At 44.2% G+C, this 72089-nt stretch overlaps 1 protein-coding gene across 1 annotated transcript; it reads right to left on the bottom strand.

The window, feature by feature from the left end:
- Positions 1–35301: 35301 nt before the first annotated feature.
- Positions 35302–67618, bottom strand: parm1 (prostate androgen-regulated mucin-like protein 1). Its single transcript, XM_084324656.1, has 4 exons — positions 67401–67618; positions 61765–62604; positions 35840–35918; positions 35302–35628 (listed from the first exon to the last, which is right to left on the bottom strand). The coding sequence occupies exons 1-4, from the start codon at positions 67447–67449 to the stop codon at positions 35538–35540; spliced, it is 1059 nt and encodes a 352-aa protein (XP_084180782.1). The 5' UTR covers positions 67450–67618; the 3' UTR covers positions 35302–35537.
- Between the last annotated feature and the right edge of the window lie 4471 nt (positions 67619–72089).

The raw sequence follows: 72089 nt of genomic DNA, 5'->3' as shown, positions 1-72089 counted from the left end.
ACCGGTATGGACTGTTTCGGCCCGCTGTATGTAAAGAAAGGAAGAGGGACCGAGAAGCGGTGGGGTATTGTATTCAAATGCATGACCACCCGAGCGATGCATATAGAACTCCTTCCAACCATGAGCACAGACTCATTCCTTATGGCCTTCCGAAGATTCACATCGCGGAAAGGCAAACCGTCTATACTATTGTCTGATCACGGGACAAACTTCAAAGGCGGAGAAAGAGAGCTGAGAGAGAGCTTCCAAGCTATGGGCCCAGAACTTAAGACCCACCTCGCTCCATCCCAGATTGATTTCCAGTTTAATCCCCCGAATGCACCTCACTTCGGTGGAACTTGGGAACGAGAAGTACGTTCAATAAAGACAGCCCTGTACGCCGTGCTTGGGGCCCAGACCGTGGCGGAAGAAGTCCTAATGACAGTCCTCACGGAGATCGAGGGAGTATTGAACTCAAAGCCCCTCGGTTACGTCTCAAGGGATGTAGCAGATGTTGACCCAGTCACCCCCAACACACTCTTGATGGTGCGGCTGGACCCCGCGCTACCACAGACAGTGTACAGGCCTGAAGAAGCGAACGGCCGAAGAATGTGGAGGTACAGTCAAGTATTGGCTGACAAGTTTTGGAACAGCTTCCTACTCCACTATCTACCGTCTCTACAGACCCGCCAGAAATGGGTGAAAGAGAGAGACAATTTGACAGAAGGAACAGTCGTCATGATTATCGACCAGTCACTACCCCGAGCTATGTGGCCGGCTGGCCGCGTAAGCAAAGTGATCACCGGTGCCGACGGAAAGGTCCGAGCAGCCGAAGTGCTCGTCCAAGGGCGGATCTACACCCGACCCGTGGCGAGGCTAATAGAGTTGCCAAGGCTCCCCGATACTATTGATGACGACCATGACCCCATGACTTTGTGAACTGCCCTACCCCTCACAACAGACATTGAGTAGTGGACAGTGCGGTTAATCTGTCTCTGCTTAGCTAATTAGGTGGGACTAATTAGGAGGCGGCTGTTACAAAGGATCAGATTAAACCGAATATATATATTTATTGATTGATATATATTGCATAATATTTGTATATCGTTTGATATCCCTTGTATATTCCTTGTACATATACACGGAATATCCCTTTAGCCTAGTACAGACCATAATATTTCATTCTCCTATTGGACAGCGGTCCACAGGCGCCAAGGCCATGCCTCCAAAGTCAGGTTCAAAGTCACCGCCGGGGACATGCCTGGACATGAACGGTACTGCGTAAGGATATGAGACAGGAATAAAGCTGGTACTAGTTTATTCATCTAAGCGTATAAATACGGCGCAGGTGAATACAGAAGCACTTAGTCTTAGTCTTAGAGAGTTACCCAATAAGTTGAAGCCTCACCCACGATACGACGTGCGGTGCAGTATGGCCTGTTTGGCCCCAAATAGAGCATTGAGACCGCGTGCGAATTAATAACTGAAGTGTCAGAGTTTAACGCTGTACCGTCGAGTTCGACCTATTCTATTAAGTCAGTAATAGTCTATTTGTGTATAGTGTATCGTGCGGCTAAAGTTCTACAGTGACCAGCATCACCAGCGTTTCCTCGTATCAGCTAGAGTGCTTATCCAGGCTGGGCTGCTTATCATGGCGCTTTCACCCGAGGAGCCCTAGACGAGGACCGTGTGGACATGTACACTGGATAACCTACCCGACGACTGCATAGCCCTTTTCGGCTGGATTATATTTGCTTTTGGTCCTGTAATTGATGGAGCGGAGAATCGCCGACACCCACAAGTGTGTGGGATTTACCCTGTGAGGAGCCACGTCGAGTCCGTCCCTCAGAAGCCTGAGGCCGGCTAGCTTTCTTCCATGTGGAGCTACATGCTACGGAGAACAGCTGTATTCGTCTGTGGATCAAGATCTTATTGCACCGTCTCCTGTACTCGGAGTCTCCTTATCATCGTTGACCCAGACTCTACTACCGACAGATCCTCTACCCTTGCTGGCTTACAACCGGGGGGACCCTTCCAGTATCTCCCGCTATATTACTAGTGTACCATAGATATAATTCCCTAAGATTCAGGTTGTATGATTATCTCCTGCGTAATATGAGAATGGACATTCGTTATTGATTTGCCTACGCACATTCCTTTGCCTTATAAGCGCATCCAAAGTGAAGTAAAGTAAAGTATATTATGTACCTTTTGCTGCAATAAATACTTAAATACAACTTTGTGTGGAACCGATTCATTGTGGGGAAGTGTTCATCATTAGATACCTGTGTACTGTATGGCCAGTAGGAATGTACATAAGACGGTAGTGGTTTAATGATACCATACTTATCAATACAGTCAGGGAATTGTACCCCTCAGTTACAGTAACGATGGCCAATTTACAGATGTGTATAAGTCACAGCGATGTGTTGAAAAGGGGGCATTTGTAGCAAACCTAATTGCTGAGTGATACAAAACATTAAGGCGATCAAGGACATTCTTGCATGCATGTAAATTACATTGAATAAGTCTTTATTTGTCATGCAACACACACATGTAAGATGGGCGACATACAGGAACACACACACATGCATTGGGTCGCTGATGAAATGCCTCTCTGCGCTAAATATGTCTATATTGCTATGTGGTCAGAGTGTAACACTCAAGGTCGACACTGTTAGACAAACAATACCTTTATCTCAGGACTTTTAACATGTCTATTTTATCATGTCTATTTTATGTCTTTTTATTATCTTCTACTTATTTTATTTACTATTGTATTCTTGCACAATCGAAGCGGGCATGGCCACCCGCATTTCACTGTATGCCCTGGTATGTATGTGATAAATAAACCTCTTGAATCTTGAATCTACCTCTTACCCTTAGCTGCCAGAGGTGTGCCCCTCCTGCTGACTTGTTGTAGCCTCCACAATCTGTAAGCCACTTTGGATAAAAGCGTCAGCTAAATGACTACATGTAAATGTAATGATGATTTAGATTAATTTGGTCTAACTGCCAATGGCTCAATTGACAACTGAAGGACTTATTCAGATAAATATCACCATCCAATTACATCTGATTCATTATTCTACAATATCACTGGAAAATTATTATAACCATATTAATTTAAATTAAGGTCCCATATTTTGCTTTATTTTTCACTATTTGGGCAATTTTAGACAATTCCTGTGAGTCTATGGAACACATCTGTACGTTTCTTTTCGATAAAATTCAAGAGAGCCGATTACAGTTTATTCATCACTTATATAAAATACACAGGCAAATACTCAAATGAAAAACAGACTGACATCGAAATTACTGTAAATAAAGTGGACTTCCCCTGACAATTAGAACTGATACGCAAGATCCTATCAGATTCAGTTGTGGAATCCCCAGATGGTGCCCCCGGAGTCACCATGTAAAGGTGTATTAGTTCCGGAAATTACTGAGTGCGTATTTCTTATCTGACATCTGACATTTCCCGGAGTTTCTGGAGTCATTAGAAGGGTAGGCTGGACAAGATATGCCTCCTAAAGTGTCTAAACGGAAGTACAGGAAGTACAGGCTACAGGCGTTCCGGTTTCGACAAAACAATTATAGAAACGTGTGAAGTGCACAATATTTCCTCGTTTTTAAGCCACTGTAACGACTTTGCCTGAATAATTTACTACATGACCGGGACGTTCTAGCTTGTTTGCCGACAGGATTCGGGAAAAGTTTGGTCCGTTCGGAGGCAGCTTCCAGGGGAAGTATACACCGGAAATTCTACCCCATAGACACTTTCGGCAGTAGTTCTTTACCAGGCTTTATCTCACAGATAAAACTGAGAACGAGGTTATTAGAAGGGCACTCAAAGTGCAGATACCGGTCAACCCATGCAGCTGGGATGAAGATTGTATATTTCCTACACATATGTCCTCTTTAAAATGTACATAATATGTCCCCTATAAAATATATATAATATGTCCTCTTTAAAAGAGATGTCCTCTTTAAAATATACATAATATGTCCAGTTTAAAAGATACATAATTATGTCTGCTTTAAAATATACATATGTCCTCTTTAAAATGTACACAATATGTCCTCTTTAAAATATACATAATATTATGTCTGCTTTAAAATATACATATGTCATCTTTCAAATGTACATAATATGTCCTCTTTAAAAGATACATAATATGTCCCCTATAAAATATATATATTATGTCCTCTTTGAGATATATATAATGTCCTCTTCAAACGATACATCATATGTCCCCTATAAAAGATACATAATATGTCTCTTTTACGTAATCTAATCGAAGTATGGAGGCCTTTCTGTGACCATGCTGTCATTTATCAGAAATCCCTTTAGGCACCAAAAGACAAATGGAAAACACTTTACAGTAAATGACAAATTCATGAAATGTTGGGACTTTACTTTACTGTTAATAAAATGTTCATTCAATCAATCACTGTGCAGATTGATTGATTGAATGAACATTTTATTAACATATTGCAGAATGGGTACAATACAGTACGGCTCTATACACACAATTGTTAAGGGGATGCAGACCAGAGAAAGACTTTTGTCTTGTTTACATCAGGGTCCCCCATTTTCAATTCATAATGAATTGTAAGTAAGGGTGCAACTTGCTCCGTGCAATCCATTCTGTGTTTGTGAAAGTAGAGTTGGATATTATGCTGGAGTCAATGCATTTTTGCAATACAACCAATATGTAAAGACAATAACAACAACAACAACAACAATGACAACCAAAAACTGGAGTTACAAGGTAATTACAGGTACACTTGCATGTGTATAGTATGTCAATTACAGTCATGTACATCTCAACTAGTCTACTCCAGAGAGCTCAACACCAGTATTTGAATAAGCCTTGGTGAGCAGCGACACCTAGTGGTGACAAACTAAAATACCTAAGGAATAGATTAGAATTAGGGAAAGAATGTAAGTCTATTTAATGTCCCCTCAATGGCTGTGTGCATGTGTGTGCATGTGTGTATGTTTGTGTTTGTTGTGTGTGTGTGTGTGTGTTTGTTGTGTGTGTGTGTGTGTGTGTGTGTGTGTGTGTGTGTGTGTGTGTGTGTGTGTGTGTGTGTGTGTGTGTGTGTGTGTGTGTGTGTGTGTGTGTGTGTGTGTGTCTGTGTGCGTGCGTGCGTGCGTGCGTGCGTGCGTAGACTACGCTTTCATTTGCTGTAAGACGTCATTGTGAACTTTACCTCTGATAATCAATACCAGTTTGGTTAATAATTAAAGGAGCCATCTTCCATCCATGGGTTTATAATAATGACCCATCAACTTATCAACAGGGAACAACGCTGAAATGGGAAATCTGTTACTGTAATTCAATGCTCACTGTTCATTTACATTTTACATTACATCATTTTGCTGATGCTATTATCCAAAGCGACTTACAAGTTCTGTACAACAGGTCAGCAGGAAGTGTAGATGTAACAATGTTCATCAGACAGTATTGAACTTGGGTGCTACAGTCTTTTTTTTGTATCTCTCTTTCTCAGATTTTTCTCTGTTTTTCTCCCGTCCCAATTTAGTTCTATTTCTTTATCACGTGAGTCAGATTCCACACCACTTTCTCTAAATAATCCACATACCTTTAGAGAAAGGAAAGGGTTGGGATTGATTCACCTGAACATTAGAAGTCTCCTTCAGCACCAGAAGTTGGACCATCTTAGAATACTGGTAGCACAGGCTGATCCAGATATATTGGTCATATCTGAGTCCTGGTTGAAGAAATCTGATTCTGACTCCACAATAGATCTACATGATTTTAATGTGTTTAGAATTGATAGGGTAGGTAGGGGTGGTGGGGTAGTTATTTATGTTAAATCTTGTTTTTCGGCGTCTGTTGTTTATGCTGTCACTATCCCAATGTGTTTTGAAGTACTTGTTTTAAAGGTCGAGTTGGAGATCAACAATTTTATATATGTAATTGGTGTCTACAGACCCCCTTCTGCTGATGCTAGCTCTTTAGATAAATTAGCTGAGCTCCTTTAACAATATATTGATTCTGAGATGATTGTCATGGGTGATTTTAATATTGACTGGTTGAGTGGTGCTGCAAAGCACCTTAAAGAAATCAGTGGTAACCTCAGTCTTTCCCAGTTAATTACTGAGCCCACCAGACCAAACCTTAAAAATGACTCTAGGTCTACCCTTATTGATTTGATTTTTGTGAATAAATATGACAGGATCTCAGCTTGTGGGGTTTTTGACTTAGGCATAAGTGACCATTGCCCCACAGTCTGTGTAAGAAGCACGAGACTGCCAAAAACAAGATCTCACACAGTTTTAAGGAGGAATTTTAAATCTTTTAATAACGAATCATTTTTAGATGATCTTGTTCTTTCTGATACTTATTGTAACACTGAAATTGATGTTCAGTTAGCCCTGGACTCCTTTGTAAATACATTTAATTTATTAGTTGACAAACATGCTCCTTTTAAAAAAGTCCGTATTAAAAATAGAGTAATACCCTGGTTTTCTCAGGAATTGTCAACCCTAATTAAAGACAGAAATGCTGCATGGTCTCGGGCAAGGCGTTCTGGAGACCCTCAACATTGGCTTTCTTTTAGGCAAATTAGGAACAAATGTACTGCAGTAGTAAGAAAATCTAAAACTGATTACTATCTGGAGTTGGTTACAAACTCATACTCTAATCCGGCAAAATTTTGGAGTGCAGTGAAGGTGAACAAAATAAAATCATCTAATTCTTTACCCTCTCATATTAAAGTTGAAAACTGTGTGATCTCTGAGCAGAGTGAAATTTGTGTTGCCTTCAATAGGCATTTTGCGGAGGCTGGTAATTTATTTAATAGGAACTATAATGGACCTTGTCCTGTTGATTCTGATTGTTTGTACCCTGTGGGCGTCACTTCCCATTTCTCCTTTTAACCTTTTACACAGTCAGCTGTATTTGATGCTTTGCAATCAATTGATGCAAAGTGTTCTACAGGTGAGGATAACTTAGAGTCTTTTTTTATTAAGTTGGCTGCACCAGTTATCGCTGAACAGATTACTTATATTTTGAATCTCTCTATCTCATCAGGTAGATTTCCTCTAGTTTGGAAATCTGCACGGGTGATTCCTTTACATAAGGGAGGTGATAGGGATAACTTAGATAATTATCGTCCTATCTCCAGGCTACCTTGCTTAGCTAAAGTCCTGGAAACACTAGTAAGTAAACAACTCAAATATTACCTTTCAACTAACTCCATACTTAGCTCTCAACAATCTGGTTTTAGAGCCAAACATAGTACAACATCAGCCATCACTTTGGTTACAAATGACATTATTTCAGCATTAGATAAGAAGAAACATTGTGCTGCCCTCTTTGTTGACTTATCAAAAGCATTTGACACAGTTGATCACTACTTACTTCTAAAGAAACTATCTAACATTGGGTTGGATGATAATGCCTGTGTCTGGTTTCAGGATTATCTATCTTCTAGGCGGCAGTGTGTGAAGTTAGGTCAAGCACAATCTGAATTCTTGGCCATGACTAAAGGTGTGCCACAAGGTTCAGTTTTGGGTCCTGTCCTTTTTACTATTTATATTAATGATATTGTTTCTTCTTTGTATGGATGTCATGCCCATCTGTATGCTGATGACACAATTGTGTACTGTATTGCAGACTCTGTACAGCTGGCCTTTGAGAAATTGCAACTTTCCTTTTATGCTCTACAGCAGGGGTGGCCAACCATGCGGCTCTTTGCCTGTCAATGTGCGGCTCTTCCATCCAAAAAAAAAAAAAAAAAATATTATATATTTTTTTTTTTTACTTTTTTTTTGTTTGTGTCACTCATTCCACAAGGACGTAGTATAAACATTTAATTTCTTTTTTAAATGGTCCATTTGCATGTTCTTGGTATCTGAATCTAGGGAATTTCTCCACCATTTTTCATCATATTGCAACACCGTTTTTTGCAAGACGTTCACAGAAAGGTAGAGAAACGAACTGCGTTCTGTTTTATGGCAATAATGTTCAGGTTTGTGGGAGATAATCCCAAAAAATAAGAGAAATAAAAAAGTTTATCCAGAAGTCAGATGATTGACAGGGGCTGGTGTGAGCTGGGTAGGGTCGTTTTAAAAAATTATTTTTAAACGTTTTTAATTTGTTTTACTCTGGTGTTTAAATTTCTGTGAATATTGTTTTTATTATGTACTGTACAATCGTCGTTTCTGTAAATGAGGGAAACCTCAGATGCTTACGATTTTAAATAAAGGTTGAAATGAAATGAAATGAAATATATTGATTGACATGTACATGTACATGTACTGCCTTCAGATATCATTACCATACTCATCTCATCTATGGTGTATTTATTATTTTATTATGTTTTTTATTATATGTTAGATTACCAAGCCATACAATCCATATTAAATTATTTGGGAGACCATAACAAAACCTTAAAATAATATAATAAACTATAAAAAACATAGAAAAAAAATTATAGTAATACACTAGAAAACCTTAAAGACCATATAAACACCACCATATAAACACCATATAACACCACTGTTCATGCAAAACCCCAACACCGCAATGCCTCATCTTCTCAAGTTGATTGAGGAATTTGGCGATTTATCGGGATTTAAGATAAATTGGCCAAAGTCGGCTTTCCTTCCACTTAACGCCGCTGCAAAAAAATATATAACCCTCCCAGAAGAGATACCGATGGTTAAACAAAACACTTTAGATGTTTGGGAGTTGAAGTATTCCCTACCATAAGCCAAATGGTGAAGCACAATTACATAAAAATCCAAAATAAAATCAAATACGACTTTGACAGGTGGTCAAAACTTAAAAACTCAGTACAGGCACGGGTATCAATAGTTAAGATGGACGTCCTACCTAGAATCAACTTCTTCAGCTCAATGCTACCGTTACCCCCTCCAGATGGTTACTGGGAAATATTACACTCCTCCGCATACAAATTTATTTGGAATAACAAACCACCACGTATAAAAAGATCCACCGCACAGAGAAACAAAGCCGACGGTGGTATGGCATTTCTAGATTTTTTCCACTATTTTAAGGCGTACACTTTAAGACCATTGACAACATGGTTTGATCCCCAAGCATCAGTATCCTGGAGAAATTTAGAAGAAAATATAGTAGCACCACATAGACTGCAGGACATAGTATACACCAAATTATCAATTAAGCAATGCGAACGGAAATTTGGCCTGGGCAAATGTTCGACTTGCATCACGGAACCCGGACCATCAACAAATCAATTTTAACTACAGTATATTCATAGGACATACCTGACTCCTATAAGACTGAACAGAATGGGTCTTAAACAAGACTCCAAATGCTCCTTATGTACAAATGGGGACGAGGGTACATTTATGCACATGTACTGGGACTGCCCACCAGTTAAGATATTCTGGAAAGAAGTGACCCAGCAATTATCAAGTCTCTTAACTCTGAATATACCTGTCCACCCCTCTGTATTACTGTTGAATGATGTTTTTTAGTGTGCAGTACCTATACAGCTAAAGAGATTGGTTTTATCTGGTATCACAGCGGCTAAAAAGCTGATAGCATCACGATGGTTTCAACCGGAAAAAATGTGCCGGAAGGTCTGGATTCTTACATATCTCGATGTGATTTATCTAGAAATATCCACAGCAAGAATTTTGGGTCTCAGTGAATCCAAAATTACAATGTGGTCAGAAGTGGTGGAGAGAATAAAAGATAGCATATAATTGTAGTGCCTGGTTAGGAGCGAATGATAATGGATGGATTATCCAAGGGGGGGCCCGGGGGGGGGGGGAGCGAGCGAGAGCATATGTGTGTAGGGTATTAGATAGCAGGTATTAGGTGTATATCTTGTATAAGACATTTATTTAAAAATGGTGATTTAACTGGATGTGCACTGTTAATTAATGCTTGTATATCTAATTTTATGTTGTCATGTTTGTTTATTTGTTTGTTTAAAAAATAATAATAAAATAAAAATACAAAAACACCATATAATAATAATAATAATAATAATAATAATAATAATAATAATAATAATAATAATAATAATAATAATAATAATAATAATAATAATAATAATAATAATAATAATAATAATAATAATAATAATAATAATAATAATAATAATAATAATAATAATAATAATAATAATAATAATAATAATAATAATAATAATAATAATAATAATAATAATAATAATAGTAATAATAATAATAGTAATGATAGGGCTGACCTCGACTAGTTGAATAGTCGACTAATCGATCAAAAGGAGCCGTAGTCGACTGCTAACCTCTTAGTCTAATAGTCTAAAAGTATAATATATATTTGTTTAATCATTCTTTCCAAAATCAAAGAGGCCTAGAAGCGTGGCTAACACTAATGGCGTGCATACCAGCGAGGCTAACTGCCTAAGAAAACGGGCACAGAGGCACTGAAAGAGGATTTCATCCATCTAATGAACACACTAGACTAGACAAATATCAAGATGTATCCATCAGTGGACCAATTGCATGCTTTCGCAGAGGGGGGTATCTGCAAATGTTGGCCAATCAAAGTCGACTATTACAAATCCTTAATCAGGGACAGGCCTAAATAATGATAATAAACATTATTTGTATGGCACCTTTCATACAAGAATTGCAGCCCAAAGTGATTCACAGCAGTAAAATATACATACAATTAGCATAAAATAGACAGAATAAAATAAATGAAGAGAATAAGAAAAAGGGTAAAAGCAATGCAGGTAATAACAATACAAATATATAGACTCACACAGTTTAAACAGACAGTCTTTCTTCCCTTTTAGATGGTCATAAAAAACATTTTAGTTTGAAGTTACTTGATTGTTATGTCCGTTTTGACTACCCTGTCCTGTCCTTATACCATATATTTAACATTATAGACCATATGAGAACCTTGTAAGATTTGTATCCATCTTTTCCATATGGGTAACTCCACCTCCGGCCTGCTCTGGGCCCAACGAGGTGAAACTGGGCTTTACCATCTGTTCACCATCATGGTGGAACAACCACATGAACCTAGCGTAGACGTGTGGTGTACTACTGTACACACAGTGGCTTTTGGGTGGGATTCAAGCAATCATGCCTCATGCAAAGGGTCTATTTCTGTCCCTGTTACTACCCTCACAGCAGAGACGCTTAGTTATTTGTAGGCCACTGGTACACATGTGTTTTGTGTTAGGGGGGGTGTTCCATTTTTTTTGCTGGCTTGTCATGGTGTTAGTAGCTTTGTCGACTGTAAAATACAGCACACTATTTGGCTGTCACCACTGTCAACAGACTGTAAAATGGTAAGAACGGAGCACTGAAGAGAGCTGAAACCTCTCTAACCCAAATATTTTCGTTTTTGTACTATGGATTAAAGAAACTGTCTCCTAGTGAGCACTGCCTGGTGCGGCGCATGATAGGAGATCAGAGGCCACATGCTGGGGTGTAGGGTGGAGTAGGTTAGTCAGGTAGGGTAGGGTGGAGTAGGTTGGTCAGGTAGGGTGTAGGGTGGAGTATGTTAGTCAGGTAGGGTGTAGGGTGGAGTAGGTTAGTCAGGTAGGGTGTAGGGTGGAGTAGGTTGGTCAGGTAGGGTGTAGGGTGGAGTATGTTAGTCAGGTAGGGTGTAGGGTGGAGTAGGTTAGTCAGGTAGGGTGTAGGGGTGGAGTAGGTTGGTCAGGTAGGGTGTAGGGTGGAGTAGATTGGTCAGGTAGGGTGTAGGGTGGAGTAGGTTAGTCAGGTAGGGTGTAGGGGGTGGGAGTATGTTGGTCAGGTAGGGTGTAGGGGGTGGAGTAGGTTAGTCAGGTAGGGTGTGGGGGTGAGTAGGTTAGTCAGGTAGGGTGTAGGGGTGGAGTAGGTTGGTCAGGTAGGGTGTAGGGGTGGAGTAGATTAGTCAGGTAGGGTGTAGGGTGGAGTAGGTTAGTCAGGTAGGGTGTAGGGGTGGAGTAGGTTAGTCAGGTAGGGTGTAGGGGGGAGTAGGTTAGTCAGGTAGGGTGTAGGGGGGAGTATGTTAGTCAGGTAGGGTGTAGGGTGGAGTAGGTTAGTCAGGTAGGGTGTAGGGATGGAGTAGGTTGGTCAGGTAGGGTGTAGGGGTGGAGTAGGTTAGTCAGGTAGGGTGTAGGGGTGGAGTAGGTTGGTCAGGTAGGGTGTTGGGGGGGGAGTAGGTTAGTCAGGTTGGGTGTAGGGGGTGGGAGTATGTTGGTCAGGTAGGGTGTAGGGGGTGGAGTAGGTTAGTCAGGTAGGGTGTGGGGGTGAGTAGGTTAGTCAGGTAGGGTGTAGGGGTGGAGTAGGTTGGTCAGGTAGGGTGTAGGGGTGGAGTAGATTAGTCAGGTAGGGTGTAGGGTGGAGTAGGTTAGTCAGGTAGGGTGTAGGGGTGGAGTAGGTTAGTCAGGTAGGGTGTGGGGGTGAGTAGGTTAGTCAGGTAGGGTGTAGGAGTGGAGTAGGTTGGTCAGGTAGGGTGTAGGGGTGGAGTAGATTAGTCAGGTAGGGTGTAGGGTGGAGTAGGTTAGTCAGGTAGGGTGTAGGGGTGGAGTAGGTTAGTCAGGTAGGGTGTAGGGGGGAGTAGGTTAGTCAGGTAGGGTGTAGGGGGGAGTATGTTAGTCAGGTAGGGTGTAGGGTGGAGTAGGTTAGTCAGGTAGGGTGTAGGGATGGAGTAGGTTGGTCAGGTAGGGTGTAGGGGTGGAGTAGGTTAGTCAGGTAGGGTGTAGGGGTGGAGTAGGTTGGTCAGGTAGGGTGTAGGGGTGGAGTAGGTTAGTCAGGTAGGGTGTAGGGTGGAGTAGGTTAGTCAGGTAGGGTGTAGGGTGGAGTAGGTTAGTCAGGTAGGGTGTAGGGATGGAGTAGGTTGGTCAGGTAGGGTGTAGGGGTGGAGTAGGTTAGTCAGGTAGGGTGTAGGGGTGGAGTAGGTTGGTCAGGTAGGGTGTAGGGGTGGAGTAGGTTAGTCAGGTAGGGTGTAGGGTGGAGTAGGTTAGTCAGGTAGGGGTGGAGTAGGTTAGTCAGGTAGGGTGTAGGGTGGAGTAGATTAGTCAGGTAGGGTGTAGGGGGTGGAGTAGGTTGGTCAGGTAGGGTGTAGGGTGGAGTAGGTTAGTCAGGTAGGGTGTAGGGGTGGAGTAGGTTAGTCAGGTAGGGTGTAGGGGTGGAGTAGGTTAGTCAGGTAGGGTGTAGGGGTGGAGTAGGTTAGTCAGGTAGGGTGTAGGGGTGGAGTAGGTTAGTCAGGTAGGGTGTAGGGTGGAGTAGATTAGTCAGGTAGGGTGTAGGGTGGAGTAGGTTAGTCAGGTAGGGTGTAGGGTGGAGTAGATTAGTCAGGTAGGGTGTAGGGTGGAGTAGATTAGTCAGGTAGGGTGTAGGGTGGAGTAGATTAGTCAGGTAGAGTGTAGGGGTGGAGTAGGTTGGTCAGGTAGGGTGGAGGGTGGAGTAGATTAGTCAGGTAGGGTGTAGGGTGGAGTAGGTTAGTCAGGTAGGGTGTAGGGGTGGAGTAGGTTGGTCAGGTAGGGTGTAGGGGGTGGAGTAGGTTAGTCAGGTAGGGTGTAGGGTGGAGTAGATTAGTCAGGTAGGGTGTAGGGTGGAGTAGGTTAGTCAGGTAGGGTGTAGGGGTGGAGTAGGTTAGTCAGGTAGGGTGTAGGGGGTGGGAGTATGTTGGTCAGGTAGGGTGTAGGGGGTGGAGTAGGTTAATCAGGTAGGGTGTAGGGGTGGAGTAGGTTAGTCAGGTAGGGTGTGGGGGTGAGTAGGTTAGTCAGGTAGGGTGTAGGGGTGGAGTAGGTTAGTCAGGTAGGGTGTAGGGTGGAGTAGGTTAGTCAGGTAGGGTGTAGGGGTGGAGTAGATTAGTCATAGTCAGGTAGGGTGTAGGGTGGAGTAGGTTAGTCAGGTAGGGTGTAGGGGTGGAGTAGGTTAGTCAGGTAGGGTGTAGGGGTGGAGTAGGTTAGTCAGGTAGGGTGTAGGGGGGAGTAGGTTAGTCAGGTAGGGTGTAGGGGGGAGTATGTTATTCAGGTAGGGTGTAGGGTGGAGTAGGTTAGTCAGGTAGGGTGTAGGGATGGAGTAGGTTGGTCAGGTAGGGTGTAGGGGTGGAGTAGGTTAGTCAGGTAGGGTGTAGGGGTGGAGTAGGTTGGTCAGGTAGGGTGTAGGGGTGGAGTAGGTTAGTCAGGTAGGGTGTAGGGGTGGAGTAGGTTAGTCAGGTAGGGTGTAGGGGTGGAGTAGGTTAGTCAGGTAGGGTGTAGGGTGGAGTAGGTTAGTCAGGTAGGGTGTAGGTGTGGAGTAGGTTAGTCAGGTAGGGTGTAGGGTGGAGTAGGTTAGTCAGGTAGGGGTGGAGTAGGTTAGTAAGGTAGGGTGTAGGGGTGGAGTAGGTTAGTCAGGTAGGGTGTAGGGTGGAGTAGGTTAGTCAGGTAGGGGTGGAGTAGGTTAGTCAGGTAGGGTGTAGGGTGGAGTAGATTAGTCAGGTAGGGTGTAGGGGGTGGAGTAGGTTGGTCAGGTAGGGTGTAGGGTGGAGTAGGTTAGTCAGGTAGGGTGTAGGGGTGGAGTAGGTTAGTCAGGTAGGGTGTAGGGGTGGAGTAGGTTAGTCAGGTAGGGTGTAGGGGTGGAGTAGGTTAGTCAGGTAGGGTGTAGGGGTGGAGTAGGTTAGTCAGGTAGGGTGTAGGGTGGAGTAGATTAGTCAGGTAGGGTGTAGGGTGGAGTAGATTAGTCAGGTAGGGTGTAGGGTGGAGTAGGTTAGTCAGGTAGGGTGTAGGGTGGAGTAGATTAGTCAGGTAGGGTGTAGGGTGGAGTAGATTAGTCAGGTAGAGTGTAGGGGTGGAGTAGGTTGGTCAGGTAGGGTGTAGGGTGGAGTAGATTAGTCAGGTAGGGTGTAGGGTGGAGTAGGTTAGTCAGGTAGGGTGTAGGGGTGGAGTAGGTTGGTCAGGTAGGGTGTAGGGGGTGGAGTAGGTTAGTCAGGTAGGGTGTAGGGTGGAGTAGATTAGTCAGGTAGGGTGTAGGGTGGAGTAGGTTAGTCAGGTAGGGTGTAGGGGTGGAGTAGGTTAGTCAGGTAGGGTGTAGGGTGGAGTAGATTAGTCAGGTAGGGTGTAGGGTGGAGTAGGTTAGTCAGGTAGGGTGTAGGGGGTGGAGTAGGTTAGTCAGGTAGGGTGTAGGGGGTGGAGTAGGTTAGTCAGGTAGGGTGTAGGGGTGGAGTAGGTTGGTCAGGTAGGGTGTAGGGGTGGAGTAGGTTGGTCAGATAGGGTGTAGGGGTGGAGTAGGTTGGTCAGGTAGGGTGTAGGGGGTGGAGTAGGTTAGTCAGGTAGGGTGTAGGGGTGTAGTAGGTTGGTCAGGTAGGGTGTAGGGGTGGAGTAGGTTGGTCAGGTAGGGTGTAGGGGGTGGAGTAGGTTAGTCAGGTAGGGTGTAGGGTGGAGTATGTTGGTCAGGTACGGTGTAGGGGTGGAGTAGGTTGGTCAGGTAGGGTGTAGGGGTGGAGTAGGTTAGTCAGGTAGGGTGTAGGGGTAGGTTAGTCAGGTAGGGTGTAGGGGTGGAGTAGGTTGGTCAGGTAGGGTGTAGAGGTGGAGTAGGTTAGTCAGGTAGGGTGTAGGATGGAGTAGGTTAGTCAGGTAGGGTGTAGGGTGGAGTAGGTTAGTCAGGTAGGGTGTAGGGATGGAGTAGGTTAGTCAGGTAGGGTGTAGGGGTGGAGTAGGTTAGTCAGGTAGGGTGTAGGGGTGGAGTATGTTAGTCAGGTAGGGTGTAGGGTGGAGTAGGTTAGTCAGGTAGGGTGTAGGGTGGAGTAGATTAGTCAGGTAGGGTGTAGGGGTGGAGTATGTTAGTCAGGTAGGGTGTAGGGTGGAGTAGGTTAGTCAGGTAGGGTGTAGGGGTGGAGTATGTTAGTCAGGTAGGGTGTAGGAGGGGAGTAGGTTAGTCAGGTAGGGTGTAGGGTGGAGTAGGTTAGTCAGGTAGGGTGTAGGGGTGGAGTAGGTTAGTCAGGTAGGGTGTAGAGGTGGAGTAGGTTAGTCAGGTAGGGTGTAGGGGGGAGTAGGTTAGTCAGGTAGGGTGTAGGGGTGGAGTAGGTTAGTCAGGTAGGGTGTAGGGTGGAGTAGGTTGGTCAGGTAGGGTGTAGGGGTGGAGTATGTTAGTCAGGTAGGGTGTAGGGGTGGAGTAGGTTAGTCAGGTAGGGTGTAGGGTTGGAGTATGTTAGTCAGGTAGGGTGTAGGGTGGAGTATGTTAGTCAGGTAGGGTGTAGGGGTGGAGTAGGTTGGTCAGGTAGGGTGTAGAGGTGGAGTAGGTTAGTCAGGTAGGGTGTAGGGGTGGAGTAGGTTAGTCAGGTAGGGTGTAGGGTGGAGTAGGTTAGTCAGGTAGGGTGTAGGGGTGGAGTATGTTAGTCAGGTAGGGTGTAGGGGTGGAGTAGGTTAGTCAGGTAGGGTGTAGGGTGGAGTAGGTTGGTCAGGTAGGGTGTAGGGGTGGAGTAGGTTAGTCAGGTAGGGTGTAGGGTGGAGTAGGTTAGTCAGGTAGGGTGTAGAGGTGGAGTAGGTTAGTCAGGTAGGGTGTAGGGTGGAGTAGGTTAGTCAGGTAGGGTGTAGGGGTGGAGTAGGTTAGTCAGGTAGGGTGTAGGGTGGAGTAGGTTGGTCAGGTAGGGTGTAGGGGTGGAGTATGTTAGTCAGGTAGGGTGTAGGGTGGAGTATGTTAGTCAGGTAGGGTGTAGGGGTGGAGTAGGTTAGTCAGGTAGGGTGTAGGGTGGAGTAGGTTAGTCAGGTAGGGTGTAGGGGTGGAGTATGTTAGTCAGGTAGGGTGTAGGGGTGGAGTATGTTAGTCAGGTAGGGTGTAGAGGTGGAGTAGGTTAGTCAGGTAGGGTGTAGGATGGAGTAGGTTAGTCAGGTAGGGTGTAGGGTGGAGTAGGTTAGTCAGGTAGGGTGTAGGGTGGAGTAGGTTGGTCAGGTAGGGTGTAGGGGTGGAGTATGTTAGTCAGGTAGAGTGTAGGGGTGGAGTAGGTTGGTCAGGTAGGGTGTAGGGGTGGAGTAGGTTAGTCAGGTAGGGTGTAGGGGTGGAGTAGGTTAGTCAGGTAGAGTGTAGGGTAGAGTAGGTTAGTCAGGTAGGGTGTAGGGGTGGAGTATGTTAGTCAGGTAGAGTGTAGGGGTGGAGTAGGTTGGTCAGGTAGGGTGTAGGGGTGGAGTAGGTTAGTCAGGTAGGGTGTAGGGGTGGAGTAGGTTAGTCAGGTAGGGTGTAGGGGTGGAGTAGGTTAGTCAGGTAGGGTGTAGGGGGGGAGTATGTTAGTCAGGTAGGGTGTAGGGTGGAGTAGGTTAGTCAGGTAGGGTGTAGGGGTGGAGTATGTTAGTCAGGTAGGGTGTAGGGTGGAGTAGGTTAGTCAGGTAGGGTGTAGGGTGGAGTATGTTAGTCAGGTAGGGTGTAGGGTGGAGTAGGTTAGTCAGGTAGGGTGTAGAGGTGGAGTAGGTTAGTCAGGTAGGGTGTAGGGGTGGAGTAGGTTAGTCAGGTAGGGTGTAGGGTGGAGTAGGTTAGTCAGGTAGGGTGTAGGGGGGGGAGTAGGTTAGTCAGGTAGGGTGTAGGGGGGGGAGTAGGTTAGTCAGGTAGGGGGTAGGGTGGAGTAGGTTAGTCAGGTAGGGTGTAGGGGGGGAGTAGGTTAGTCAGGTAGGGTGTAGGGTGGAGTAGGTTAGTCAGGTAGGGTGTAGGGTGGAGTAGGTTAGTCAGGTAGGGTGTAGGGTGGAGTAGGTTAGTCAGGTAGGTGTAGGGAGGGGAGTAGGTTAGTCAGGTAGGGTGTAGGGGTGGAGTAGGTTAGTCAGGTAGGGTGTAGGGGGTGGAGTAGGTTGGTCAGGTAGGGGTGGAGTAGGTTAGTCAGGTAGGGTGTAGGGGGTCGAGTTGGTTGGTCAGGTAGGGGTGGAGTAGGTTGCTCAGGTAGGGTGTAGGGTGGACTAGGTTGGTCAGGTAGGGTGTAGGGGGTGGAGTATGTTCGTGAGGTAGGGTGTAGGGGGTGGAATAAGTTGTTCAGGTATGGTGTAGGTGTGGAGTAGGTTGGTCAGGTAGGGTGGCATTGGTTGGTCAGGTAGGGTGTAGGGTGGAGTAGGTTGGTCAGGTAGGGTGTAGGGTGGAGTAGGTTGGTCAGGTAGGGTGTAGGGTGGAGTAGGTTGGTCAGGTACGGTGTAGGGGTGGAGTAGGTTTGTCAGGTAGGGGTGGCGTTGGTTGGTCAGGTAAGGTGGAGTAGGTTGGTCAGGTAGGGGTGGAGTAGGTTGGTCAGGTAGGGTGGAGTAGGTTGGTCAGGTAGGGTGGAGTAGGTTGGTCAGGTAGGATGGAGCCTGGCCACATAGTGGATGTCCCACAGGTTTAGTGATGTTTTTCCTTGGTTTAGTGATGTTTTGCCTTGGTTTAGTGATGTGCTGCCAGGGTTTAGTGATGTGCTGCCAGGGTTTAGTGATGTGCTGCCAGGGTTTAGTGATGTGCTGCCAGGGTTTAGTGGTGTGCTGCCAGGGTTTAGTGATGGGCTGCCAGGGTTTAGTGATGTGCTGCCAGGGTTTAGGCACCAAAAAAGGACCCTAATTACAATAGTCTAGGTGGGAGGTGACAAATGTATTAGTGTTTCGGCAGAGGTGTCAGAGAGAGAAGGGCGGAGATGGGAGATGGTTTTGAGGTGGAAGAAGGCAAACTTGGTGATTGATTTCATGTATGGCTCATAAGAGAAGGCCCCCAGATTTCCTGAAGTGGGGGAGGGGGGAGGGAAGAAAGCAGAGGGTTTGGTGTGGCCTTCAGTCATCCCTTGGCATAACCGGCACCGCCTTCTGGTTCATATCATATCTTTCACACATACACCAATTAATCACCGTCAACAATTGCAAATCCCCCATTGCCCCAGTCTCTCACTGTGTCCCCCAGCCCAGGGCTCAGTACTTGGTCCCCTCCTCTTAGGGGCCTTTCTCACTCACCCATTCGGTTCCATTCCATTCCGTACCGTCCTCATTCCGGGTCGGGTGCGAACTTCCCCCCTCCCTCTCCCCCCTCTAGTTTGTGTACACACTTCAGTCTTGGTATGCTCCGGGTTCTGTTTACGGTTTGCGTTTTGAGCGTTTACTCTTGCCGTAGGCGATGATGTCACGCTCGAAAATGTAAACAGGAAGTGTGTTAACACGGAGACTGGAGACTGGAGACTGGATGCTGATATAAAAGAAACAAATAACCAATAAATATGAAGTTATATTTGAACCTCTGTTGTCAAGCCTTGTCAATATAACCCACCCCCCTTTTCTCACGAATGGAACTCTGTTGTAGAGTCCGCTTTTGAGCGTTTTGCAGGGTTAACGATAACGCTAAGCTAACGGCTAACGCTAGTTAGCTTAGCCTTTTACTAGTAACATTGCTTGCATCGATTATATTGAATGTCATTGATCTACTGGTCGACCACGGCTGACTGGTTGGGCACCACTGGTCTAATAGAAATAAATGCATTCGAACAAGAAAGTATAGTATACAGCAATGGCTAACGCTAAGCTAACGGCTAACGCTAAGCTAACGGCTAACGCTAGTTAGCTTAGCCTGTTCAGCAGCTAACATTATCCCATCGCTCGTGGCAATTATATTACATGTCATTGATCTACTGGTCTACCACAGCCGACTGGTTGGACACCACTGGTCTAATAGAAATAAATGCATTCAAACAAGAAACCAATGTATAGACATAGCATGGCAAACAAAATTGCCAGGCCTAATGCGAGCCAGAAGTGCTGTGCTTTGTAACGTGGCTTCATGTTTTCATCCACTGAGCTGTGAGGCTCCACATGCTTGTTTGGTTGAGGTCTGAACTCTCAAATTGCCCATAAATATCGTTTTTGTGGGTATTGTCCAGTTGTTGCTGTGTGGTTTTATCTGCCCAAAATTCAAGCAAGCATGAAAAGCATTACAGTAACGACGTTGTGTGTGTCACGCCCCCCGCTCCCACTGGCCCGCACCCGAGACCACCTATTTCAAGCGTCCCAGGTTCAGCGGGGGGTATTCCGAATCAGCGCCGCTTCGCACCCAAAAGGGGTGTGTCCGTCTGAGTGAGAACACTCCCCCCCCGTCCCCGGGGGCGCTGATTCGACCCCGATTGGTGAGTGAGAAAGGCCCCTCAATCCTCTATATCCTTCCACTTGGTCTGATCCTCCTCCAACATGGCCTCCACTTCCACTGCTACGCCGACGACACTCTCCACCAAGACCATCTCTGCCCCCACTCATTCCACCCTCACCAAAATAAAATATGGATGCAAAACAACTTTCATCATCATCATCATCGGCCCAAACTCTCTCAGCCGCTCCATTCCGGATTTCTCCCTCAACATTGATGGTTCCATTGTCATCCCCTGCACTCACGTCCATAACCTCGGCATCATCCTCGACCCCACCCTCTCATTCCTCCCCCATGTTAACCAGATCACCAACAACCTTCACTATCACTCTCCACTGCTGAAACACTGGTCTATGCAATCATTTAATCCTGACTGACTACTGCAATAGCATCCTTTATGGCTCACCTAACAACATCCTCAATAAACTCCAATATGTCCAAAACTCTGTCACGCACATGCTCACCTCCACCCACTGCTTTGACCACATAACCCCTGTCCTCCACAACCTTTACTGGCTTCCAATAAAATACAGGATACACTTCAAAATACTGCTCATCACATTCAACCTGCCCCCCCCCCCCCCCCCCCCCCCCCCCGCCCCCACCTCTCCGACCTCTGGGTTGGGATCTTTTGACCACGTAGTTGACATGGGCCTCCCTAGAGAGATCAGAGGATAGCCAGACTGCCAGTAACTCTTAACCCAGCTTCCTGTTCAGTTACCAGCAAGCCTGGCGAACATGCATGTGTGTGTGTGTGTGTGTGTGTGTGTGTGTGTGTGTGTGTGTGTGTGTGTGTGTGTGTGTGTGTGTGTGTGTGTGTGTGTGTGTGTGTGTGTGTGTGTGTGTGTGTGTGTGTGTGTGTGTGTGTGTGCGCGTGTGTGTGTGTGTGTGTGTGCGCGTGTGTGTGTGTGTGCGCGTGTGTGTGTGTGTGTGTGTGTGTGTGCGCTGTATGTGTGTTTGTGTGAGACAAACAGAGAAGGGGGTGATATAGAAAGAATGAGAGGTGGGTGGTGGCAGAGAAAAGGATGGAGAGAGTCCCAGTTCTAATAAATCAAGGAATAAAGGAAAGGGTCTGAAGATGGAGGAGAGAGAGGGGGACAGAGTGGTATAGAAAGATAGGAGAAGAGCTGACGGAGAAAGAGAGGGACAGAGTGGTATAGAATGAGAGGATAAGAGCTGATGGAGAGAGAGAGGGACAGAGTGGTATATAATGAGGAGAATAGCTGATGGAGAGAGAGAATGGCAGAGTGGTATAGAAAATAGCTGACAAGAGAGAGAGAGAGAGAGAGAGAGAGAGAGAGAGAGAGAGAGAGAGAGAGAGAGAGAGAGAGAGAGAGAGAGAGAGAGAGAGAGAGAGAGAGAGAGAGAGAGAGGCAGAGTGGTATATAAAGAGAGGACAATTGTACACAATTTGCAAGTTGCTTTGGATAAAAGCATCAGCTACATGACTGGATGTAAATGTAGAGGAGGAGAGCTGAAGGGGAGAGGGAGGAAGGTGCAGAGCGAGGGGGGATAATATAAGGTTGTAGACAGGACTATCGTTAGACCCACCATGACAAATAAAATGCTAGTGGGGTAAGAGGAACCACAATCAGAAGGCACAATCAGAGATACAAATGTAAAAACAATTTTTTAAACAATATCTTTAAAGAACGAAGTGGAGACATGTTTTCATTCTCTAGTTGATTGACCAAGCTCTTGATACAAGGACTAACACTAGACAACATGCTGTCATTCTATAGTTGCTTAACTTCAGATTCAGATTCAGATTCAGATTACTTTATTCGCCATTTCATACATGTACAAAAAGGAACGTGTTTTGGCATTACAGTGCATACTTTTTTCACAATTAAGAACAATACAACAGTAAATAAATTATTTTAAGTAAAGTGCAAGACAGGACATAACAGTGAGACAACAATAAGACTGTGAAAGTGCGGTGGTTGGGGACATGGATACAGTGCAACACAAAGTTCAAGTCCAGAAGTCCAGCCCTAGCAGCTCGCCATAGAGGGGGGGGGGGGGGGGGGGGGGGGGGCAGGGGGACACCTGACTCGTTTACCAGGCGAGCTGCTGAGGGAAGAAACTGAAGGCCCAACTAGGAAAATTACTTTGATTGCAATGATCAGAGGCAGCTGGACTGTGTAATTGAGGACTAATTGAGGAGAGGTTGCATGCTGTATTTTTGTTTGGGATTGGTTGCTGTGCTTGGAAATAAAAGCAGGAAGGAAATATGGAGTGGCAGACTGGTTCTGGTAAGGAAGTCTCACGACATTTCCCGTCTCTACATCATCTGCGACAGTTCTTCAAGCATCTACAACACTGATCCAGTTGCAGAAACCTACGTAATGCCTTGGCTTGGGAATCAACACTGCTGCACCTCCCCAAGCTAAGTAGGATTCTCCTCTGCTTGCATGTTTGGTGTTGGATATTGAACTGTGAACGATTGTGCCACTCATTCAGCATTCCCTAATTCCCTTGGCAGGTTAATGTTCAGCATACCGTATACGGTACGTCACGGCCGCGCACTTTGCCCTCATCTGCCGGCTCCGGGCTGCATTTTTTGCCGTGCAACCAATACATTGTTGGAAAGTTGAATTTGCCACCTTTCGATCGTCACCACACTCAACCTATTGCGTGCTTCGGGTCTCGAGTTACAAGACGAAATATCCGGCAAGCGTCATTTGACAAGCTGTTCCGACAAGTGACCACGTCCGGTTGTAAACGGTCCTGAACTGACCAGTCACCGCTGATGGCGAAAATGATTGAACACCGTTGTAGCCAAGGAGTGTCTGCTCCGAACGCGATCCCAGACGGGCACTGATTGCAACGAGAAGGGGTCAGAAGAAGACCAACAAGTTCTTTGTTTTGTCTCGCGCGTCTGAATGAATGGAAGCGGACGGTCATTTTGGATAATCATGCTGAATTATTCCGGTACACACATTACAAAAACCTTTGTAAAACACTAATTTTCTGTGGGATTCTTATAAACTTTGGACCTGTATGACTATAAGACTTCAGGCTATGGAACCATTATGTTTTCCAGCTCCTACCCCTCAGCTGGAACCCCAAAATAGGTTGTTCAACCTCTGTTTCTATATTATATTAGCACTCAAAGTGATTTTTCTTTATTGTGTAAGAAACATCAGAATGTTAGCTTTCAAAAGAGACCAGACTCAGGCATGTGCTATAAGTATAAGTTATAAAGTATAATAAATCATAAAAATTACTTTGGGTATGCAATCGACAGACGTTTTATGCAAAATATGCCCGACTGTTAAGGGGTTAAACCTTTTAAAGACTTTCAATTAATTTCATTCTGTAAAAGACTTTTGTTTATGCAATTAAACCAGCCTTCTGAGATGAAATGACGACTCCACTTACATTATTCTCTGGATGCAACGGGGAATAGAGACAGTGTTTTAGCAAGTAAGTGGGTGGGAGAACAGAATTCCACCGAACGATTGCCTCTGTGAACTAACAACACACAACACACACTAGTTGGGTCATCTGTGGCACTTCCGTGACCGTGGAGAGCGAAGGTCCGTTTCTCAATGGATTTGTCATCTAGGAGGGTTAATAAACAAATTTAGCCGGGGTGCATTTTTTAAAAAAGGCGGGGGAAATTTGTGAGAGACCAAATCCAAAATGGCTGCCGTGGAAATTAACTTTTTAATGGTTTGACCTACAATGATGCACATTGCACAATACATGGTTTCAGACATTATTTTGGTCAAGGAATACATATTTGGTGTTTATATAATGATTTGACCTATTGTTGACCTTCAAATGCAAGATGGCTGCCAATCTTTTGCTCCAAAAGAAAGAAAATTCAAAATCGTCACAGAGCCTTCATATTTAGCTCAGCCAGATTTCTGTGGAAGGGGGTACGGAAGACGACGTCTAAGCCAGGATTGGAAAGGCAAGGACAACATTCATCCTGCTAAACAATATCTGGAAGGCAAAAAAACTCACTCAGGAGGACCAAGCTACAAATCTTCAACACAAACGTAAAGACCACTCTACTATATGGCTCAGAATCCTGGAGAACCATCACCACTATACAAGGTGTACCCTGCACTGCGTCTGACAGTGCTTCTATGCGGCAGGAAGCGGACTTCGCAGAGAGGGACAGCTGAACAAACAAAAGGGGAGGGGCTTCAGACAGACATTTTAGATCAGATAAATGGGGCCAGGCTTATTTTAGAACAATGAAAAGGGGCGGGGCTTAGGGGCAATTAACTCGTCAAACAGCTCATTATATTCGGACAGAAGCAGCATTCTGTCAGAGAGAGAGACACACACGGAGAGAGACATACAGAGAGACACAGAGAGACACAGATAGAGAGAGAAAGAGAGATCACTCTTAACACTACGAAGATGAATGGAAGCTGATGCTTCTGTGTTTTGGCTGGAACAGTCTATTAGCAGTCCTTGTTAGCCCATTTATACAGCAGTCCTTGTTAGCCCATTTATACGTCCTTGTTAGCCCATTTATACCAGCAGTCCTTGTTAGCCCATTTATACCAGCAGATCGATACGGTACTTGATGTGATATTCGGATGTTTTTTACGCAGTGGCTTTTGGTGACTCATAATAATCGTATGTCTTATTTTAGAAGAATCAAATATTCCCCAAACATCAAAACACTTGGATTTAAAGACGTCCTTGACAAACAACCATGTCCATAATCCCACAGTGCCCCTTGTAGTGTAGTTACTTATTGGGGTAAGAATTATTCGATTAAATTCACTCAACCTTTATGAATGTGGAGAGTTGACAAGAGCTCTCAACTGACCCAAGTGCCTAAGTAAAAATACAATAGATTAACAAGTTGATGGTATTCGTAATGTTTGCACTTCTGTTGAAATTGCCTACGTTTTTCTGTTCTATATTTCATCGTAAAGATGCAAGGAGATACAGAGGTGTTACTTTCAGTCCCCCCACACATCCTGCTATATGTAAAACAACGATACAACTGCCCGTTGCAACACAGGTGCTTGTTTCCTGTTAGAAATTCTAGGTTTGCATTTTTTTTGTCCAGACATAGCCATGTGAATTCCACTATTAACATACGAAGCGCAGCTTCTTAGAAATGTCGGATTTTGGGCAGCCCCCCCACCCCCGGTATCCTGCCTGTCTCTTTGCATTCAAACCACCTCTTTTCAGGTACACATTGTAAACTGAATTGAGACTCTGCACAGATAATACATTTAGCTTATCAGCTTCTATCCTTGATTCAAGTAATAATTCTTTCAGTTCCAACTGGGTCATTGTTAGCTAAAAGCCCACCACAATATGCATTTGCATAGATGTATACGTTATTTTTACATAAATCCTTTTGATTTATCAGGTTAAGAACCACATATTACTCTATCAATCAATGATCAGGCTATTTTTCATTTTCATTTCATTTTCATTTATTCGTACATGGAATTGTTACAGTCCAACTGTCTGTCTGTCTTCAGTACATATAGTTCACTTAATATGATCAAGAACAAAACTCTTATTGTACCTGCCCTATAGGCTGGACAAGATATGCCACCTAAACGTACCGGTTCTGGTCAGCCCAGATCTGTTTATAGTCCCCAGGTTCCAGTCAGCCCAGGTCTGTTTATAGTCCCCAGAGAAACAAAGAACGAAGCAGACGCTCGTAAATCGTAAATCGGAGGCAGCTTCCAGGGGAAATACATACACCGGAAATTCTACCCCATAGACACTTTCGGCAGTAGTTCTTTACCAGGCTTTATCTCACGGAGATAAAACTGGGAACGAGGTTATACCTGCCCCTACACACATATGTACAATATGTACATACTTATTTAGCAGAAATGAAAACAACACAATTAAATGAACATAAATACATACATTTTGTGTATCTATCAGTTAAATTGCATATTTACTGAGGTTCATTCAGAGGGGCAGAACTATGGTGCAACCAACACTTGTGAGCTGCTAAGAACACGTGGGACAGATGTAGCATTTTACTAAAACAAATGGCTGCACTCAAACTTGCAGAGGCCATACATCCAACTAATGGGAGATAGTTTGATTACAGAAAACATTTTCTCTGCATGAACACACAACTGTAACTGTACTAAAAAATAAGGGTTGACTCAGTTCACAACTATATTGGTCAGGTTTTGGGTGGGACTTGTTTGCGTTCTGCAGCTTCTGATTACATTTGGTGAGATGCTCGTTATGTCACACAACAGCAAAGTCACACAGCCAGTTTGGATCTGACAGTTCAGACAATATTTCTTCAGCCACAATAAAGCTAGCTTTCACTGCATGGTTTCTGGCTGTAGCTCCTGTGAACATACTCTGCTGTGATTGCAGTCTGCCTTTTAATTCTTGGACAATTTGTTGTTTTTCTTGAAGGCTAAATCTGGCATGCGTTTGGTGTTTGGTGTCAAAATTCAGACGTAGATTGACGACAGACGCCACATCATAACACAAAAGACATACCGTTTCTTATCCTTGAAGCACAAACATGTTTTCACTTTCACATCTTTCTTGAAACTGCCTTCCATCTCCATCAACTTTTCTCTTACTGGACATGTTGGCATCATGACACTAATGATGATGTTCAATTCTCAATTCGACTTGATGGTGAAATCGCTGTAGTTAAACACTGATGTAGGCGACATTGCCATCTACATGGGATGCCGCCACTTTGCCTGTCATATAATTGACATGCATTATGGGAAATGTAGTTTATAGTCAATGCACGCTTTAAAGCAGCATAGACTTATAATAAGACAATCATAGACCGCTGCAACACTTCCGGGATTCTGAAATCATGGAGGAGATCGCGGCGGGAGCAAATTAATGAATGTGGATGAGAGCCTTGATGTAAGTGGTTGTAGCTACGGCTGTGTGGGTGCTAGAAACATGATCGAATAGACTTTTATATGCCGGAGTCTCCTGAACACGGCGCGACCGATTCCAAATCGATCGGAACTTAATCGGCCAAACTATAGTCCCTTTTTCAGCACCTACTCCCCATACGCATGCGCAGATTGCCAAAGGATTCTGAAGGTGCACAAAGCCTCTCTCTCCTCTCATCTGGGGCCAATAACCCACCCTGCTGAAGCAAACAGGGGTGCTGCTCATGTCTCCGACTTTCACATATGGATGGAGTATGGTGGAAGATACCCACCTATCCCCTGTGTCCATAACTCAACTCATCATGAGCAGAGCTTTCATTAGAGCCTAATATGAAGGCTCTGTGACGATTTTTGGTCCCATGGAAGGTTCAGAATATTGACCGTCACCCACCTGTTAAGCGCTGTCAGGTGGGGGGCTGGTTCACCTCCATAGACCTGAAGGATGCGTATTCGCATCCCGATCTTCCCTCCTAGGACATACCTACGCTTCCTTTTTCAGGGCTTAGCGTACGAGTACCAGAGGCTGCCCTTCGGCTACTCTCTGGCTCCTCGCATCTTCACCAAGTGTGTGGAGACCGCGCTGGGGCCTCTGCGTCGTCAGGGGATACGAATTGTATTCTACCCTGGACGACGTTCTGGTCCTCGGCCGGTCAGAGAAGATCGCCAGGTCTCATACAAGGCTGGTGGTGGAATTCCTCACCAGCCTGGGTTTTGCTGTAGACTGGAAGTAGAGTACTCCTCTTCCCAGTCAACGGGTGGAGTACTTGGGCTTATTTATAAGCTCAAGGTCTATGGGCATCCCTCTCAGGGCAGCGGCGAGAAGATATTCTCGGCGCGCTCGGGAGGTTCCGTCCTGGCAGGACGGTTACGGCGCCGACCATGATACGCCTGCGCGGTATTATGGCATCTGCTCAAGCTGTGGTCCCTCTTGGCCTCCTCTTCATGAGGAGGATACAGAGGTAGGTTTTTCGGTGTGAAAATAGACCCTGTGAGAGTCAAGTGTAAGCTGCTGGTCCCGCTTGCGCTGTGCGTTCGGGGGTGCCTGGTTCCCCTTTTTTCGCACTTTGGTTGGAGTTGACTGCCTCCCCCCCTTCGTTAGGACGGCCGGGTGGACGGGACTCCCCTCCTCCCTGGCTGGGGCTTACGGGCCCTCAGGGGGTGCATTTGACGTGGCCACGCGTCCGCTCTGCCCTTTATCTCAGTAGGCAGAGCGAGACGTGATTGCCAGTATGATAATATAACTTAAGGTTATCCTATAACCCTAGTTATATGAATACTGGCTAAGCGTCTCGCTCTTCAGCACCCTGAGGTCCATTGGATGTTTTCCGCGTATGGAATTCGAACTTGGAAGGGTGAGGCGTGGTCACGTGCAAGTGGGTGCATTTGTTTTGTTTCCCATGAGCACACTAGGTGCTGGAGATAATGATATCGCAGTAGGCAGATCGAGACGCTCAGCCAGTATTCATATAACTAGGATTATAGGATAACCTTACGTTATATGCACACCCCCCTCCCCATGTCACAGGAAATATCAAAGTTCTCGTGGGTAGTCTCCACTCCCCCATGTGAACTATTAGTGGTTCTTGCACATACACAGTATGGTATATTAAATTAGGGCCCTAAAGCAGAGGCATGTTTTTTTTAAGATTACACATTTGCATGTAATAGTCACCTCAATATCATCCTAAACAATCAAAACAAATGTGTGTAAAATGTTGACATTTGTATGTTTTATACAGTTAAAACAGCCTGGGGTCAAATTGACCCCAAGGAACACCGATGCGTACAGTGTGTACAGGACATGTCATGTACATTTTATGTTTACCCATTTGTCCTCATTAAATTAGGAAAATAATGAAATAATTAGCAAAGAAAATAATGTCAACCATTTATTTTGATACGTTAAACATTGAATGTGGTCAAATGGACCCCAAGGATAATAGGACTCCTTGGGGCGAGGACCAACCAACCTTCTCATAAAGGACACAGTGATGAGTCCTTTGTGACTTTGGATATACAGAGTCCAAGGATTTTAGGGTTGAGGCCGCAGCATGCCTATAAATTACATCACCATAGTCCAGGACTGATAAGAGAACTACTTCGACAACTCTCTTCCTACTAATCAAAGGAAAGTTGGTTCTGTTTCTCGAGTCTATAGGAAGAGTTTTCTGTCCCAACTTGGAGGCAAGGTTCTCCACATGGAATTTAAATGTAAATTTCTCATCGAGCCACACACCAACATATATTCAGTGACTCTCTCAATGCTAGAATCACTTACTTATGTGTAAACCATCATATTCAATGTTTCTGGCTCTAAAAAACAGCATACATTTAGTGTTAGTAGCATTAAGAACCCATTTAAGTTTAATAACAGCTTCCTGGAGGGTAATAAAGGAAAGTTGTAAGTTCTGAATGGCCAATTATACAGAGTCAGCAATACAATACATACTGCATACAGATGGGCTTGACAACCATTCAGCAAAAACTCTATCATTAGTGAAAATAGAAATAATGAAGAGGACAGGACCTAGAATTTAACCCTGTGGCACACCTTTAGTTATTGATACATATTTTGATTGGGCATAACCCGACTTTACACACTGACCTCTCCCTGATAGATAATCTTGCAACCAATCACATGCATTAGTGGCTAAATAGTAGCTAATCTTTTTAACCATCCAGTGCCGTTCACGAGAATTCCCGTTTCTGTGGGGTTCAGTGCCAGAAACGAAGATTCTCGTTTCTGGGTCGTTATTTATTTGATTAGCTGTTTCCATTCATAATCCATCGAGGGAGCCTGTGCAGGCTGTCCTGAATGGGTCTGAGATCGCAAACGTCCAATACCACCGCCTAATGCCTTGCGGACGGTATTGCACATCCTTGGAAACTCTCTAGCTTGGACTGTCCGTCGATCTAAAAAGTCCCGTCTGGGTTTTCCTAGTCAGGCATGACGAGCAGTTATAACACATGGATTGAGATAATCAAGTACTCCCGATTCATGTTCTTTGGTGGATTATGTTGGCAACATGATTGACATCAATACTTGGAATGGCGATCAGATAATTGGAATATTATTTTTGCAGTACATCCTAGTCAAGGTAAGGGCTATATGGTATCAATCTTGCGTTGATCCGAGCATGCCTTCATTGTGATCCGAAAGTGTTACTGTAACGTTACTCCACAACCTATGCCGTTGGTGACGATCGAAGCATAGAACCCCCCCCCCCCCCTTTCATGCATGCATGTGCATGATGAAACATAATACCGATAATATAGCGTTGATTTCAGATTGATTGTTGATCCAGATGAGGAATGCCACGGTTTCTAGTGAAATGCACTAAACGCTGCATAGCGGCGTTTCCTGGGATTACACAGAATTACTCTAAAACTATACTCATATTCACCACGGTATAAAACGGGAATGTATGGATGAAAACATTATTTCTTTTTCACAAATTGAACAATAGATACTCGATGTCAAATGGGCAATAGTTTTATATCCATAGCTATGATATTTAATATAGTTTTAGCCCTGCAAACACCGGCCTGTATCCCCTTCATTAAAGCGCTGGCATTCATGCCACACGGCCTACAGCGACATCTGGCGCTGAAAGTGTTAAGAGTAAATGCATGATCGACTGTATGAAAAGCTTGACAGATCAATAAAGAGGGCAGCAGTGTTTCTGGTCTAAAGCTGATATTATGTCATTAGTAACTAAATAGATGGCTGATAATGTGCTATGATTGGCTCTGAACCCGGTATGACCAGTATGGCATTACTTTGTTTTCTTTCAAAGTAATGTGTATTACTTTACTTTTTTTGTAACGACCCCAACACTGATAATGGACTATCTATAAATTATTTTCCATCTATGGTAATGAATTATCTGTTCATTAATCTCTATCTGTGGTTAGACCTGTGTTTACCCATCTATGACTCTTAAACCTCTGGATTCTGCATATCACTCAGCTCTCAGATTTATAACTGGTGACAGATATGATACTCACCATTGTGTCCTGAATGATAGGGTGGGTTGGCCTTCTCTTGCAGAAAGGCGCAACAAACACTGGTATTTATTTATTTTTAAAGCCCTTATTGGTAAACAACCTGTTTATATCTCCTCACTGTTAGATTGGAATATTGGAACCTATTCAACTCGATCGAATGACTGGATGGTTCTTAGGGTTCCTCAGATTTGTTCGGAGCTAGGGAAGTCAGCCTTTTCCTTTGATGCCTCTAACTCATGGAATGTCCTTCAACTCACGCTAAAATTGGAGGTTCTCCCTTCCCTTGGAATGTTTAAATGTATGATTTCAGACCATTGTGTGACTACCTGTAACTGTTTTAGTTGATATTTTAAAATGATTTTTAAATGTTTTTAATTTGTTTTACTCTGGTGTTTAAATTTCTGTGAATATTGTTTTTATTATGTACTGTACAATCGTCGTTTCTGTAAATGAGGGAAACCTCAGATGCTCACGATTTTAAATAAAGGTTGAAATGAAATGACCAGTCAAAATGTCTGCTGAGAAAAAGGCCTATTGTATTTGCTCTGTAACCCTGTGTATTCTGTGATTCCTGAGTCTGACCTGGTTGTCTGTTTCTCCCCTGGACCTGGTTCCATACCAGTCACAGAAGAACAGATATTATTTACACCACCATGTAAACAGAGTCCCTCCTCAGAGGAAACACCCCCAGTCCTATCGATCATAAAAATTCAAATGGTCACATGGTGGAAAAGCAGATATGAGTCAAAACTATCTTTACCTGTATAATGTATGTGTACAGGATGTTACCCAACAGACCAGTGTGTCTCAGTGGTTTGGCTAAAAGCTAATCAAGTGTTACGCCATAACTCTAGCGTGTGTGTATGTGTGTGTGCACGTGGTGGATGATTGTAAAATATTGAGGTCAGCCAGACAAATGTCTTTTGGACTAGGCTTCCTGTAACAGATTCACAACAGTCGTCGGAAGATAGGATCCCAGCTCCTCCCAGCAGCATGTCGAAGTGTCCTCCCTAACTGCTCCAGTGACCCTTCAATACAACCTCTCTGGACCCTGTGTACAATGTGTGTAAGTAGGAGGGATATGCAAAAAGACAAATTTCAATTGCCTTGTACAAGTTGACAGTAAAGGCATCTTAATCGCAATGATTTAAATAACATTACAATGTTTATTGCACAAACAAGACAATCAAATTAAACGAAGGAAGAAATTATCTCACAACAATCCACCTGAATCTTTGGACTTTGATTTATTTTACAAGTGGTCCTTGTATGATGACCCCCCCCCCCCCCCCCCCCCCCTCAAACAATCCCCAGTCTTGTTCCAACCCTGATAATAAACCTGTGTTTACCAAGTCTACATTTGACTATCTACATTCACTGATCGGGTTAATTTCCTCCACATCCTTTGTATCAAATATTATTAATTGGAGGAAATTCAATACAGTATCCATATCTGTGCGTCTGAAATCAAATCACAACATGGAAATGTCCCTTAAAAGATGAGATGGCAGCAGGTTATGATGTAGCAACGTTCCCTCAGTATAGTTCTTTACAAAATCAGTCATTGATTGCCAGGGGGTGATGTGAACAAGGTATGAGAAAGTTATACTTTATTATTCCCCTGCAGGAGTGTATACTTGGAAACTATAGAAGAAGCAGCATTCTATGCTCTGCCTGGTGCCAGACTTTGGTGCCAGTTCTATTGAAGCCTATGGGAGATGAATGGAGAAGCTAAATGTACAAGCTACCTGAGGAAATATACATCAACCAATATATCAAACGTTAACTAGTTAACAATGCAACAAATTGCAAACAAAACATGATGACCCCTCCTTCTTTTATAGTTTCCTTGTGGTGAGGGAGTATCCCCACACACAAACACAGGTAGAACATGCAAAAAAAAACATTAGAACCCACAACCTTCTTGATGTGAGGCAACAGTGCTGACCACTGCGCCACCATGCTGTACAATGATAATTCCCCACATTAGAACAGATTATCAACTCCCCATTGTAGATAATCCATATAGACAGAAGGAAAACAACCATATTTATAATAACCTTATTTCTCCATTGTTCACCCTCTTTAAATTAAAGGCACAGTTCAGATTTATTTCTTACTTACCAATGATGATGTTGATCCACAGAGAATCCTTTCTCAGCAGAATCCAAGCTACTTCCGCATACTAGCTCTGGATAGTTAGCCACAAACCAATGAAAAGTCAATTTGCTCTCCTGTCTGTTCAAGCTAGGAGCTAGTATGAGGAACAGCAGGGATTGTGCTGAGAAAGGACTCTACCGATGAACATCATCATTGTTAAGGAAGAAACAGCATTAGGGGTCAGAACTATCCCTTATAGGCACCTCTGTCAATAGCTATTATTTACTTCCATTGAAAATAGAACACATTATCTACAATGTTAAAACAAACAGTACTGAACAAAACACCACACTGAAGCTGAATGACCACATTACTAATGAACACATTACAAATGCATACGCCATATCAGCTTTCAATTGTGCCCACCTTTTGTTGATGCTTCAGAAATTACAATATTCTCACATTATGACTCATCAGGTTAGAATTTTCTCGTAATATCCTGATAAATAATCTTAAAACGAGGATGACTCAGTATCGTGGCGGAAACGTTCGAACCACCTGCAGACACATTGCATCATAGGAAGTAGCACTGTCTCACCGGATGTACATTCGTGAGCAAATTAAATACTAATTATCCTGTTCTCTGAGCTAGTGTCACAGGCCACACTGTGGCTGCATCCACATGAAACAATCACATTAATACTCCCACCGAAAGCATGATGGACATCTCTGTCAACTAGCTCAAAACAGATCTAACATTATCATAGTGCTAGGATGGTTTTAAGCCACCATGCCCAGGTTGCATTAGATTTACTGTGTTTAGAATATAGAATATAGAATATACACTGTACATTTATATAAAATATACACTGTACATATATATATATGTAAATTATATACTGTACATATATATAAAGATGTCCCTCCCTCCTTCTCTCTCTCAAGGTCTCAGGATACAATATATACTGTACACTACATACATCCTGGAAAAAGTAGTGGCTTCTCAGATTCATGCTCACCTCTCCAACAATAACCTCTATGAACAGTTCCAATCTGGTTTTTGCCCCCGTCACAGCACAGAAACAGCTCTCCTCAAAATCACTAATGACCTCCTGATGGCAGCTGACTCCGGACTATTATCCATCCTCATCCTCCTCGATCTGAGCGCCGCATTTGACACCATATCTCACTCCACCCTCCTAAACTGACTAGCCTCCATTGGAATCTCCCACACATCCCTAAACTGGTTCCACTCATATCTCTCTGGTCGTACTTAGTTTATTCAGTTAAAATCATTCACATCCCATCCATCCCCCCTCTCCTCCGGTGTTCCCCAGGGCTCTGTCCTTGGCCCTATCGTCTTCATCATCTACCTCCTCCCACTTGGTCTGATTCTCCGTAAATACAACATCAATTTCCACTGTTACGCGGATGACACCCAGCTCGATGTTTCCTCCAAACCCACTTCCACCCTCCCTCCCTCTTCCATCTGTGCCTGTTTACACGAAATCAAATCCTGGTTCACTTCAAATTTCCTCAAACTAAACAGTGATAAAACAGAGGTAGTCCTCATTGGCTCCAAGTCCACACTCACCAAGCACCCCAGTTTCACCCTCACCATAGACAACTCCTTGGTTTCCCCTTCCCCCCAGGTCAAGAGTCTGGGTGTCGTCCTCAACAGCACCCTATCATTCCATTCCCACATCAACAACACCATCCGGTCTGCCTACTTCCACCTTCACAACATCAACCGCCTCCGCCCTTCACTCACTCCCAACAGCGCCGCAATCCTGGTCCACTCCCTCGTCACTTCCCGCTTGGATTACTGCAACTCCCTTCTCTTTGGTCTCCCCCACAAACTCCAACTGGTCCAGAACGCTGCTGCCCGTATAATAACCAGAACCCCTGTCATCAGTCACATCACCCCCGTCCTACGCCAACTACACTGGCTTCCCATTAAACACTGCATTGATTACAAGATTCTCCTCCATACATTCAAGGCCATCCACAACCTCGCCCCTCCATACCTGTCCGACCTCCTCCACATCAACATTCCCATCCGATCCCTCAGGTCTGCCTCCTCCATCTACCTGACCGTCCCCCCAGCCCGTCTGTCCACCATGGGGTCAAGGGTCTTCAGCTGCTCTGCCCCCCGCCTCTGGAACTCCCTCCCCCCCGACATCAGGAACATTGACTCCATCATCCCATTTAAAACCCACCTCAAAACCCACCTGTTTAGACAGGCGTATGTCTGATTTTATTTTTAAAATGGATTGTGATTGTTAATGAACTGTTTTTAAATTGTTGTACGGCGACCTTGAGTGTCTTGAAAGGTGCCTTATAAATAAAATGCATTATTATTATTATTATTATTATTATTATTATTATTATTATTATTATTATTATTATTATTATTATTATTATTATTATTATTATTATTATTATATAAGTCTCTCTCTCAGGGTCTCAGGATTGCAGCTCTCTAAAGATGTCCAGGCTCAGGGGGCAGGGTTCCTGGGCCAAGGGTCATACATGGGGTTGGGGAACGAACCGTCAGTGTCGTCCAACAGGCGACCGTAGGATGACCGCCTGGAATGGAGAGAGAGAGAGAGGGAAGGTAAGAGAGAGACAAAGGGAAATAAAGAGAAAAGGGGGGCAGTGAGAAAGAGAGGGAAAGAGAGAGGTGAAAGGAGTAATAGAAGCAGAATGCATTAAATACTAAATGAAAATGTTTTTTTTGGGTATCCTTCATTGTTATCTTTAATTAATATCAGATGTGAGATTGCAGGTCTGAACTCACCTGATCTTAAAGTAGTAAAGTCCTCCAAACATCCCGATCACAATGATGATGAATACACCTATGATGGCTACAATACTCCCTGTAGAGGCAAATACATACACACACACGCACGCACACGCACACGCACACACACACACACGTTAGCTTTAGTTAAGCCAAAAAGTTACATTTTAGCCAAACATAACAGAGACCTTTAACTGTGTTCTCCCTGTTAGCTTTAGCCAATCAACAAACTATCATTAACCCGACAGATTCTTCTTCACAGCAGTGGTCTGGGTGGGTGGCTGTGCCTGTAAACCTCTTCTTCTTCTACTGTTGGCTACTGAGCAGCTCCATCGACGCAGGGTAGTGAAGTGGAACTGGAGTTAAAGGTCCTGTGTCTTATAAATGGCCTTTTCCAGTGTTTAGCATTGTTTCCTAGCAATGGGGGAATGGAGGTTCTCCACTCGCATATCACTGTCAAAATATCTTTTGACTCCCACGCGTGCGCCCGTATTCCGATCCGTGCAATAATATTCACAGGGGTATATTTTGTCATTTGAAACAAGTTACCAATGTATTGTCCCATGGGATTATGCCCCCCCCCCCCTCTCTCTCTGTCTGCAGTGCTGTATCCAACCAACTTACTGCTTATCTCTTACAGAATGACCTCCTAGACCCTAATCAGTCAGGCTTCAGGACTGGTCACTCCACAGAGACAGACCTCATTGCGGTCACAGAGGCACTTCACTTAGCGAAAGCGAAAGGCCTCTCCTCTGTTCTGATTCTCCTAGATCTATCTGCAGCCTTCGACACAGTCAACCACCAGATCCTCCTCGCGGCCCTCGCAGGAATGGGAGTGGCTGGCTCTGCGCTGACATGGCTGTCATCATACCTCAATGACCGCTCCTACCAAGTGTCATGGAGAGGGACCCTGTCGGCCACCCGCCCCCTGCGGACGGGTGTCCCCCAGGGCTCGGTTTTAGGACCCCTTCTCTTCTCCCTCTACACTAAATCACTGGGTAACATTATCACGTCTCATGACTTCTCCTACCATTGTTATGCCGACGATACTCAACTCTTCCTCTCCTTCCCTCCCTCAGATATCCACATCTCTGAGCGGATCTCGGCCTGTCTGTCCGACATCTCCGCCTGGATGACGACCAACCACCTCAAACTGAACCTAAGCAAAACAGAATTGCTCCACCTGCCGGCCAAATCTGCTCACATCGCAGCGACAACCAGAACCTGCCGATTCCTCCTGAGCAACGTCAGAAGGATCCGCCCCTTCCTGACAAAAGAAGCCACCCAACTCCTTGTCCAATCAACAGTCATCTCTCGCCTCGACTACTGCAACGCACTGCTCGCTGGCCTCCCGGCCACTGCCACTAAGCCTCTTCAACTCATTCAGAACGCAGCGGCCCGCCTGATTTCAAACCTACCGAAGTCGGCCCATGTCACCCCACTTCTTAGGGACCTGCACTGGCTCCCCATTGCTGCACGAATCCGCTTCAAGGCCCTCGACCTAGCATACCGTACGGCAAAGGGAACCGCTCCCGCCTACCTCCGGTCAATGGTCTCTAACTACACACCCTCAAGACCCCTACGCTCTGCTAGAGCCATATGAAATCCGTTTTATTATTTTCCAAATTCCATTTTATTTTTTCCCAAATTCCGTTTTTTCCGTTTTAATATTTCAGAATTCTGTATTTTGCTTTTTATGCTCATTTTACCATCAGAAATAGTGTCTAATAAGTGGGAATGAATAAATGTCTACAATTGAATATATAACAGTCCATTTAATGTTTTTAAGTGCTGCAACTCAGAAATACAGTTACATTTTACACAATACTTTTCAAATAATATTGTGACAAAATAAAAATACACATTTCAAGTGTAAACAATAGATACAGCTAGCTACTACTGACATTATCACAATGTCAGTAGCCTAGCTATATCTATTTTATTGTGATGAAATATAGTAATGCATAATTTAGGCACCTTTAGTTTAGTTTATTTCGTTTATAAAGGACAGTGTATGACAATCGTTTGCATTAAACAAATGGATTGCACCAGATTTAGCAAGAAGCTATCATTTCCATCTATAGTCCTATGTACTGTAAAACGTTTCATAGCTATTTAAGTTTATTTCGATTATAAAGGGCAGTGTATAATGACTCGTTTGCATTAAACAAATGGATGGGTGCACTAGATTTAGCAAGAAGCGATCATGTCCTATAGCTATTTAATCACAATAGTGTCGCAAGTGTTTTTGTGGCTCCAGTCCACGGAACGTTGACAGAATTAGCAAAACACCTTATCGCCGGAGGCATAAAAGTCATTAGGATACTGCTCTGCTCTGAATTGAGGGCTTATTGGGGAATTTATTAGCTTCTTGACGATGTAAACACCGAAGCAGCGAGACGCTTGGGAGACTGCCTGTGTTGTGTGTAACCCGCTCTAGCGTCCGCCTCCCCGGTCGCGTGTGCACCAAGCGTTCCACCCAAAAACGGAATTTCAGTCCAGATTAGGCCAAATTCTGCAATATTCCACGTTTTGCAGTTGATTCCATTTTTATTGGTCAATTCCGCGATTCCGTCCGCGATTCCGTGAACGCGGATTTCATATGGCTCTACGCTCTGCATCTTCTGGCCGCCTCAGACCTACTCCTATCCAAGCTCCGGGAGGGTCATCAAAGAGAAGTCGCCTATTCTCAGTCCTTGCCCCACAATGGTGGAATGAACTACCCACCCCAGTTAGGACAGCCGAAACACGTCCAATCTTTCGCCATCGACTAAAGACGCACTTCTTCAACCATTATCTGAAAAAAAAAAAAAATCTAACCCTAACTAACCGTACTGTCATGCACTTGTCCTAATAAACTAACCTACACTGTAGCACTCAACACTTTGATGAACATTGTTGCTCAGCTGATAGAGTTGTGCCCTTCCTGATGGCTTGTCGTACAGAACTTGTAAGTCGCTTTGGATGAAAGCGTCAGCTAAATGACTAAATGTAAATGTAAATGAGTTGCCCAAATAGTGAAAGGAATAGCAAGACATGTCCCCTTTAAATTTACCCAAAACAGGCAGTCTTATGGTCACAACAAGCTTACTTCTCTAACCAGGGCCGTATTTATTTGATTTGATTTGATTTACGTTTATTTCAAATATACAAACATCAAGTGCAGATATAGCCTTAAGCCGTTCAAATAATAAATGTATATATATTTTTTTATAACACAAAAGTCAAACTAAATTTTCTTTTTGTTGGTCATTTACATATTTGAAAAGGAGTGGGAAGAAGCATACTTATTTAATCCCACCCCTTTTTACTCATCATCAGATCATACTATATTAACTATACTAATTCATACTTTACTAACTGCTCGTTTTACTGTCAGACTTATAGTGAAAAAAATTGACTTAGTTAACAATTTTTTTTTAATAATACCTTATTAATATTTGCCAAAACTGTAGGTTACCCTGTATAGTTTTTCTAGCCATTGTATATACATTGTGGCAGATATCACCCCCCTCTCATGGATATGTGAAGGACAGGAGATATTTCTGCCATGGAAGGAGTGGAAACAATTAGGTAGCTGATTAGTACTGATAGAACACACCTGTGCATCATTAGTTCACCCATATCTCACACGCACACACCCCAGACACACACACACACTACAAATACACTAGGTTAGTGAGAGATGAGTAGGTTGGAGTTGTTGCATTGAGAGAGAGATTGTTATATTCCGAATTTTGTGAGGTGAGAGGTAGTGAGAGGAGAGGTGATGGCGAGAAGGTGTCCATTGTGTACTGGACTCTAGACTGGCTGAGAAACCCCCTTGTGTACTGACCCTGGACCGAACGACTACTCTGAGTATTGAACAATCCTTTTTTTTGTACGAGAGCCTGTTTTCTGTTTTTTGATCGGACTGTATTACTGTAACGTTCTGGGTTCCTTGCTTAGGAATTTGTATATCAATATATATATATAATAATATAGGAATCAATATATATTCTTATTGATTGATATTGCACTTGTGTGGACATTTGAATTTGTTTTTTTAACCGTGACGAGTCTGAACACCACCAAGCTCGTCACAATAATATTTTTAATATTTTGAGAGTTTTGTCCCAACTCTCAAGAATCAGTGAGTTGTATATATTATATACATATTATATACATATATTATATACAACTCACTGATTCTTGAGAGTTGGGACAAAACGTATCCTACATAGAAAGGTCTAATTTATATCAAAAATAAAGAAATGCATAATGATTGACATGCTCACAAAGTTACATCTAAAGGTATTGTGTATACTGATGTTTGTTAATGTTTTAGCACATATTATTTTTTTGGGGGATATTTGTTTAAATGTATAATCTGTGGTTAGAAGCTCCCATGTTAATTATCTTGTCCTCAGCAAGGGGTCACATTATTGACCAGCCCAAAAAAGCTTGAAAGACCTCTCCACTTGTGAAAACATACATATCAATGTATACAACAATGCCATGAAACTCAAATAATATTTTCCATATAAATCTACCTATCAAAGTTGTGTCCTCAGTTTATGTCAACTCTGTCAGACCTTATCATAAACCTAGTTAAATCAGGCAATAGCATGACCAGCTCTATCCCTGCGGACCCCTTTTCCTTCCCCTGAATGTGGTGAATGCAACACTACCACACATGGTCTGGTACATTTTACACTTTTTGATATTTTAGACAAACAATGTCAATATTCCGATGGTCACAGCTGGAACATGTCAACACTGTCTCTCCGTTATTATACTTTTAAAAAACAATAGTGGATTGAATTCAAGTGTTTCAGTGAGATTATCTGCCGGAGATTATTCTCATTTTAATCCCTTCTCTGCCAGTACTGTAAGTCTATGGAGATGTTCCCCTTCTTTGCAGGGCTATAACTTTTTAAATTGTATTGCTAAATTGACATTACTATGGCCCATTCAACATCAAGTATCTATCGTTTAGGATGTAGCAACGTTCTACTTTTTCATTCACACATTCATACTAAAATACGGTCTAAAGTATAAATATGTTTTTATCGTTTTCTGCAGCATTCCATAGAACGTGAGTTATAGCCATAAATACATATATTAGATCATCAAATGTAGTTTGATACCGATTGACGCCAGATTAAGAATTTCAACTGTACGTGGTCCTAGACGTTATGACTTATCATCTGCTGGTGCCCGGAGTGGGGGGGGGGTTTATAAGTCCGTGGCCAACGTTAAATCATTTATGTAGTATGGGTGATATATAGATCAGAGCAGTTTGTATGGATAATAATTATCAAACACGCTGAAACTCACCGCAGCTTCCTCGTAGCGATGGGGGATGCTACTGGAGCAAAAATATCGTTATTATGGGATGTCAATCTAGTTGGTCCAGTTCCAGGTTGTATAATACTAATATACGTCCAATCATGTTGTTTATCGAGTTATGGCAACGGATCCATGTCCAGTGTGTCGAGATGGAGTGGCCGGACGAAATATGGGTGAGCACCACTTCCGGCCGCTCACTTCCGGTTTTGGCAACTCGCCGATCGGCCACCAGGTGGCGGTCTTGAACTGTTGGAGAGTTGAGAGGAGATCTACAGCACCTGTCAAGTCTCCGTGGGTGAAATATGATTGCCATGACAGAAATTTGAAATATTGATCTCAAAGACGCTGTACGACGTCATTGGCAGATTACGCATGGCGGAGAATGACGTCATAACACGTCATTGGCGAGAAAAGGGTTAAGAGAGTTAGCAACTGCCAAAAAACTAGCTAGCTGCAGTGCACAATACAGGCTGTGTGCCCTTTTGTCAACTCCGTCAGACGTCAACTCCATTAGATTTTGTGTGATGGAGTTGACGTGTAAGCTGACTAGGGATGCCCCCCGGACCCCGGTTTTAAACGGGAACCGGTACTATATTAGAAAATACCGGAGTATTTATAAGCTCCGACGTCCTCGGTACTGCTATCGATACTCTAGAGAAATTATTATTATTATTATTATTATTATTATTATTATTATTATTATTATTATTATTTAAAAGTTGCGAACGATCTCTCCTCTCTCTGTCTCTGCACGAGAAGCAGCGAGTCATTACACACACTCCTCGCGAGTCGCGCTACACATACATACGGGTACTCCTTAATGAAAGCGCTGTCAATAGTATGCAGCTGCAGCACGTCAGACAGCAGCGCTTACAAGCCCCGCACATACAAGCCCCGCACACCTGATGTGCTGCAGCTGGAAGCATCTCAGCGCTGTCTCCGTGCCGACGCGCGCTGCACACAGACGCAGACAGCTCTGCATGGACTGAGTCGTGATGGCGGATAGAGCGAAGCGTTCACAAGTGCAACAAAACATTTGCCAGTAAGGGTGGCAATACGAGCAATCTATCAAAACATTTGTTTGCAAAACACTATATTAGTGTGCAGAAATGCGCCGTATTCGACTGCCTTGCGCGCAGTGGTCCATCTGCATCCACGTCCACTGCAGCCGGTAAGCCAAGATACGGAGTTTCCTAGGCTAATAACGAATTATTACAAATAGGCTAATAAACAAAATAATTGTTTAGCTACAAATACTACAATCTAAAAACTTTTTATAGATCGTCAAGCTGAGGTCAGCCACCAATGTGTCCCAGGCCAGTGAGCCCACCACACATCCTCCCTAGGCTCTACCTCCACCACCCAAAGTCCTTTCTCCCTAGCAGCTAGAGGAAAGATGACAGAGGATAGGGTGAACGAGTGTCACAGGGCTGTGACAAAGTTTGTTGTCAAAGGCCTGCACCCGTTCTCTACAGTGGAGTCCAAGGACTTTAGGTAACAACTAATCATTCAGTGTATATCGTTTTTTTTGTATACATAGTTGTCTAACTTGTCTGTTGTTGTTATAAGTTATTATTGAAGAAGCTATTCCCACCACTCCACACACATTTACAATAATTCAATCATTTCTAATCTTTACTGTAGGGAGATGACCAATGCTCTCAACTGCAAATATAAAAATCAAAAAAAAAAATTATCAAAAAGAACCGATAAGAGTATCGATAAAGTTGGGCGGCTAGGTGGTGTAGTGGGCAAGGCACTCGCCACCAGTGTGGAGACGCTAGGATTCGCGTGTTCGAATCCAGCTCTCCACATTGTTTTCAGTTTAGCTGGTCGTCCGCAGTAATACACATTGGCCGTATTACGGGGAGGGAAAACTGAAGGGTGGGGATCGAACGTTGTGAACAAGCGACTCCTACAAGTCGGTTGGTGCGCCTGCGCAGTAGAATCAGGAAGTGTCGGGGGCAGCGTGAGCCTCCCACGCGTTACTCCTCGACACTGAGAGATCGAGCTGCGCAGGTGAAAAGATGCGACTGCTGTTACCTCAAGTACCGGAGGGGACTTGTGCTATGTATGACTTAGTCCACATTGCAGCCGGCTTGTGGGAGGCAAGAAACAGCGTTCGTGACAGGGGAGGGTTGAATTGGATGATACGAAATTGGGATGGGAGAAAATATAGAAAAATGGGAGAAAAAGTGGATAAAAAAAAAAGAGTATCGATAAAGTACCGAACCGTTAAGCAGTATCGATAGGAGTAGTAGTATCGATAAAATCCTAACGATACCCATCCCTGAAGCTGACGGAGTTGACAAATCCATCAATAACCTACAATATGCTATTATTATACTATTTTTGAACATGGTAAAGGATTTAAATGTTATTTCAGAGTTTTATCTGCACAGAAATGTGCATATAATAGCATGCATTACAATACACTTCTGACTTTTAGAGCATGGGCAGGCTGTGGTCTGCTTATTGAATAATTGTCTTACTTTCCCAGCACATGTGTTAATAAATAAATATAAATATATCACTTGTCTACGTTGATTGATTGATGTAAAATCATAATGGTGCAGCGTGTCCAAACATCTACACTCTTGCCTCTTATAGAGCGGGGAAGGAGTTCCTTGTTGCCCTTTCATATCCCAGAAGGGATACAAGACAGAAGAAAACAGTTATTCTTGTTATTATACTGTTTACTTAGATCATCAGAGCAAAGGTGCACGGTGGTAAACTGTGGATATTTCATCTTAATATCTTTATAATAATTCTTAATATAGGACTGGTTCATGCGTGTCTAGATTGCTGCATCATCCTTTCTCTGACTCTTTCCATCCATAGTGTAATACATTATGGTATGGAGTGATCAACAGAATAATTTGCTAGTCAGTGTCACAATCTTATCAGTTGTAATATACCCTAGGAATATTGGAATGACTGTCTCCTTGAATTTTCTCCCACTGCTTCCACTGAACATGGATTTTGTCTGCACAAGCCAGTGTGAAGATGTTTGCAATATCTAGTTGTAGAAACTATGCACTGCAGCTTTAAGATTTAACGTCAATCAATCATGTTTAGTAAATAGACACCTGATTTTATAGTCTTATTCTAATACATTTTCATGACTTTTGTATTATAGGAAAGCATGGCTAGACAAAAATTGTCAGTTGAGGAGCGAAGGAGAAGAAATAGAGAGTACCAAGGAAAGAGAAGAGAAAAACTATACAGTGAAGAAGAGCGCAAACATGCCATGCAAGAGCAGGAAAGACAAAGGTGGAAAAAGAGGGTTCAAGACAAAAAAGTAATAGAAATAGACAAGATGGGAGACAGGGCACAGAGGTACCGGAGAAAATATTGGAGAGAGGTCCAGAAAAGGTGCAGACAGAAAAGGTCCTGTGAAGGTGCGGTAGACAGAAAAGGTCCCGTGAAGGTGCGGTGCTGGAGGCAGACACCCCCCCAGATAGTCCGCAAGATCAGGATATTCTAGATAACAATGCCAGACAGCGCAGAGTCTCTCAGACAGGAACAGAAACAAAGTAAAATGCGAAAAAGGCATTCAAGAGAAATACAAACTTTGAAAGAGAAGATTACAAATGTAACAAAGCAACAAAACAACCTGAGAAAAACAATAATGTGAGAATAAGAGACCTTTGGCCATGTTGTGGGAGGAGATGGAAAATGAGATGGAGGAGATGGAAAATGAGATGGGGGGGAGATTGAAGAGGGTATGGAGATGGAAGATGTAATGGAGAAGTTGGACGAAGAACCTTTGAAAGGTCCTGAGGGTATGGTGACAGTAACGGTTAGCAGTAGTATTATGATGATAGGGCGGGTCATATTTTTTTATTTTATTTTTTTAAATCAATCGAGTGAGTTGATGCAAGAGCTGGGTGAAGAGTTTGAGGAGAAGTGCAGGGAGGAGGGGGGATCTCATGTATCCTCTTTGACAGGAGGAATGACATGACCAATGTGATGATGGAAGCTGAGGGCAGTGACCAATCTTTTCCTGCAAAGATCAAGGAAGAACACTATAGTGTTGCTAGTGAGCCTGGCAGCAACTATCTGTTCCACTTTACACCAGAGAAAGCAACTAAAGAGGCAGAGCAGATGGCTAAGGTCCTGTTTTCCTGGCTGAAAGAGAGAGCTTCTGATAAGACCTTGTGGGCCATTGGAGGAGACTCAACCAATGTCAACACTGGAGTGAAGGCGGAAGTTGCACCTGGGGAGAAAGCTGGTCTGGTTGGTGTGCAACCTTCACACTGGTGAACTTCCACTGTGCCGTCTCATTGTTGAAGTTGATGGGGCTACTCTGTCAGACAACAAATGATCTGGGCCATTAGGACAGCTCCTTGATTCCGTTACAGACATGGAGATCAATTCTAACTTCACCGGGATCTTTGTTGGCCCTCCGCTGATCAGGCTGCCTGAGAAGATCATTTAAGATCTCTCAACTGATCAACACTATGGCTATAAGCTGGTCTGTGCAATCAGGGATGGAGTGCTTTCTGCAAGGCTGGCTCTGCTGGAGATTGGACCGGTAAACCACAGCCGCTGGCTCACCACGGCAAACAGACTCCTCAGGCTCTGAGTGTCAAAGCATCAACTTAAAAGAAAGAACCTGAATAATCTACAATGCATTGTGGAATTCATCATTGGAGTGTATTATCCATGTTGGTTCAACATGAAGGTCAAGCACTACTGGATGGAAGGGCCTAGGCACACCCTGTTTCAGCTGGACTGCCTCAAGTCTCAGAGGAAGGAGGTGCTGGATGTTGTGATGCCATACAGTAAGAGACCTTGCTGTCCAAGAATGAGTCCAAGCAAGACATTGGAACCTGGCAAAGTTCAAGAAGTCAGGAGATCGAGATTTAGCACTTAGATCTTTGTGTGCATTACAAATACAATTTATTATTGTTAGTATTGTTGATCTTTGGAGTTGTATCCAGTTATATACAGTTCACTTGTTAATACATTTGATGGCTTTGTCATTATAAATGATTTCCCATATCTTTTAAAATCTTCGAAAGGGGATGGGTACATTTGGCAATTTTGCAATATAAAATGATGTAGGTTAGAGTTATCCTATGCCAAAAATGTCTATCCCATATTTAAATTCCCCATTAAGAAACACATCATTTAGACACCTTGCATGTTAGGATTTCCTTCAGATTCATGTTGGCCTCTCTCTCTCTCTCTCTCTCTCTCTCTCTCTCTCTCTCTCTCTCTCTCTCTCTCTCTCTCTCTCTCTCTCTCTCTCTCTGTCTCTCTCTCTCTCTCTCTGTCTGTCTGTCTGTCTGTCTGTCTGTCTGTCTGTCTGTCTGTCTGTCTGTCTGTCTGTCTGTCTGTCTGTCTGTCTGTCTGTCTGTCTGTCTGTCTGTCTGTCTGTCTGTCTGTCTGTCTGTCTGTCTGTCTGTCTGTCTGTCTGTCTGTCCGTCCGTCTGTCCGTCTGTCTAACCTCGTTCCCAGCTTTATCTCGAGAGATAAACTGTCTGTCTCACACACACACAAAGGGAGCCGCATGTGATTGGTGGAGGCGGGACCAGGCCATACAATTGATTGACAGTGGAGACAGCGAATGGAATGGCAGATGGCACTTCTGCTAAATGACAGGGAGAGACAGAGCGAAAGACAAAAAATGTCAAGCATAACCTACGTTTGAAGATGGACAGAGAAAAATACATACTGCTTACTGCTTGTATTTCACAGAACAGTCAGATGGAAATGACTGGAAATTAAATGTTTAAACAGTGAAAAAAAGAGGAGCAGAGAGGGGGAGAGAAAAAAAGAAAGGCCCTTGCAGAAGATGCCGCTAAATGTGGCAAAATTCACCAAATGTTTTCTTGCACCACAGGACCACCAGGTTAGTCAGTGATAAAAATAAACATGCTAGCTAGCTAACATAGCTAACGTTACCATGCATCAGCATCGTCCCCTGTCAAAAGCCCAATGTTAAAGCTGCCAAGAAACTGGACAATCAATAATGTAGCTAAGGGGCTACACAACCCTGACTGTATTGAGATATGTTAGATTAAACCACTACTAAAGAATATTAATTTAGCCAGACAGTACAGTTACTCAAAATGGCGGACACTCCATTAACTGCGCAGGGACAGGGATACAAGTTGAACAAGCATCAGTTTAATGTTAATAGTAAACATACATAGTATATATCACGGTTCTCCTTTAATAATAGAATGTCAGTGCAACAAAGTCAGAGGTAACGATAGTTCCTATACTACGGATACTCGACCGGTGGAGCTCTGAATGGAGTGAGACGACGCGAGGCAGTACAGGGAAAAGCAAGATGGTGGCTGGAGACGGTTGGTTCTCTCTAGAGCTCCTGCTCCAGAGAAACTGTAGACTGGTGGGATAATCCTGTCGTCGCTGGGAGAAGGGGTCTCGTACGTGGCGCAGCACGGGCTGCAGGTGGTGCCGAAGGGGAGTACCTCCCATTGGTATATCGAGGGTTGTTCGTCGTCGGGCCTCTCCCTCCACAGAAACCTCAGTAGAGGCTTGTCTTCCTCCATCAGTCGAACTTGTAGGAACATCCCCTTGATGTCGCCGCTGATGGCCACTTTGTCCTGACGAAAGCGTATCAGGACGCCGAGGAGGGAGTGTCGGGCATGGCAGTAGTAGGTTATTCAGATTCTGCTGTCCAATCTGATAACTGCAATTGAACACAATGTGGTTCCTTCCGTTGTGGGTGACCTTGTGGTGGGGCACGTACCAGGACTCTGTCGTCCCTTCTGCCTCGTGGTCATCGATTTTCTTTATGTGGCCGGCCGTTACCAGCTTCTCGATCTCGGTGCGATAGATCGTTGCTTGGGGGGGATCCTTGGCGAGGCGCCGCTCAGTGCTCTGTAGGTAGTGGTGCGTCGCTCCCTTAGGCACATGCAGAGTGGGCATCCCTTCCCGCCTCAAGAGTGGGGTCGCGTATCTTAGCACTCCGTCGACCTCGACCCTCGTAGTCTTCTGCTCGAGTAGAGCTATGGCATACTTGTCCTCTTTAGACCGAACCATCTTGCGTTCGTTCTTGAATGGCAGCGAGTCTAGTGTCTATAGACTCTCAACGTGCTGTCTGAGGGTATTGTCTGTGTCGCTCACCTTGGTGTAAAGGCAGCGTGTGGACGTTGGTCGGCTGGAAGGCCCGAAGAGGGGGCCATGGAGCGTCCATCCCAGTCGGGTCTTAACCGCGGCTGGGCATCCTCTGGGTCCGATGTGGACCGCATCAGTTGGGACAATGAGGTCCGCGTGGTCGGAGCCAATGAGTAGGGTCGGTGTAGCGCCGCTAATGAGCGGTATGGGCAGTTGGCGTAGATGGTCGTACTTTTCCCTCAGCTGTGGGATGGGGTAATCGTAGCGTGACAAACCTATGTCGTAGCTCGTGAACGCCTTGCTGATGCTGTACCACTTCTCAGGCTGGTCGATCGCTGCAATGGTGAACGAGACGTTTTCACCTTTGATTGTCTTTAAGTCTTGACGAATGGTACGGAGGGTCATGGTCTCCTCTGGGCCCCGCAGGTCCAACTGGGTCGCGGCGGAGGCGAGGAGGAGTGTCTTCTCCGACCCGTCGTCGAGGACGGCATAGGTGTCGAGTACCTTGTCCCCGTGACTGAGGAGTACTCGTACTACCTTGAGGAGCACTCTGGAGCTCCCATTATTCGCGGGGTCGATGTGGAGCACTTCTGTTCTCGAGTTGCTTTGTGGAGCTGAGTTTCGCTTGTTGCTCTCGTGCAGTGCTTCGAAGTAAGCGGCGTCACGCTTGTTAGCCTTAATCCACTGATTTACTTCGGCGGTGGTCAGTTTATTGAATGCGTCGCACTGTGACAGCCAGTGTGCGCTGTGGCAGTAATAACATGCGATCTTCCATTCCTCTTCGGTGGGGGGGTTGTGACTCTTCTGTCGTGACACCGACTTGGCCTGGTACATCACTGTGATGGGCCTACTTTGGTCTTCTGGTGGGCGCTTGTTGCTCTCGTGCAGTGCTTCGAGGTGAGCGCCGTCACACTTGCCACACTTCTTCTTAAGGCGGCATTCTGCTGCCATGTGGCCGTGCGCGCAGCGGCGATTATCTTTAATCCACTGACTTACTTCGGCGGTGGTCAGTTTCTTGAATGCATCGCATTGTGACAGCCAGTGTTTGCTGTCGCAGTATTGACATGCGATCTTCCATTTCTCCTTGGCGGGGGGGTTGTGACTCTTCTGCCGTGACACCGACTCGGCCTGGTGCATCTCTGTGATGGGCCTGCTTTGGTCTTTAAACCTCCTCTGTCCCTCTTTAATGTTCGAGCCACCCCATGCGAAGGTGTCAATTCTTAGGCTGCTAACCTCCCTGGCTAGGAAGTCAGCGAGATCCAGCAGTGACTGTTCTGGGCCATTCGGGTCACGGTAGTTTCGTTGCCGCCGAAAGCGTTCTTGGCGGAATGGGGGGAGCTTCTCCAATATGCGCTCCACGTTGGAGTTGGCGTACAACTCATACATCCCCTTCTCTCGTTGGGACCCGAGCATCCCTACTAGGGACTGTACCTTGACGGATAAGTCGTCCAGGGCTCGGTTGTCTCTAGCCGGGGGGAGATGTTCGATCTCACGTATCTCCTGAATGACATAATCCCACGTACGTCCGTAACGTGCGTTGAGGGCAACCAGGGCGTCAGAATAGGGAGTTTGTGAATTGGAGTATGCCAGCGCTATGTTGTGTGCTCTAGTTACCTTGAGGTGCTTAAGGAGAATGGCATACTTGTATGACTCGTCCTGTACTCCGGACATAATTGTCTCTAGGCACATACGCAGCTCGGTATACTGCGCTCGGTCTTCTCTTGTGAAGTCTGGGAATGTGGGTGTCCCAATGTAGTGTGCCATGGATGGCTGCGACACTGACGCACGTGGGGGGAGAGGCATCCGTGGCGAGTCTCCCTGTACGTTGGGTCGTTGGTTCGTGCTGGGCGGGAACCAGGGGCTGGGTTCCCAGGCACCATTCCTCGGTGCCGTCTGGTGCTCGAACTCCCCACTGGGACGTGTTGGGGGTTCATAACGCAGCGTGTCGGGACTGAGGCCGGGGCTGCGCTGAGCCTCCTGGTCTGAGATGGGGTAGTGCGGGTGGGCTTTCTGTCCTCCCTCGTCCTCCGTCAGGCTTTGTAGTCGCTCGGCTAGCTGCTCTGCAACGTAAGCAGGTTCTTCCCGTAGGCGGGGTCCCATGTAGCTTTGTCGGGGAGGGGAGGGTGCCCTCGACCCTTGTCGTGATGATCTCCGGGAGCTCCGGGTGGAAGAGTGGGGAGTCACCCTCTGGAGCGCTTGCTCCATCATTTGTGCTTGTAGGCGGTCTCGTTCTGCCTCGCGCTGCGCATTGGCGCGGTCTCGCTCCATGGTTTCTTGAGCCTGGAGGCGCCTCTCTTCCAGTCTGAGATGTTCGCACTCACTCTCTCGTTGCGCCTGGAGGCGATCCCTTTCCGCCGAAGCGGTTATCGTGGCGTCAGCCTGGAGGCGACTCTCTTCCAGTCTGAGATGTTCGCGCTCACTCTCTCGTTGCGCCTGGAGGCGGTCACGCTCACCCTGGAGGCGGTCACGCTCACTCTGGTGGCGATCACGCTCACTCTCTTGTTGCGCCTGGAGGCGGTCACGCTCACCCTGGAGGCGATCCCTTTCCGCCTAAGCGGTTATGGTGGCGATCAGGACTTGCGCTAGCCTCTGGTCGGCCTCGCTTGGGGATGACGCTGATGATGGTGATTTGGAGTTGGCAGGGCTTGGCGGTGACCTGGTCTCCTCACGCGCTCCGAGGTCCATCTCGGAGGCGCTGTACTTTGTCTTCTCCCGCGCTCCGAGGTCCATCTCTGGGGCGCGGTGCTCTTTACTCTGGTGCGCTCCGAGGTCCATCTCGGGGGCGCATTCTTTACCTTCTTGCGCTCCGAGGTCCATCTCGGGGGCGCGGCGTTCTATGGGTATAGTCAAGTCGTGCCCCGCTTGTCCCCCCCCCGTAAGCTAAGTCAGTTTCACTTAAACTAGCTTGGGTCTCTACTTCTGGGGTTGACAGGTCGATAAGGTTGGGCATACTTGAGCTACCAATGTTATCCTTGCTTAACGTACTCGTAGATAAGCTAGGGGGTAACTCTACAGCATAGCCCTCCAAGTGGGGAGGGGGCTGACGCTGGCGCCTAGGGTGCTCTAATGGGGGAGAGCCGATTGGAGAGTGTCCGCCGCTGGCCATATTATCACTAATATTATTATTATTACTGATACCATCCGGCTCGAAGGACCAATTGTAGCTAAGGGGCTACACAACCCTGACTGTATTGAGATATGTTAGATTAAACCACTACTAAAGAATATTAATTTAGCCAGACAGTACAGTTACTCAAAATGACGGACACTCCATTAACTGCGCAGGGACAGGGATACAAGTTGAACAAGCATCAGTTTAATGTTAATAGTAAACATACATAGTATATATCACGGTTCTCCTTTAATAATAGAATGTCAGTGCAATAAAGTCAGAGGTAACGATAGTTCCTATACTACGGATACTCGACCGGTGGAGCTCTGAATGGAGTGAGACGACGCGAGGCGGTACAGGGAAAAGCAAGATGGTGGCTGGAGACGGTTGGTTCTCTCTAGAGCTCCTGCTCCAGAGAAACTGTAGACTGGTGGGATAATCCTGTCGTCGCTGGGAGAAGGGGTCTCGTACGGAACCGGTCCTTGTATTCCTAGCGCCCGATGGCAGGGTTAATAGCTATTAATCCAAAAGCCTGTTGGCATAGATGATAGCTAGTTAGCTCCGTTTGTACGTGAAGCTAACCCGCAGGCGGTCTCCAATGAGTAGTTATATCCAAACGTCGCTGGGTTTAACTATAAGTCTCTCCACGTTACTTCGCTTACACAAGTCACTATACTGTGCCAATAATGGCTCGACAATATTATAGTGGTATCTAATTAGCCATGTGGCTCTCTATAACGATACACTGCTCTCGGTCTGTGTACAACTGCACCAGACGTCTTCTCTCTCGCTCTGTTAGTTATATATATAAACAATATATAAGTTATACAAAATAATAAACGCAGACTTTCAGTGTTAATCTGGGCCTTCAGAACAAATAATTTAACCCTTGTGTCTGAAAACTGTGAAACTGTGAAAAGTGTTACACTCTTACCATTAGGGGACTAAATTGTCCTCTTCAAAAACGCCATAAGAAAATTATATGTTGAAATACTTACTTTTCTGATAAGAGTTGTTGTTAAGTCTGACATTACAAAAACCAAAAAATCCATCAAAATCAGTGTTGTTGCTAATCATTGACACATGATGATTATAACAATTATTAGCCTGTAATAATCCCCCCAGATAAATCCACTTTGCATTTGATATATTGAAAATATTTAAATGTTTGTGTTTTTTTAACAATAATTTGTGATGCCATCACAAACAATGGCATTTAAAGGGTAAACATTTTAAAAGTCCTGCACCAGCATGCAGGGAATTAAGTATTTGTAAAAAAAAAAATCCTGGTGGGTCCCCCTGCTTAAAAAGTGGCCTGACTGGGGCTATATTTCGCACTATATTTCCTGGCCTGAATAATTCCCCCAATTTTACTCCCCAAATTGAGATACAAAGACTTTTCATGGCCGTTCGAAAACTGTATCTTTTAAAATGAAATGTTCCCCTTAAATTGTAATTGTTTATCACACTTCTAAGGTTAGAAGTACTGATCTGTATTTAGGAGAAGGAGGAAGGGGGAATGTGGGTTTCAGGTGAGGGGGATGAGGTAAGGAAGGGGGGTGGGGTGAGTTAGTGGGACAATAGGTGGTGGGTGGGTGGTAGAAGGGTAGACAGAAACTAGTATATTGGGAGGACAGTAGGTTGTGGGGGAGGGGGAGATACAGTTATTCCACAGTCCACAAGGGGATCTCTTCACAAGGCTGGTAAGTATTTTGTATTTATGAGGAAAAGGGCCTGCTGTTGCCAGAGCATGCACCACCCTGGATGCTGACATATTATATATTGATATATTATATGGGATGCCATGGGAGGAAGGGGGGACATAGTATAGATCAATAAATATCCTGCATTCCTGAATTGCAAAAGAACAAGGTGTTTTCAACAAGTTCTTGAATGTTGCATAACAACAGCAAGAACCAGGAGAGATGCCTCCCCAGGCTTCCTCTGAGTAACACATACTCAGCGGACTCAGCCTAATCTACTACAGTAGATGATGTTGTTTTGGGATGTTGCGTTCCTTTAACTGTTAAAAATACAAATACGTGATTGAATGACTTTATGATGCTGTAAAATTCCATTCAGTGAGTCAGTGAGCTGTATCATGCTCACACAATCACATTCCCATCAATCACTGTCATGATTGAAAGGTAGACACCAGGCAGACAAACTGAGATCAATTACAAACACTTATGATCAACATGGTTGGTCGTCAGTTATCCTTGAAGTTCCTCCCTCCCATCTGAGGCCCTGTCCACACGAGAGTTTGGATTTAATATGACCGAAGTTTGAAAAAATAAAACTCCGTCCACACGGTGAACACAGGTGGACAACCGTGTATAACTGCGTACTCACGGGCAGAGCTGGAACCCAGCAACCGATACATTTAGTACAATGTAATACAATGCCAAAGCAGTAGGCGGCGATGTTGTTCAGACATGAAGGCCATTTCAACCAATCAGAAAAGACTGAACGCTCACTAAACTTCCTGTTGGGTCGCGATCTGCCATTAATTAACTGAAGAAGAAGAAGTAACGTTACTAGGGATGGGTATCGTTAGGATTTTATCGATACTACTACTCTTATCGATACTGCTTAACGGTTCGGTACTTTATCGATACTCTTATCGGTTCTTTTTGGTTATTTTTTTGCAAGAAAAAAAGACAATTAATTAAGAACAGAATCAACATTGCTTTATTATTTATAAATACAACTTTATAAATAAGTATTATAAATAAATATAATTTCTTCAGCAACAGCAGCAGCAATGTTCTTTTATATAACTTTATAAATAAATATAATAAATTAATATAATTTCTTCAGCAACAGCAGCAACAATGTTTTAAATGTGTCTGACTCTGAATTATAGACTTTTTATAATAAACAACAAAGGCAAAAGGCTAACAGAACTGTGACACTCGTTCACCCTATCCTCTGTCATCCTTCCTCTAGCTGCTAGGGAGAAAGGACTTTGGGTGGTGGAGGGAGGTAGAGGGAGGATGTGTGGTGGCCCTGGGCTCACTGGGCTGGGACATAGTGGCTGACGCCTCAGCTTGACGATCTATAAAAAGTTTAGATTGTAGTATTTGTAGCTAAACAATTGTTTTGTTTATTAGCCTATTTGTAATAATTCGTTATTAGCCTAGGCAACTCCGTATCTTGGGTTACGGCTGCAGTATGCAGATGGAACACTGCGCGCAAGGCAGTCGAATAAGCGCATTTCTGCACACTAATATCATGTTTTGCCAACAGATGTTTTGATAAATTGATTTGCTCGTATTGCCACCCTTACTGGCAAATGTTTTGTTGCACTTGTGGCAACGTGCATTGTCGGCATTGACCCTTGTAAAGTATATCCATACTTTAGAACGCTTCGCTCTATCCGCCATGATCACGACTCAGTGCATGCAGAGCTGCTGTCTGTGTGCAGCGCGCTATAGCACGGGGCGTCGGGGCACTTTCATTAAGGAGTACCCGTATGTAGTACCCGTATGTCTATGTGTAGCACTAGCGAGCGACTCGCGAGGAGTGTGTGTAATAATTGACTCGCTGGCTGCGGCTCGCTTCTCGTGCAGAGACAGAGAGAGGATCGTTCGCAACTTTTAAATAATAATAATAATAATAATAATAATAATAATAATAATAATAATAATAATAATAATAATAATAATAATTTCTCTAGAGTATCGATAGCAGTACCGAGGACGTCAGAGCTTATAAATACTCCGGTATTTTCTAATATAGTACCGGTTCCCGTTTAAAACCGGGGTCCGGGGGGCATCCCTAAACGTTACCGATATGAAAATGGATGTAAACGTTATTTAACAGATTGCAGAATGGGTACAATACAATACGGCTCAATACAAACAATTGTTAAGGGGATGCAGTCTGGACTGGGTTCCTTATAAGTTATAACAATAACTTGACAACACATGAGTTTAGTTTAGCAGCTACATGTAAACTTTAGCTGCAGCTACATGTTTACTCTGAGCGTCAACAGACATCAGTCGATCACAACACTCTTCAACACAGACGATACGTTTTGAACAAAAGTTTGTTACAATCATTTTCATATAACGCTACTTGGGACAGCTCTGCTGTAAACACTGGTGTAGTTGGCTCTGCTCTAATCTCTCTACCCCGCGGTCTGCCGTGAACATGGGGAATAATTGCGACAGCTCTGCTGTAAACACTGGGAATAACCTCGGTTGCTATGCCCACACGCAACTGCAAAACCGCACAACTCCACCCTGGCCACCGGTTTCAAAAGACCGCGGTTGCAGTGTAGCAAATCCCCGGTTGTGTGTGGCCGAACAGTGCAACTGCGCACATACAATCACGGTTACATTAAACCCAGCGTTCGTGTGGACGGGGCCTGAGAGTGAGTCCCCTAACATAAGAGTCAAGCAGCAGAGTATTTTGGTGTTTGTCAGCTTACAGAGGAGTGCCGTCTGCTTGCAGGATGCCCCACAGAGACCTTTGATCTTTGTCAGTTTCTAATCAGCTTATCCTAACTAAGGCTATGTCCACACGATCACGGGTATTAATGACACCGAAGTTTTGAAAAAAATAAACCTCTGTCCACACAGGTGAATAACCGCGTATAACCGCGTACTCACAGCGGCTGGAAAACCAGCAACCGATACATGTAGTACAATGCCAAAGCAGTAGGCGGCGATGTTGTTCAGACATGAAGGCCATTTCAACCAATCAGAAAAGGTTGAACGCTCACTACACTTCCTGCTTAAAAACAAAACAAAGCCGCCATCTTTAAATACCTTGAAGCAGGGCTGTACGCTAAGCTTTTTCACTAGGGGCACACTTGCCCCTAAATGAGAAATTTAGGAGCAAAAAATATTTTTTAGGGGCAAATTTTTAAATAACAATTTTACCATTATTAAAAAAATATGTTCCTCCTGCCTCATTACTGTGGTCCTTTTATTTAACATTTAAGTGCGTTTGTTTTCAGGTTTGTATCTTTTATAATGAACCAACTGAGAAAGTGTGTAAATCACTAATAGAACAAAAACAACAAACTGTGTGTGTGTGTGTGCGCGTGCTTGTGTAGTGCTCCTTGAATGAGATCACCACAACACACACACACCATTGCATTAATCAGGAGGACAAGAAACTCTGCATACATTTGTTTCACAATGAAAAGTGCTTTAGAAATCAAATGAATTATTATTGTAAATAACCCCATGAAAGGTTTATTATTTGTATGGGTAATTGCCTGCTTCATATTTGTGATGTTACTGGTTTCAGTGTGTGCCTAAAGTGATCAATGTGTTGGGCCGTTTATAGAGATCTATGCCAATGAATGTTTATGTATATCCGGGACTTTTTTTAATAAGAATTGAGAGGTATTTGTATATGTGACCTTTATTTTGAAAACCGTGTTGCGACGCAACCTTATTTACATTTGCACTTTTGACAGTGAAATGTTCAGTCCAACTTAGCTGGAAGGAAAGACTAATCAAAAAGGTTTAATTGACCCGTATGAGGCTCTTACGGTAGGACTACTCACCTAATGCATAGCTGAACCTGAACGTTAGAAGTGTCCGTGTCCCCGTCAATCAATCATCACATCATCACGTCAATCATCATCATCTTATCATCTCTCCACATCGGACGTGGTTGTCATAAGATGGACTGATATCCACTCCGTTGTTCTTGCAGAGTGTTACGACCCTGGCTCATGGGCACGCAACCTATGTGCAAACCAACACCAAAACCCCGTGCTCTAACTCAAAGTGCTACTATCTCAAGGAACTATTAAGGTAAATGTAAACTAAGGTACTAAATGCAAACCCAACGGACAAGGACTGGAAGAACCTGACAGCTCTTCCCCTAAGCACAGACACTGCATGTGTGTTACTAGGTCTGCCTTTAAAGCTCCCAGCAGGTAACCAATCAGCACTAATTGGCTAATTGGCAGCCCTCACCTGCATGCACAGTGACACAGAAGTGATCAGCTCCTGGTACATAACACCTCCCCCACCAACTGGTTGCCCCAGAGGCAACCACCACACAACAACCCATAAAAAAAAAAAAAAAAACACTGTGACCCATTAGTTGTCAGGGCCACTACCACAACAGCGATAGCGGGTCGGCCCCTGTCGAACACGACCACCGATACCGATCTGTCAAAATTAGACTGCAAACCAAAATCAACCTGAGAACTGCGCTCAATAGAACAGAACACAGCACAACAAAAACCATAGATCACTGATACCACCACCGCACCCATATCCATCCCACCTGGCACTGGCAGTTCAGGATACTGCAAACCGTGAACATCCAGAGTAGGATGTACCGCCTCAGGTACAGCCCCAGTGTACCGGGAACATGGCAGTACGACAGTCACAATAACGTCTGGAACACCATCTAAAATGGCGTCACCCAAAATAACATTGTCCTGATCAAAATCAAAATGGCTGCCACTCAACAGACCAGGTCGCGAAGGCGGCTCCTGCTCCACAGGTAACTAGGTTGACCATCACACCTAGTGCATGGCAGAGAATCAGTGTGGACATGTGGATCAATGTCAGAATCATCAACTGACATATTGGGACCATCCCTGCCCACAAGTGAAACATTAGGGACAATAGAGCTACTGTGAGAAGGCTGGCAGCCTAAGTCAGGCTTAGTAGCCTCTCCAACTAGAACGGTGTCACATGAAACAACAGCACCTCTCATAGCATCCTTCCCACACTCATCCTCCAATTCGTTCGTGGCCTCAGCCACCGTACAGGCTGGGAAGACCTTGAGACACTGCGCTGCCATATCATCTCCTGTCACATGCTTCTCCGGCACGCATGTCAACTCTGGTTTCACCACCGGGCCTAACACAAAGCCACAATCAAGAGAATCATTATGCAGAGGTACATCCACAGTGTGCTTTCCAAAATTCTCAACAGGTACACATTTTAATTCAACAAAGAATGTGTCACTAAGTGTAATGTCCCAAGTCGAAGTATCAACAACATCACTTTTGTCCTTTGACATTTCTCGTGCCACAGCACACACAGGAAACACTCCTGGATGTTTCTGTGCCAGCTCATTAGAGACCTCAGAAACCACAGGAATGGGAGTTACAACCGGAGTAGCCAGCACTTTGTCACCAGCCAAATCATTCCCTAGAATGAAGGACACCCCCTTTATGGGAATGTGAGAACATACCCCCACAACAACATTGCCTGATACTAAGGGAGAATTGAGCGTGACCTCATGCAAAGGTGCATCCACAAATCCACCCCCAAAGCCCCGAACAACGACACCGGAATGCAAAGAAGAGTTTTCTGAAAACGGCAAAACCCCCTCCAGAATGAGGGACTGAAAAGCACCGGTATCTCTCCAAATTGTTATAGCCTGTTTGGACTCTAGTGCATTAGTCAGGGAAACAAATCCATTCATCATAAACCTTGAGGAACCCTCGAGCTCTTTGTCCACACGTTTGATACTTCCCCCATCCCCATCTAACGTTGGCATAGGCGTTCTGCATATGGTTTCTACCAGAGCCACGGTTCTGACATTTTTCTGCTCAAGCACCGGGCACCCAGCAACGATATGACCAGGTTCTTTACAGTAGAAACAGATAATCCCTTCTGGGAATGCACCAGCAGAACCACCCCGCCTAGGAGGTGAAGTTAACTGACCAGCAGACACAGGTTTTGGGAAACGGCCCCCCTGAACAGGACGCCTATCCCCGGACTCCGCCATGATTTTCATTCGGCGCTCAGCTCACCTGGCAGAGCAGCGGTCCTGCGGTCCGTTGTTGACGAGTTCGAATCCCATCAAAAAAACATTTTTAACGTGATTTTTTTTTTTAACGTGTATTCTTTCGCCGGTTAAGGTTAGGCATGGTTAAGGTTAAGGTTAAGGTTAGGCATTGTTTCGGAGTTGGTTAAGGTTAGAACGGTTAAGTTTAGGCGCTGTTAAGGAGCTGGTTAAGGTTAGAGTTTGTCTTAGAGACAGCCTATTTCCGCACTGCCGCTCTCCCGCGTTGCCGCGGTCACATGGTCAAATTGTCACATTCTTGCACTGCTCCGCTGTTAAAAAGCAACACGCGATAGGGACATGGTCTTTAATTGCACGATAGACTACAAGTACCAAGTATATAGCGTGACCCAGATTCACTCCACACGCAAATCTTTTTTTTCACTCAGGCTATCGGTGATCGCAGTAAGTTCATTCATTGCTGACAGATTCTTTCATAGCACCACGACATTGTGTCGCACTGTACAGCCTTGGTTGTAGGCTAATGTTTTTTTTTTTTTTTATCCAATTTGTATGGATTAATTTAGGAGTGAAATGCGAATGAAGGGTTGAAATCACAACTCGCAACGTTGCTCCCAAATAATATTTCCAACTCGCAACGGCCAAATTAAGGGGCAATTTGCGACGAGATCATCGCAGTGTACAGCCCTGCCTTGTGTTAGCCATTTAGCCAACGGAGCATATATTTTTCAGCAAAGAAAGAAAGTGCAATAAACAAACGGATACATTCACTGTGTGTTCTGCCTCTCATTTGTTGATGAAACAAAACCAACAGCAACACAATTTACCACCAAGAGCGGATAGTTTAGTCTCACAAAAAGATCTCCGGTGTTGTTAGCTACATGCTAATGTGAATGGTATTCTCTATGTATAGTATATAGCTTACATGCTAACGTAATAATGTGGTAACGTTAACGCTAGTATAATGAATGGATGCAAACGTTATTTAACACATTGCAGAATGGGTACAATACAATACAATCATTTTCATATAACGCTACTTGGGACAGCTCTGCTGTAAACACTGGTGTAGCTGGCTCTGCTCTAATCACTCTAACCCCGTGCTCGGTTGCTAACTTGCTATAAATGTTTGCGACAGTCTGCCGTGAACATGGGAAATAATTGCGACAGCTCTGCTGTAAACACTGGGAATAACCTCGGTTGCTATGCCCACACGCACCCACCGGGATGTGCGCAAAACTTCACCCTGGACTCCGGTTTTCAAAGACCGAGGTTGCAGTGTAGCAAAACCCCGGTTGTGTGTGCCCGAACAGTGCAACTGCGCACATACAATCATGGTTACATTAAATCCAGCGCTCGTGTGGACGGGGCCTAAGACTACAGTTAAAGCGATACTTCTGATTTATGGAACCATAGGCCTATTTCAATGATGATGTTGATCGGTAGAGTCCTATCTCAGCACAACACATGCTGTCCCTAGTAGCTGCAGCTAGTTAACCACAGACTAATGCAATGTCAATGGGGTGAAGCTCCTGTCTGTACAAGCTGACTGAAGCTCACTGAAATCTACTTTGTGTGTACTGAGGAGTACATTTCAGTGAGCTTCAGTCAGCTTGACCCTGTTGACTTTGTATTAGTTTGTGGCTAATCAGCCGGAGCTAGTATCACATTTAAATTGTGTCATTTAGCTGACGCTTTTATCCAAAGCGACTTACAAGTTCTTGTCAGCAGGAAGGGTAACAATGTACATCAAAGTGTTGAAACTTGAGTGCTGCGTTGAGTGCATAGTAGTAGAGACATAGTATATTAGTATATTAGGAAGAGTGCATGATAGTAGAGGACAGTAAGAAGGTTAGTGTTTTTTTGGTACATTACACGACCATTGTGGAGCAAGGACAGAGAATAGGAGGCTTTGATGACCCTCCCGGAGCTCGGAGTGGGTCTGAGGTGGCCAGAAGATGTAGAGCGGAGGGGTCCAGTCATTGACTGGAGGTAAGCGGGGGCCATTCCTTTTGCTGCTAGTATGAGGAACAGCATGGATTGTGCTGAGAAAGGACTCAACCAATCACCATCATTGGTAAGCAGTAAATATGGCTATAGGCTTCCAAAAATCTCTTTAAGGTTAGGACAATGTTACGCTCCTTTCACAATTAAACCAAACTAAATCTCACCCTACAAGGGCACTGTAAAATGCACTTTGCATTCAGAATTAATTTGTTTCTTTGCAACGGAAGGTAGTAGCCAGCTCTATCACATATTAACCAGAGACTAGGGAGAATGTGGTGTGAGGAGGTCACAGGTTTCACAGAGCAGCAGAAGAGATCAGTGATCATCGTCACGTCCTGAAAGACTGATGTATGGACTTTGATACAATCTCTTTAATCAGGGCAAGTGGCACAGGCAATTGGACAACTACTGCCTTAGTTCCTGGTGACACAAGTCTCTCTCTCTCTCCCTCTCTCTCTCTCTCTCTCTCTCTCTCTCTGAATGTGAATGTGTGTGAGAGAGTTATGCATTGAGAGAGAGAGAGATACAGAGACAGAGAGAGAAAGAGACAGATAGAGAAGAACAGAGAGATATTATCTTTAAATAGAAAATAAAAACTCTCCAAAGAATGATAAAGAGAGCCCCATGTTCATTACTCTACCTGAGCTGAGAGCTTTGGGCTTGTAGGGCCCCAGCAGCTCTGTGGTGATGGATGGGGTCAGGGGTGTGGTCTTGACTGGCCTTCCAGTGATGGTGGTGGGCTGATGCTGGGTGGTTGTAGACAGGGAGGAAGAGGTGGAGGAGGTGGAGGCTGCTGGTGATGCTGTTGAAGGCTGAACCGGAGTGGTTGGAGGGGTTGCTGCTGTAACGCCGGCTGTGATTGGAGGGGTTATTTCTGTAACGTTGGCTGTGATTGGAGGAGTTGTTCCTGTTGGGGGGGTTGTTTCTGTAACACCGGCTGTGGTTGGAGGGGTTGTTTCTGTAACGTTTGCTGTGATTGGAGGAGTTGTTCCTGTTGGGGGGGTTGTTTCTGTAACACTGGCTGTGGTTGGAGGGGTTGTTTCTGTAACGTTTGCTGTGATTGGAGGGGTTGTTTCTGTAACGTTGGCTGTGATTGGAGGAGTTGTTCCTGTTGGGGGGGTTGTTTCTGTAACGCCGGCTGTGGTTGGACCGGGAGCTGTGGTTCCCACTGTGGTACCAATACTGGGAGTAGTTACATCCACCGTGGCAGTTGTAGATGCGGGTGTAGTTGTAGAAGTAGGTGTAGTGGTTGTTTGAGCTGTATTCTCAGTCACCTGTTCAGACTGGGTGGTGGCGGTGCTCTGGCTGGACACGGAGGCACTTGTAGGAGAGGGAGGGAGAGGTATAGAAGGAGGAGAAGAGGAGGAGGTGTCAGGAGCGAGGGGAGCAGGGAGCTCTGTAGTGTCTGGTGGAGAGGATGGTGCTGATCTCTGGTCAGTTTGTACATTCTGCGATGTTGCTCCACAGCATGCCAGCAGCCCTGAGAACACAAACAATGTACAGAATCAGCATAATGTTTGTAGCCTACTCAAGTCACCACATCACGGAATTCACCTTCTATCGTATCCAAACATTCCGTCAAATTCTAACACTAACCTGGTTATAATTACGCTATGGATTGTGCTAGATGTAATGTACAATCTACAGATTGACAGATACCATTACTGCTATCAGATATATCAGTCTGATATCAGGCTAAAATACGGTATTGTTATCAGAGAATTTCTCTGATACTAAAGTCTGATACCAAGGAGAACCGCCTATAACATGTCTGAAATTAAAGCAACATGACTTGATTTACTGCATTTCTGACACGTTAGATCTCTCTAATGGAGACAATTTGATTACATATCTCATTAATTTGTGTCCAATGACTCTAAACTCATATGGTATTCTTGTTTTTTCTTGACTTACTGTATTACTGTGTTTTTTTTCTTCTTGACTTGTTTAACACTTTGGCGTCCCCAGTCTTGCGGCGATTTATGCCTCAGAGGACAGCGGTTTGTTTACAAACCTATGTACTTTCTAAGAGATATATATATCATTTATAGTATTGCTATCTGTCCATTCTCATTGTCACTTGAGTGCATAAACCGTGCCTTCATAATGGCTTAAAGAAAAAAAAATCCATCGGTTGGTTGTCATTTTATAGCGTCGTGAATATAAGGTTTATCGCGCTTTTCGTCTAGTCTTTTTTCCAGGAAGCTAGAAAATGGGCTAAACGTTGGCGCCGTTATATCAAACGCCATTTCTGCTGTATATATACAAATGAAATAAAACAAACTGCGTAGCATCCGGACTATTACAGAGCATCTATGGATGAAATGGGGGCGGCGGGGAACGCCGATTAGTATTATTGATTAGCAATATAGTGTGCGTTCAATTAGCCATGTTCACTGATCATCACGTTAGGTTTTAAAACAATGTCCAATCCAGCTGTAATTTGGGGGAATAGTGTCGTACCGTCAGGCCATGTGATCGCCGGCAGCATTTCTTCATTAGTCATCGGATTCTGGTAGATCGATATACTGTACATTGGCTAATCATAAATCCCATTATTCCAGGCTAAAAAATACGTTCGGTAACTGGATCAAAGATGGAGGGTCTTCGTTTGGAATCGAGGCTCATATGATCCGCCCACAGGACTGTAAAAGAATATTTTTTTTAAAATCCCCTCAATGATACTGCAGTGGAGCGATGGCGCCCCTAAGCGGATCTGGCCGGTAGTGCATGTTTCGAAAATCAAATATGTGGGTAGGGCATGGATCTCGATAGCGGATGTTAATAGCGTTATAAATATGGAATAAAACAATAACAACTTGCCACGAGTATATACGTGGCGCTGGTCCACAACACATGGAATCGAAACACGTATCGTATATACTCGTGGCTGGTCCTTAAAGTAGACGTGTCTCTGTTAAGCACTTTGAGTTGCACTCCGTGTTATGAAAGGTGCTATATAAATGAAGATTATTATTATTATTATTATTAAACTGATGGTCTAAGTCTGTACTGTTCAGTAAAAGTGACGGACGTGATCGGTACTCAGTATCGGCAGATACTGATTTTTTTTTTATCGTGCCTCATCCCTAATACACTCCATATACAGACAGGACTTCTCTAATAGATCTAATACAATCCATATACAGAGATCATCATCATCATCTTCGTTTTACGTCCCTATTTTCCCACTACAGTGAGGTTGGACGGGCCGATGACTCCACGCCACTGGGCACGGTTTTGTGCCATGTCTTCATGTATCTCCAGATCCCTCATATCATTTTCCACTCATCCCCCCTTCGGTCTCCCTCTCGGCCTCCGCCATCCACAATCATCTCCTCGACCCCTCTCAACACCCCCCCCCCCCCCCTCCGATCTTCTCACATGTCCAAACCACCTGAGACGTCCATATCTCACCTTGAAATCAATTTCCCTGACACCACAGATCTCATCCACCTCTGCACTGGTCCTCCCGTCCTGCCATCTGACTCCCGCCACATACCTCAACATCTTCCGATCACAGCTCCTTAACACCACCATCACCCTTTTTGTCATTGCCCACGTTTCTGAACCATACAGGATAACTGATATCACACATGCTTCATTAGGACTCCTCTAATAGATCTAATACACTCTATATACAGAGAGGACTCCTCTAATAGATCTAATACACTCTATATGAGAAGATGTATATATCGAATACACTTCATACATAGATGACTTCTCTTATGATCTAATACACAGTCACTATATACAGAGAGGACCATCTCATGATCTAATACACTCTATATACAGAGAGGACCATCTTATGATCTAATACACTCTATATACAGAGAGGACCATCTTATGATGGACCTACAAAAGGCCTTCGACACTGTCAATCACACCATTCTGATTGACAAGCTAAAAGCAATTGGTTTTGATAGTCTATCAGTGAGCTGGATGCAATCCTACCTGGAGGGGAGAGAGCAGATGGTGGAGGTAAACGGTACCCTATCCCCCCCCCTCACAGTAAACTGTGGTGTTCCACAAGGAAGCATACTAGGTCCGCTACTGTTCCTAATTTATGCAAATGACATGTCGTCAGCTTGTGACTGCAACTTGTTCCTGTTTGCGGACGACTCAGCCCTGCTGGTCTCTGACAAGAACAAATTACAGGTTGAAAAAACCCTCAGCTCAGAACTAAGCAAAATCTGCATATGGCTCGCTGATAACAAACTATCATTACACATGGGCAAAACAGAGTCCATTCTCTTCGGTTCAAATAACAAACTCAGCAAGACCGACGGCTTCTCAGTTACAGTGGGTGACAATATTGTCACAAGGAAAGAAGATATTACCTACCTGGGTTCCATCCTAGAGGCAAATCTTTCCTGTGACAAAATGGCATCCAATGTAATAAAAAAAGTCAACCAACGAACTCGTTTCTTGTACCGGATCTCCTCACTGGTAAACAAGAATACCCTGAAGACTCTAGCAGGAGCACTCATTCAAGGGTACTACGACTATGCTTGCACCTCATGGTACCAAAGCACCTCAAAGGCGCTAAAAACAAAATTACAAACATCTCAAAACAAACTGGTCAGACTACTGCTTGACCTTACTCCTAGAACCCACCTCACCCCTGCCCACTTTGACAACCTAGGATGGCTTAGAGTAGACGACAGAGTACAGCAACTTGCAATGGGCCTGGTCTACAAGATACACTACACGACCAAGGTACCCATGTACATGACTAAATACTTCCCAAAGGTCAGTGAATACCACGATCACAACACCAGAGGGAGCTCCACAAATCATGTTAAACCCAGATTCGGCTCAAACAAGGGACTAAACACATTTCGCAATTATGCCACATCAATGTGGAACGCCCTACCCAAAGCTGTAAAGGAATGTGAATCACTACCCACCTTCAAAAACACTCTCAAAAAACACCTAAGGGAGACTGCAACTCGAAACTGGCCCCTGTAAATGTCCGAACACAACCCCCGCCAATGTACAGTAAATTACCAAGTATGGTCTTGTCAATAATCCAATGTACAGTGTTGTTTGTACAGTTGTACAGTGTCCCCCACCCACCCCTCCTACCCCCCCCCCCCCCCACTCCTACCCCCCCCCCCCCCCCCAACCACCTCCAATGTACAGTCCCACCCCCACCTACCCAATCCAATGTACAGTTTCTACGCCTAATGTATATACTCTTTTCTTTCTGGACTCTTTTTGTATCACAAATACAGTACTGTAATTGCAAATCTGGTATGTCATAAATGTATAGATGTAGCAGTACTGTCTATCTGTATGTCATGTATGTCATATATGTTACGATGAATTGGAAATGGGGGACCCTGGTGGAAACAAGACGAAAGTCTTTCTCTGGTCTGCATCCCCTTAACAATTGTATGTATTGAGCTGTACTGCACTGTACCCATTCTGCAATCTGTTAATAAAGTTTTCATTCATTCATTCATTCATTCATTCATTATTCATGATCTAATACACTCTATATACAGAGAGGACCATCTCATGATCTAATACACTCTATATAGTCTATACAGAGAGGACCATCTCATGATCTAATACACTCTATATACAGAGAGGACCATCTTATGATCTAATACACTCTATATACAGAGAGGACTTCTCTTAATGTTTCCAATTTGACTAAAATGTTTGATTTAGTACACATTTAGTACATAATCTTGTCTTGTCTTAACACTACATAATCATTTCAATAGCCTATTATTTCCCCAAAGCTATGCAAATCATTACCGCCAGTATTTTAACCTGCACCCAATATGCTGCTAAGAGTAAAATAATCGTAATTGTGTTTAAGAAGACACGTTGACAGCCAACGCGATAAGTTTATTTCCTACCTTCCTGGTCTTTGCAATAGCGAGCTTGATGCAACTATTTTAACACGTGCATAAGCGATACCGAAACCGCCTATAGCCTACTACTACTACTACTACCTGAAACCTTCAGTGGGCTATTATTATGAGCCTGTGTATACGATGATATATACATTTAATATGTTAACATTATGTCAGTTTTTTGGGGACTGACATCTTTCAACTCTTTCACCTGTTCAATTTCAGTCCAATCCAAACAAGACAAAAACAGAAACGTAATATTTACTTCTGTGACACATAATTAATATCGTCTGAATGACAGCCTTCTTAATGCCAAAACTTTCTCAATAGTCTTTGAGAGAAAATCCACTTCTTGGACTGAACCCTGGCTACACATTTGTATATTGAGGGGGGAAACACATCATACCTGTTGTTAGTATCAAAAACGCGCTGAATCTCAACACTGTGAGCGACATCCTGAAGGCTGTTCTGACCTATAATCCGTCCGCTGTATAATAATCCTGCTGGTCTATACAGTACTGTGCTCGAGTCTGAGCTGTGTTCTCTATCTACAGTACAGTATACTATGTTCTCTGTCTATACTCTAATGTTCTCTGTCTATACTCTGAGCCGCTGTTCTCTGTAATAGCCGTGTGTCTCTGGTCTGGCCTGTTGTCACTGTAGATAACTGATTAAGGACAGCGGGGGCGAGGCTCACTGACAGTAGAGTGAGTCCACAACACATGGTGGTGACTCGCTCACAAATCGAAACGAACGATAATAATAATAATAACTTTACTTGTATAGCACCTTTCATACACGAATTGCAGCTCAAAGTGTTTCACAGCAACAACAAAAAAAAATAAAAAATAAAAGACTAAATTAGCACAACATTGCAGATCAATGCATGAAGTGCAGACATGTAAAACGAGGTATAAGGTAAAAGGTAAGGTAAATGGTAAATAAAGGCATAGAGCATTAAATCACGTATTTTTTTTCACATTATGATCTAACATCCCAATACAATAGGCCTCTTTGTTTACGGTTTGATTATATGGCCGTTTTAAAATACACAGTACAGTAGGCCTAATAAAAAGAGTAAAATAGACGGAGTAAACTGATGCAATAGTATAGTGCAGTGCAATAAAATTGTTCTCATCATTTACAGTACAATACGTCAATAAAATAAAATAGCCCTCATTTACAATACAATAATCACAGAAAGTGCATAAATAGGCAGAATGAAAATAGTGCAGCCAAAACACTGATAAATTGTGTCTTAAGAGTTGGCCTCCCTGATATCTAATTGAAATGCCTGAGCAAAGAGCGATGATATGATATGATATACATTCATGATTAATACTTTATTTAGTGTCGTGCCACTAACACGTTCTTCAACCGCTTTGACCAGAGTGGCCTCCCCACACCCCTCCCCCACCCATCAACACCTGCACCCCTCCCCACCTCTCAAGCACCCCACACCCCTCCCCCACCCATCAACACCTGCACCCATCAGCACCGGCACCCCACCCCCAACAGCAGCAGCAGCCTGCTCACCACCACCCACAAACACCAACCCCACCATCCCAGCCAACAGCACACTACCTACGGAGACATCAGTCCCAACCCTGACCATCAGGTCAGGAGGCAGCTCTCCAAGATTAGTGTGAATAAGGCCAGAGGACCGGACAACACCAATCCCAGGGTGCTCAAAGCATGTGCTGGCAGCACCGCTCCAACATCTCTTCAACCTCTCCCTGTGGCTGGAGAGCGTGCCTCAGCTCTGGAAGACCTCCTGCATTGTCCCGGTGCCGGTGAACAATAAACTGGACTGGTCGGACAACACAGAGGCCCTCTACTCTACAGGAAGGGACAGAGCAGGCTGTTCTTCCTGAGGAGACTCAGGTCAGGTCCTTCAATGTTTGCAATAGACTGCTGCAGTCATTCTACCAGTCTGTAGTGGCCAGCGTCCTCTTCTACTGTGGCATACTGGGGGGGGGCAACTCGAGGGACACCAACAAATTGAACAAGCTGGTGAGGAAGGCTAGCTCCGTGGTGGGAGTCAAGCTGGTCAGACTAGAGGTGATGGCAGAGAGGGGGATGAGAAGGAAGCTGGCTGCTATCCTGGAGAATCCCTCCCACCCCCTCTACGACGAGCTAGTCAAGATGAGAAGCATGTTCAGCCACAGACTCATACCCCCCCGACACTCAACTAACCGCCTCGGCCAGTCCTTCATACCAGGAGCCATCAGGCTCCACAACAGTGGGCAGGGACTGCTGCCAGATCTTATCCCATAATGAGATTATATAGGATACATTTACAAAACATTAAAGGGGCACTTCACAAAAAACAACAATGGTGATTTATTTAGCAAATAATGTCACATGTCTTATAGGGACTGCTACCTTATAATTTCATTGAGCTGTAATTAACACAACACAATATTGCAATGTTCCTGATGACATCACTTGTGGCCATATTCAAACGCATTGACTCTCAATAACTGTAATGAATGACTAAATTAATGTGTGCAAAACTGTTTCGAGTTTTTGGATGTGTGTGAGATTATGTGCAAAATAAATCAGCGTTATATTGGTGAAGTTCCCTGTATAATATAATAATAATCTATAATACATGATTTTCCATTGTATGAAAACAGCTTCCTACTGATACAAGACAAGACATGTTATATTATTCTATTATATTACATTATAGCTATATTATGTATTTTATTGGGTCTAGAGGGTCTTAGACCTGCAGACCTACTCTCAATAGAAACGTGTGAATTAGACTATTACAGACATTTAGCTGACAAACAGGCCTATAGAAGAACTCGTGCAAACAGGTGGTAATCGAAAAATAGTCGAATAAATTATATAAACATGTTGGTGGTAAAAGTCCAATAAATACTGTAGGCCTTCTTCGCGTGTTTTACTCTATTAATATGAACTGATGACCAACTTTTTGAGTATAATTTTACAAATGTAAACATTTTAAATTTTATTTACACAAGCTTATTTGACAATTGGTCTTACATAAACTGTCATGAGTAGATTGCCTCTATGCAGGGACCCAGCACCAGGGACCCTGATGTAAACAAGACGAAAGTCTTTCTCTGGTCTGCATCCCCTTAACAATTGTATGTATTGAGCTGTACTGTACTGTAACCATTCTGCAATCTGTTAATAAAGTTTTCAATCAATCAATCATGCCAAAATGTTGTTTCGATAGTCGAATTTGACGAAAGTATACTCACTCTTTGGATTTAGCTGCAGTTAACATTATCAGCCAACAGAGGGCAGCACATTCACGTACCAGCCCTGTGCAAGAGTCACATAATAGGTGGGATTTGTTTTATATTTAGCACACAAAAACTCGTAGAGAATATATAATACTATATAATATTATAATAAAATGAAGAAAAGTTAAAATTATTAAAATAAATAACAAAATATAGATGATTTCTATAGAAACTACTAGGCATATACTAATATACTATACATATACCCTCATTCAAGGGTACTACGACTATGCTTGCACCTCATGGTACCAAAGCACCTCAAAGGCGCTAAAAACAAAATTACAAACATCTCAAAACAAACTGGTCAGACTACTGCTTGACCTTACTCCTAGAACCCACCTCACCCCTGCCCACTTTGACAACCTAGGATGGCTTAGAGTAGACGACAGAGTACAGCAACTTGCAATGGGCCTGGTCTACAAGATACACTACACGACCAAGGTACCCATGTACATGACTAAATACTTCCCAAAGGTCAGTGAATACCACGATCACAACACCAGAGGGAGCTCCACAAATCATGTTAAACCCAGATTCGGCTCAAACAAGGGACTAAACACGTTTCGCAATTATGCCACATCAATGTGGAACGCCCTACCCAAAGCTGTAAAGGAATGTGAATCACTACCCACTTTCAAAAACACTCTCAAAAAACACCTAAGGGAGACTGCAACTCGAAACTGGCCCCTGTAAATGTCCGAACACAACCCCCGCCAATGTACAGTAAATTACCAAGTATGGTCTTGTCAATAAACCAATGTACAGTGTTGTTTGTACAGTTGTACAGTGTCCCCCACCCACCCCTCCTACCCCCCCCCCCCCCCACCCCTCCTACCCAACCCCCCCCCCCCCCCCCCCACACTCCTACCCACCCCCCCCCCCCCCCCAACCACCTCCAATGTACAACCACCTCCAATGTACAGTCCCACCCCCACCTACCCAATCCAATGTACAGTTTATACGCCTAATGTATATACTCTTTTCTTTCTGGACTCTTTTTGTATCACAAATACAGTACTGTAATTGCAAATCTGGTATGTCATAAATGTATAGATGTAGCAGTACTGTCTATCTGTATGTCATATATGTTACGATGAATTGGAAATGGGGGACCCTGGTGTAAACAAGTCGAAAGTCTTTCTCTGGTCTGCATCCCCTTAACAATTGTATGTATTGAGCTGTACTGCACTGTACCCATTCTGCAATCTGTTAATAAAGTTTTCATTCATTCATTCATTCAAGAAACACAAACATCAAAGGTGCGACGATTAGTACAATGACGTTGCTCCCAGGGGAGGAGATTGAGGGACGTTGCCGCTGATTGGTAAAGATGCACCAATTATCCAATTAGGATGGCCCGAGCCCCGTTTGAACAACAGCTGATAAAAACATTGTTCCCAGCTGTTTCTGCTTGTCCCACATGAGCTGTGCACTGTGCTGTCATCATGGAGTTACGTCGACAGGTCTTTTGTTTGTTTTTTCTCGCCAGTTTGAGATGTTTGAGAGGTAAGTATTATATGTATGCCATTGTCAAATTGAGTAGTAAGTTAAATGTACTTGTGACCATAAATCTGACAATAGCATGAATAGCTGGAGTAACTCACTGTTACAAGTCCCATATCCAGTCAAGTAGGCCTAGCCTTGGCAAAACCTAATTAAATAATGTATGAAATGTGTTTATAAAAAAAAAAGTGTACATGGTTAATGTTTTTCAGTTCTAGGAATGCACTAACTCCTAGGATTAAGCGAAGGTTGTTATAGCGTAAATAACATGTCTGAAAAGTCAAAAGGGTTTAGCATACAATACAATACAT

This window comes from Notolepis coatsorum, assembly GCF_963971535.1.
Source record: "Notolepis coatsorum genome assembly, chromosome: 11".
Lineage (NCBI taxonomy): Eukaryota > Metazoa > Chordata > Actinopteri > Aulopiformes > Paralepididae > Notolepis > Notolepis coatsorum.
The sequence above is the reverse complement of the archived record's forward strand: the minus strand, read 5'-3'. Positions and strand labels throughout refer to the sequence as shown.

What these genes read in the sequence shown, in the direction of transcription:
- parm1 (XM_084324656.1), bottom strand. Translation starts at nt 67,449, where the DNA reads ATGTCGCTCACAGTGTTGAGATTCAGCGCGTTTTTGATACTAACAACA. An exon ending in GTTTTTGATACTAACAACAG is followed by an intron (nt 62,605 to 67,400) that starts GTATGATGTGTT and finishes TTGTGTTCTCAG; the next exon opens with GGCTGCTGGCATGCTGTGGA. An exon ending in GCCCAAAGCTCTCAGCTCAG is followed by an intron (nt 35,919 to 61,764) that starts GTAGAGTAATGA and finishes TTGCCTCTACAG; the next exon opens with GGAGTATTGTAGCCATCATA.